This window comes from Sander vitreus, chromosome 3 (assembly GCF_031162955.1).
Source record: "Sander vitreus isolate 19-12246 chromosome 3, sanVit1, whole genome shotgun sequence".
NCBI classification, from domain to species: domain Eukaryota; kingdom Metazoa; phylum Chordata; class Actinopteri; order Perciformes; family Percidae; genus Sander; species Sander vitreus.
In genome coordinates, this window is record NC_135857.1 from 23430969 (window position 1) to 23503057 (window position 72089).

General features: G+C 40.7%; 2 protein-coding genes and 1 long non-coding RNA gene across 9 annotated transcripts; 1 reads left to right on the forward strand and 2 right to left on the reverse strand.

Moving 5' to 3' along the window:
* Window positions 1–6819: 6819 nt before the first annotated feature.
* LOC144515585 (uncharacterized) lies at window positions 6820–12960 on the reverse strand. The gene is made up of 3 exons (XR_013501752.1): window positions 12869–12960; window positions 11398–11499; window positions 6820–6961 (listed from the first exon to the last, which is right to left on the reverse strand). It is a non-coding gene; the product is annotated as an uncharacterized LOC144515585 (long non-coding RNA).
* Window positions 12961–27141: 14181 nt separating this feature from the next.
* On the forward strand, window positions 27142–58685 carry fli1 (Fli-1 proto-oncogene, ETS transcription factor). 7 transcript variants are annotated; one of them, XM_078246572.1, is made up of 10 exons: window positions 27142–27348; window positions 29160–29271; window positions 38355–38566; window positions 38892–39043; window positions 40079–40282; window positions 47330–47398; window positions 53981–54040; window positions 54388–54447; window positions 55214–55261; window positions 55417–58685. In XM_078246572.1, exons 2-10 carry the CDS (start codon window positions 29206–29208, stop codon window positions 55944–55946), a joined length of 1401 nt encoding a protein of 466 aa, XP_078102698.1. In that variant the 5' UTR covers window positions 27142–27348; window positions 29160–29205; the 3' UTR covers window positions 55947–58685. The 7 variants fall into 7 exon arrangements, with proteins under 7 accessions (XP_078102698.1, XP_078102700.1, XP_078102697.1 ...); XM_078246574.1 differs by having other exon boundaries at window positions 27143–27348; window positions 29160–29244; XM_078246571.1 differs by having other exon boundaries at window positions 27144–27348; window positions 38889–39043.
* Window positions 58686–63518: 4833 nt separating this feature from the next.
* On the reverse strand, window positions 63519–67693 carry LOC144515587 (ATP-sensitive inward rectifier potassium channel 1-like). Its single transcript, XM_078246578.1, has 2 exons — window positions 67591–67693; window positions 63519–65638 (listed from the first exon to the last, which is right to left on the reverse strand). Exon 2 carries the CDS (start codon window positions 65618–65620, stop codon window positions 64499–64501), a length of 1122 nt encoding a protein of 373 aa, XP_078102704.1. The 5' UTR covers window positions 65621–65638; window positions 67591–67693; the 3' UTR covers window positions 63519–64498.
* Window positions 67694–72089: the final 4396 nt, after the last annotated feature.

Here is a 72089-nt window from a genome sequence, read left to right on the forward strand (position 1 = left end):
TAAATGGGAGGGCATGTTTAAATGTACAGTGAACTCGTGAGTGCCTGGGAGTGGATGTGTGCGTGTTTGTGTGCCTGCTTTACTGAATGGGAGGATGCTGTAATACAATACACACCAGAGTGCAGGGTGTGAATTTAATGAATGAATATGTGGAGTGTGCATCACTGCAGGATGTTAGTGGAGTGTGTATGCATATCTGTAATATTTATGCATGGATTTCGTTGAGACCGTCCACACACACACACACACACACACACACACACACACACACACACACACACACACACACACACACACAGTGAATTTCCACAGTGGGAGTCATGGAATGGGAACAGTCCCTGTGGTGTGAGTGTCGGATAGTGAAGAGTAGCGTAAGTTAGTGTAAATATCATCATGGCATGGTTGTTGTCAGGAAGAAGTGTGTGTGACATTGGGCTCTGGGCCAAACATGCGATGGTCCTTTAACATCCTAAATCCCAGCCTCACATCTGCTTTGTACACTTTCTCACACTAGCACAATTCATTTTAACAACACCCAATCCATTCCCAAAGAAGTGACTTGCAGTAAAATCCTTTGTAATTTACCCACTTTCAAAGTTAGATCAAATATATCAACCCATACAGTGGGGCAAAAAAGTATTTAGTTAGCCACCAATTGTGCAAGTTCTCCCAATTAAAAAGATGAGAGAGGTCTGTAATTTTCATCATAGCTACACTTCAACTATGAGAGACAAAATCAGACAAAATTTTTTTTTAATGAATTTATTTGCAAATTATGGTGGAAAATAAGTATTTGGTCAATAACAAAAGTTCATCTCAATACTTTGTTATATACCCTTTGTTGGCAATGATACAGGTCAAACGTTTTCTGTAAGTCTTCACAAGGTTTTCACACACTGTTGCTGGTATTTTGGCCCATTCCTCCATGCAGATCTCCTCTAGAGCAGTGATGTTTTGGGGCTGTCGCTGGGCAACACGGACTTTCAACTCCCTCCAAAGATTTTCTATGGGGTTGAGATCTGGAGACTGGCTAGGCCACTCCAGGACCTTGAAATGCTTCTTACAAAGCCACTCCTTCGTTGCCGGGCGGTGTGTCTGGGATCATTGTCATGCTGAAAGACCCAGCCACGTTTCATCTTCAATGCCCTTGCTGATGGAAGGAGGTTTTCACTCAAAATCTCACGATACATGGCCCCATTCATTCTTTCCTTTACACGGATCAGTCGTCCTGGTCCCTTTGCAGAAAAACAGCCCCAAAGCATGATGTTTCCACCCCCATGCTTCACAGTAGGTATGGTGTTCTTTGGCTGTAACTCAGCATTCTTTCCCCTCCAAACATGACAAGTTGAGTTTTTACCAAAAAGTTCTATTTTGGTTTCATCTGACCATATGACATTCTCCCAATCCTCTTCTGGATCATCCAAATGCTCTCTAGCAAACTCCAGACGGGCCTGGACATGTACTGGCTTAAGCACACGTCTGGCACTGCAGGATTTGAGTCCCTGGCGGTGTAGTGTGTTACTGATGGTAGCCTTTGTTACTTTGGTCCCAGCTCTCTGCAGGTCATTCACTAGGTCCCCCCGTGTGGTTCTGGAATTTTTGCTCACCGTTCTTGTGATCATTTTGACCCCACGGGGTGAGATCTTGCGTGGAGCCCCAGATCGAGGGAGATTATTAGTGGTCTTGTATGTCTTCCATTTTCTTATAATTGTTCCCACAGTTGATTTCTTCACACCAAGCTGCTTACTAATTGCAGATTCAGTCTTCCCAGCCTGGTGCAGGTCTACAATTCTGTTTCTGGTGTCCTTTGACAGCTCTTTGGTCTTGGCCATAGTGGAGTTTGGAGTGTGACCGTTTGAGGTTGTGGACAGGTGTCTTTTATACTGATAACAAGTTCAAACAGGTGCCATTAATACAGGTAATGAGTGGAGGACAGAGGAGCCTCTTAAAGAAGAAGTTACAGGTCTGTGAGAGCCAGAAATCTTGCTTGTTTGTAGGTGACCAAATACTTATTTTCCCGAGGAATTTGCAAATAATTTCATTAAAAATGCTACAATGTGATTTTCTGGATGTTTTTTCTCATTTTGTCTCTCATAGTTGAAGTGTACCTATGATGAAAATTACAGGCCTCTCTCATCTTTTTAAGTGGGAGAACTTGCACAATTTGTGCTGACTAAATACTTTTTTGTCCCACTGTATACCGATGACAGCGGATTTAGTTTGTGGGACATTTAGGAATGTTGTGAACTAAGGACTTACATGTGGTGCTTAAGGCTATAATCAATATTTTTATTCAATATAGATACCAATATATTAAATGAGAATGTGAAAGGGGTTACTCAGTGATGAACCTACAGAGAAAAGTATCACCCCTCGGCGTTATAAAGGCACAAACTTCGAGCTAGCACGCTACACGCTGAAAATGGCAAGTTTTGAAGAAAGTTTGGATTGTGCAACAAGGCAAGCCTGCTTGGTTCTTTCAGTGAATTATTCTATATAGAATATGTTTATGGCATTTACTATCTAACTGGGATGTTTTGGGACAGATGGGTAGGGGATTGCTATGGACAAAATACACACGGAAATAAACTGGTTAGAGTTAGGTACTGTTACCGGTACCTGAAATTTGGTTCTGGTACCTTTTTTTCGATACTTTCCCTCTGTAATAACAAAAAATTATTTTAGTTGTAAAAATAATTCCAAACCTATTAACCCTATTTACTTAGAACACTTTGTTATTTGTTTAGAAGATTTTACTCACCGCACAAAATACAACACCACCCTCTCTCCTCCCAAACCCAACATCATCAAAACATATTAAATCAAATAATTATTAAAGGGCAATTCCGGCGCAAAATCTACCTCATCTAACCTAGGGGTTAATAGCACATGGGTACCGTGTCGACCGTTCTCTGGGATATGTTTTCATGCTAATCGAATGTGACCAGTTACATCGCAAAACGGTAATTAGCTTGTAACACAATTCGTCGGGGCACGAGGAAAGTAAAAATCGCTATTTCTAGTGTGAAACTGAGAAAAATTACTTTAAAGTTATCTTAATGTCCTGACAATTGAGTTATAGGTATAATATTGTAATTTTCACATTTTGTAGTGTATACTTGTATTAATCTATCTACAAAAACAAATTTGACCTTTGACCCTTTTTCGGAAATTACTGTATTCTGCCTTAGCATTGCCCACAAAATGACAATCGGTCATACCAAGGCAAAATACCTTAACTTCTATTTTATAGCACAATGTTAACGTTAATGTTAATTGTTAATGTTAATGATAACAATGATAACTTTTACTTAAAATGTAAGCAATATTAACCCTATTGGACTCACTATGATAAAAATGGCTTCACATTTATCAACATCATATGAAAATGATATATCAGTAAGTTTTTTTCTGTATTTCATACTCATACTAGTACCACACAGGCAGTCACATGATTGATTCACACACTCTCTGACAGATGTCAGAATTAAGCATGAGAGTGTTTTGATGTTTTAATGCTTATAAAGCATGTTATTCTGTTTGGATATGAGGCACTAATTTAGACTCATTGCAAGAATGAAGACGTGAACATAAAGATGCCGTCATTCACGTGCATATTAAGTAGCCACATTGGTTTGTTTTGGTCTTATAATACATCCATAGATGCTCTGCATGGTTAGTTTAGCCAGCAGTTAAGTTCACAAGAAGTTGTCCAAATTTCAAGATTTGTGGCAAACTAAGATAAACAGACTACAAACTGACAAAATTCGCTACTTAAGAGTAGAGTAGAGGTGTGTTTGTGTAAACAGCGCAGTGGACGAGAGTGGACTGCGCCCAGACAGAGATTGAAATATATTGCTTCCTACATGTGTATGCCTGTAGACAGGTGAGTGGGTATTGATATGTATTTACTTTTAGGTTTTATTGTAGCCTACTTACAGTAATGAGCGTAGCGGTATCTTTCCCAGTCAGGTACATGTGCTGCATGTCAGCGTCGTCCTCTGCTGTGTGCGCGGGCATCGCATTTACAGAGTACCTTAACTCACTTTGAGCATTCTGAAGTGACATGAAACAAAGACAAAGAACCGTAACTGATGTTACGGTATTCTGCCTTGGTTTCTCTACGGCTTTTGAAGTTACGGTAAAGACAAAACACAATTTTCTCCCCAAAACAATAAAATTGACTCAAGATATTTGTCCACATGATAAAGCAGATCTTTAATGTTCCAAAAATAACAATAACTCATTTTCGACCAAAATTGAGTTACGGTCTTTTCGCTTTGCACGGCAGTATACCACTAACAAGGCTCAAAATAGCACCACACTTCCACGGTAGCATAATGAGGGTCCCTACATGTAAACCAAAGCATTGAGTTGATGTAGTTTCACTAAGTCTGCACTGCAGCTCTGCGTGTATGTATCGGAGCCTTATTTTCTGTCAACATGCAGAAAGAACAGCTAAGCTTGTGCATACACGCTCTCAGGTACCGAAATTTGGCACTGTTTAACATGAACTGGTCCTCGGTGGCACCAACGTACTTCGGTCTGTACCCAAAAAAGGTACCAAACCCAGCAATTTACATTTAACCATGTATCAAGCTAATTTATATAGCTCATGTTACTGTTGTGTTACTGTTACAGTTAACTTAATTTAATATTGTATGTGGCGTTTTATTTTTTTTGCGAGAGTGCAAATGTTCCACCAAAACATGTTCCTTCCTAAGACCATTTTGCAGAGCCACCGTCTTTGCGACCGTACCAAGACGATTGTGATTGGTTTAAAGAAATACAAACAACCCAGAGCGATTTTTCTCCTATCCTGAAATGTATGTGTGGAGACAGACCTTACTCCCTAGCGTGTGGAAATCGGTTTGGCAATGCGAGACTAGGTAGGTCCTGACCCACCCTACCCACCGCTCTCATAGCATAATTTTTTTGCGATAAAGCTCTAAAAACCTGCTGTACACTACCTAATCAGCACCAAACCGCAGGTATATACAATTAGCAACTAGCTGGTGAACATAGTGGAGCATTTAGCAGTTAAAGAGCCAGAGAGTTTCCTCAGGAGTTGATAGACACCAACAAAGCTAAAAGAAGGTATTTGCCTGAAAACACGACTCCACATGAACAATAACTACTCAATGTGTCAATAAGCAACTGTTTGCTAACAGGTTTACAGTATCAACTTAAAAGGTGATAATAAGTCAATGATGTGTTCATGACTTGTTTCCGCTGCCCCCAACTGGCCACAAAACAAACGTTATTGCAGTATTAAGGAATATAGTAAGATGAGTTTGTATTTACACTTATTTGTTTTCACAAATGTACTGTTGCTGATGATAGTTTTACATTTACACTTAAAGGGGTGCCTTATAAGTGGTGTTGCCCTACTAATTAAGTCATTATATTCTAGCAAATAAATTAAACACTTGCTCACTGTTAATGAGCATATAATCATAATTGAAAATTGGCACAACCTCAGTGATTAAAAATTATGCACGTGATTTCAAAGTATAAATATTGGCGGTGCCATATCACTTACACAGCGGTTGGAAGTTGAAATATTTTTTGTACCTCTATACTTACAATTACTATACAAATTGTATGAGTGTACTGAAATTGCAAGGGGAAGCCGTGTTTTCAGTTTGAGAGAAATGAGTCAAAGCAACGGCTGCAGGGTGTGGAGACAGTGTCAGAGGTTATTTGGCTGCGTATAAAGTTAGCAGAGACTCATAACACTATATACTGGTAGCACAAAAACCTCAGCAGCTCTATATGTGTCACCATCAACAAGAGCTAAATGACTCTGACAACATCGCCAGGTGGCTAGAATGATCTTAGACCTGTGGTCTGCATAGTGTAAGATTTAGGAGAAGAATGAAAAGAAAAAAAAAGGTCAATGCTCGGCCATTTTTTTCCACTAAGCAATGTTTATGTCAACGCTTTAGCACTGGGAGCAATGAAGAGGGGGCTCCAAAGGAGTGTGTCTCTGGCAACAAACATCAGCAAATCCCATCAAATCCTGACTCCCTCACACACACACACACACACACACACACACACACACACACACACACACACACGCACGCAGGCCCCCTCCACCTCTCTAGAGACCAAACCAGAGGCTTGGGAAAAAGATGGCCGCCCTTTGGCCCACTGTCTTGCCCCCTGCATCCAGCTCAGGGAGGTGACGGAAGAAAGCTTGTGCCCCCCAGCACCCCTAACCTACTCCCGTGGCGTGTGTCCCAGTCCGCCAACATCAATCACTTTAGAGGACGAGAAGAGGCCAGAGTCAAACACAGGCAAATGCACTGGAAGGAATGTTCCAGTTTAAAATAAAACTCATTTGAAAAAAAATGTAAGAAAAAATAGAAAAAGACGATTGGAACAAGAAAAATGCAGGGCATTCGGTTGTCCTCAGAGGAAAAGAGGGAGAGAGACAGAGAAAGAAAAAGAGGGGGGTATCTGGTAAAGGCATTGCCCTCAGGGTCAGCATCACCAACATCCATCGTGCAACAGACGCAGAACAACAGACATGAATGCTAGCGTGTAAATGATTGCCCATTTAGCATTCCAGTTAACACAATGTTTTGTGTTTGGTCTAAATTGTTTATTCACAATTAACTATTGACTATTATTTGATCATTACATATTGAAGCATGTTAAAAATAAGTTAAAGTGTGTTCGTTTATTATTTTATAGATTACACATCTTTACAAAGACAGTAGGTATTAACTATGACTGAATATGCATATTGCCTCTTCTTCCAGTACCTCGTACCATAGTTGAGGTCAAACTGTTTCCATTTCTTACCTGTAGAGCACACATCGTGTCCGTTTGGCACCTCCTGCAGGGGTATGTCCTGGATGTAAAGGGGCTGTGATGGGTAGTACTGCTGCTGAGGGTGAACCACACCTGCAAGATGGGTCTGAGGGCCCACTGCCACCCCTCCACTATGCCTCTGGAGACAAACAACACACAGTATGGTGTAGCCAAAATTAACTGTGGCATGGAATAGATGCATACTTTATATTATTACACAGTCAATATACTTCTGTATGCTCGATTTTGTCATCTTCAATGTGCTGTTGAAGAGCAATTTCCCACACCTAATTGATGTGAAAGTAATATAACTGTGCATTTTACCCACCTAAATTCAAACAAATGACACACTTAAGCCATTATGTTATTTTATAAACATTATACAAATCACTTAGCTCAATAAAAACTATATACTGTATAGATATATGTTTATGCAGCAAGGGCTCAGTTAGTGGACAATTATGGGGTCTTCGTAACTGTGACTTTGGTTATGACGAGGATGCAGCTTGACGGACATTAAAATAATACATTTGAGCTTTCAAGTTATAAAATCAATGATTTAAATAGCTGGAACAGCTTCAAAAAAGTTGATTTTAAATCCAATCAATCTTGAACTACTGGAAGGGCAGTGCAAACTAGTGTTTTACTGCTCTGAAAACAAATCAGTGTGTTGTGACAAATATGTTTAGCCAGAGTTTTATCTGTTAACCAATGAAAGATATTTATTTATGTGTCTTGGGGTGTAATGAAAGACTTTAAACAACTGTTTAAACTTTCCAGTGGCTTTGGCTGACAGCATAACCTTGGATTTTGAAAACTTTTTTTTTTTCATTGTTCTCCCTTACAGATAACCCTTCTGGCTAAATTTGACTCATTCAGTTTATTTTATGCCGTGTTGATTTTAACCTGCTTATCACAGAATGTTATACGCAGATAGGAGGTTGCACCAAAAAGGAAGTCTAAAGTCAGCACTTGACAGGGGAGCCAGGAGAGATTGGCAATTCTATGTGGATACAAGAGATAGTAGGGAGGAAGATAGCCACTTGGCCATTTTTAGCATATCAAAGCCTTCATTTGACAACAAACAAAAAAACGCAATAGATATTGTAGGACTTCTCTGTTTGAAAGTGATGTGAACAGGGTATTGACATTTTTGAACTATATGTGCTCCTTTTAACCTACCATGTTAAAATAGGTTTATAAAAGTTGGTTTTATAATACAGTTTTGAATGTTGATATACAGTCTTTGTAATGTATTATCCACATGTGTTATCTGCTACTAGAATATATGCTCATTTCCCAGAAGTTTCTGAGAATAAATAATTGACAATTCCGTATATTTGTAACATGTAAAAAGACATTAAAAGCAATCCTTCAGTTAGTCTTGCCAAAGCAACCTCCAATAAGAGGGATGTTAGACTGTCATATGCTATATGTCATATGTGTAACTGACAGACTGGCAGACAGAGTGACTGCCGATCTGATAAGCAGCCCCTGTTTAAGCACTGCAGCATTTATCAGTTGCTGACAAGCTTTATGGATGGCAAACATGACCAAAGGATCAGGGAGGCCAGTTTACGAGGTTCTTTAGAGGTTTACGTGGGACGCTGCTTTCTCCTATCAGTCCAGTCAGCAAAGGGGGAAAACGTTAGATAGGCATGGAGGGAGCCACATGGATGATTTATGGATTAGACAGAGAGCGATAACAGTGGAGATAACATCAACACCATAATACTTTTTGGTCAGTTCAACCGTAGAATCACTTCCAATACAGAGGTCACAATTTGTCTATAGTATAGAATTTGGAAAATGAACAGGGAGGGCTAACGGCAGTTCTATGGCCTTTTATGCCTTTTCAATTTGAACTAAGTAGTAGTTGTTCATTTCTGTATGTTTCTCCAGTCCACAAATGAACATCTTAAAGCTTTAGTGCGTAACGTTTTGATATTAATAAATGTCCGTTACGTTCAAGCCATCACCAAATGAGTTGCTACAAAGCTAATTAAGACTATCAGCTCCACAAAACTGTCTCTGTATTTCTCAGTATGGCTATGTTTAGAAGACTGTGTCGTCCGGTGACTTTTCTGCGCAGACACTCGAGTGTGCGATCACGCTCGTACTCACGTGTGCGATCACGTAAGGCTTGTGTCATGTGGACGCGCCGACAGTTTTGTTGTCATTACTTACATTGTAATTGTAATTACTTACATTACAGAAACTACGCACTATAGCTTTAATGTTTGCAATATAAATAACATATATATATATAACAGTTAGATATTTTATATTACCTTTAAACTTTGACCTTCATCTGTCTCATCTTGACCAAACAGCATCAGTTATTTTATTTCATTTTATCGGCTTGCTTTTTGGTTGTTTGTTTCTACCCTGTAGTTATCCACTGAAACAAGCAAAACACAGATACCAGTCGGGTCTCAAACACTAGCTATAAGCAATATTTCACACATATACAAGTAGTAGAATGGGAGTGTATTGCATGACAAATATTTCTGAACTGGACATATGCTGGATATAGAAAAGTACATATATATAAGCCTACTGCACATGACGTAAAAAATGACAGGTTCATGAATATGGATCTATTTTGTATTCTGATGTTTGTGACTCCCTGTTCTCATGCAATGTCACCTGAATAGTCAGTACTTGCACATTCATGTATTCATTCAATTATTGTCACGTGCGTTTAGTTTATCTGCCTCCTAGTGGTTCTAAGAAGGAGTTGCAGTGTCCACAGTTAGCGGACAGGTGTAATTAAATGCACCTGTGTGTTAAAAGGGAAAGCACAGGTGTAATTAATAACAATAATAAAAGGCTGCTGTTCCAGGTCTCTGATGTTGTGCATGCTGGCTCACTCAAATGACTTTGAATCTTTATGGAACTTAGCTTTCGTTAATGTTATTAGTGACACCTGTGCTTTTTCTGCAATCACAAATTTCAATATCTGCCATAAAAAAGTCCTAGGCTGTGTCCGAAATCACTCCCTCTTTACCATACAGTGCACTTTCTTCACTTCTTTCTGAGTGGGAAATACAGTACACACAAAAATCCACACAAAAAGTATAGTTCCATTTGCATGTACACTACTTTTTGCTATTAATCCCAAAATGTGTCACATTTTATGGATGTGGAAATTACAGTCGTGAGGATATACACCAGTCAGTGATGACACAACATTGTGCTGATTCATAAATGTCTGAAATCTTGCAATCTTCATTTACTACTCACTTTTGAGTAAACTACTGAATGTCTGTGAGGGGAGATGAGTGAGTGAACGAGGGACTGATTTTGGACACAGCCACTTGCTGCTTCTCTCTGCAATATTGCATAACTAGAACAATTTTTATAACGAAAAGGAAGGTTGACTGCACATCATTCCAAATTAAAGCTGCATTAGGAAGTGTGCTTTGCTAAAAATGTGTTGCTTGTATTACATGTAATACAATAGGAAAGCCTTAAACTGTGTTGTATAATTTCTGATAAACAAAGATCACCTTTGCAGTGGAATGGCTTCTGGCATTTGCTTTTTAATTGCTACAGGCAGGTTGGAAGCCCTGCATTCCCCACTGTTCTCTGCATATAGTCTTTGTGAAGCATATAAGACACTGACAATCACTAAAGTATAAACCTAGAAAATAAAACACAATCCTGCTGCGTTTTTCGTATAATTCATGTAAATTTCAAGAGAATAGAGCTACCAAGGTGATCCAGGTTCACCTTTTGACCAAGTCTGCCCTGGTATACAGTAGTCTCAATTTCAAAGGCAAGCCCTACCACCTGAGCCAATTAGGACCCAGGGAGCTGTATTCTTCTATGTTTTCTATCAGGCCAGGGTGGGGTTGCCATTTGCATATAACCTCAGTCTCTTATCCTAATGTGCCGGCGCTCTGCATACAAATGGAGGCATTTATTTTGCCGCTCCTTGGCCTTCACCCTTCAAATGCTCATCTGACAGGAATCCCAATGTTCCCGGGTACCACTGTCTCTGACTCTGTATTCAGCTATCTCATTTGGAAAGCGTTAAGAGCCTTGGTGTTCTTGCAAACAGACTTACTGGTGACTTAGCTGAGAAAAATTGTATTCAGTGGGGATGGTCTGACTCCAATGCGATTGGTTAGTGGCGAGGTTGAAGGCCTACAGGTCTCAATATTTACAATATTACTTGCTAAAGAGAAGTGCATCTTGGCACAGGGTGGTTTTGCAACACAGAGGAGTTCATAAGGTCGATTTCACAGCCTTGTAGAAAATGGTCTTGTTCAACAGCTCTGTTTCCAAACTTTTGACGAAATCATGAGAAACAGCATGTACAGATACACGCACTATTGGTACAACTCTGGTGGACTAAACTCAACAGGAACATTTTCAGATACAGTGTGTTCCTGTGAGCTGATGGAATCCAGAGTTGCTCACACACATACTGCTCGTATGCTCCTGCACACATTCCTGCACCGCAGCTAACACACATACAAACGGTCTTTCCCTCACACTCCTGGCCGGCTGTGTGGCAGGTAGCTGAGGCAGCCTTAACACTGAGGTAATTTATGAGGGAGGTCTTACCATTGCGCCCAGACGGTCACAGGGGTGAAGGGCCGGGTAGGAAGAAACTGGATCCATGTAGTAACTCATCATGGACGCTGCGGACAGGAGAAGCAGGGCCTGCTGAAGGGATCAACACGCAAACAGATGGGACAGGGTGAAGCGACCTATCACAAGCTGTTTACACTTTGTGTGTAAGTGCGTGTGTGTGGTATATACTATGTGTGTGTGTGGGCGTTTGTGAGTGTACATGGAGGTGTGTGAGAGAGGAAAGAGAGAAGGAGAGAGAGGGAAGAAAGAGGTGTTAGAGTGAGACATTTGAGCATGGGTTTCAATAACCTGCAACATCAGCTCCACAGTTCAGAAGGGTGAGAACTGTGGTTTGGGGCTTTTACTATAAAAACACATCATCACATCCAATCTTTATCTGAATTAGGTTATATAGCTTTGGAGTGTTTTTGATGCATTTCTTTTAAATCAAACACTGCAGATTTTTATGTGGAAAAAAGGGATTCCAGCTGAAACAAATCCATCCAGTGACTTGTCAGCCTAACATTTCCATCGCTTTTCTCTCACCTCCCTTCTCCTCATGCAAAAACTACCTCCTCCTCTCATCTGCCTCACCTCTTCCTCCTCCTCTATCTCTTCCTCTTCTCCTTCCTCCCCTCCTACACACTTTGCTTATTACTTAACATTGTTTACTTGAAGCAGAATCAACAAAAGAGAGGGGAAACTGAGCTGAAGGATTACATTAGAGGAAGAATGGCATATATGGGCAGTGGCAGGTCCCATCCTCCTCACATTCATATGTTAAGCATTTTGGCGTATCTAGTTTGTGGCAGCTGTTGACAGACTGAGGGGAGATGCGCCACTGCTCAATGCTTGCAGATGTTCATCAGCTCAAAAAGATTTAGATGCGCTTGTTTCAGAGAAAAGGTACCATACACAAAGTGAATAATGTGCAAATCAGTTATGTCATTCAAATGGATGCACTACCTTTAGGCTTTTACTTAAATGTCATTGATTTAGTGGAAAGAAGAAAAAAAAACATAAAGCAATGCTAAATAAACGAGCTAAGCATTCATATAACCCAAATTAGTCATTTTGGTATATAAATAGATCCTACTTATACATATATTTTGAGTGCTCTATTTGAATGCAGTTTCAAGACCACAAAGTGAGGGAAATTGAAAAATATTGGGAGACAGTTGATTTTAAAAAGAGATAAAAAAAGGAATGCAGCGTTACTTTGCTTTTTATGACGTTTTAAACGCCTTCAGCAAGGTCGCAAAAATAAGCAGACATGAAACAGCGCATCTCAATTTAAAAAAAAAGCGCGCTGTACGCTCTATGAGAATTCCTGACGGGAGAAACAGAAACTTTAAAGCCAACACTTTCACCCTGATGCATCAAAGGAGCGCCGAGCACCGATACTATCATACATCCCCTCATCCTAACAGTTCATTTTGGTACAATAAAACTTTGCACTTACCGACTGCGGTGTGAGAAGTTTCCTGTAAAGTGGAAGAGCTGGGCAGCTGAGTGCAACAGCTGAGCGGTGGACTGCAGAGATGCTGTACCTGCTCGCTGCGAGTCCCACAGAGGAAGGAATATTATGCACACTTTTAGTCCCTCCCTCAATCACACGGGGATCCTCTCCAAAGCCTGTTCTTCTCTGTGTGTAGGCTTTGGACTTCACATGCAGTTGAACCCTCACGTGTAGCCATAGCACAGGTGTAAACTTGTCGAGAGCCTGTGATGCTCTTAAATGGGTTTATTGTGACTAAACTTTTCCAGTCCAACATCCCTCTCACATCCCCTTCATAGTAATATTCCAAAATCCTGTGGGTTAAGTAGCCTATATTTATCCAATATCAAGTCAGCTGGGAAGTTTATTTTGTGTTTTGCAGGAAATTTAAACAATGTAGTCAATAGGACAACTGATGTGTCATTTTAGACTCCTCATTCCTTAAATAAACCAGATCTATAATCTCTCCTTGTTTTGGTTAATGTTTCAATAAAGATGGACTGTTTTAATCCAAGCTAAATTTGAATTAGGTTAGTTTTTTTTGTTTCCCTCTTACCGAAAGCCTTAAGTCTTACCGAGAAAGAAAACAGGAAAGAGGCAGGAAAACATCACGTGGAAATGGGGTGAGATGATGACAATGGTGGATTTTCCTGTGATGTTGTCATCTGAAGAAGAAAAAAAGCATCTGTGCATGTATATGTGTCACATCATGTAGAGTTTTTTTTAAACACAATTTTTCATTTTTGTGTCATGTGCGTTTCAATCTAACTCTAATATTTGTCATTTGGAGAAGTGAAATCAATTTATTTCAGGGTTTGACAGAATGCACTTGCATATTTATTTACTGTACATCGCTGACTATCATATCATCCTTCACCTCGTACCTCCTAAGCCCAACCATCAGCCAACGCATGTGGGACACAAGCTATGTCAGAAACGTTGACCGCTCTTCTGCGAAATGAGAAGTTCCCACAACGCAAGATCTACATCCACCTGCTCTGATAGAGGTTGGTGATAAACATGTAAGAGGGTGAAAGTTTATCTCTTTGCTTATTTATCGCTTTATTTGTTATGTATTTTATCTCTCTCTCTCTCTCTCTCTCTCTCTCTCTCTCTCTCTCTCTCTCTCTCTCAGCTTAACACTCAACACTCGCGAATCATCTGAAACACCTTGTGACTCCATGATAATTCCATGACCCCAGTGCAGCATTTGTTTGAATTAGAAAGTGCACGCTTCAATCCTCCTGACAGCCACTGCTCTTAACAGTAAATCTTAAAAGTCTTGGAGTAAGAAGGTGTGTGTGTGTATATGTGTGTGTGTGTGTGTGTGTGTGTGTGTGTGTGTGTGTGTGTGTGTGTGTGTGTGTGTGTGTGTGTGTGAAGAGCTGAGGGAGGGGGGGTCAAGTCCAAGGTGAGAGGCGTGAAGAAGTACCATAAGGGGCTCAGTGGCAGGCAGCCTGCATTTTCTCAAGACCTCGTCTGAATCCCTCTGCGTTGCGTGGGCCTCAGCACCCTGGGCCCCCAGGGGACACAGATGGGCAACACGTTGAGGGCAAAAGGCGAGGGTATGACTTATTGCCATGTGGAGACAAAAGCAAGGGACGCGCCCCTGTGATGGGACCAAATTGAATAAAAGCAGGGGGGTGAATGCGATCCAGATCTTCAGCTGATGCCCCAGCAATGCTGTTTCAATTAGCTGGCTCACCGGTTCAAAGGCGAGGCCCTCGATACACTTCTGCTCCACATGAAGACACTATCATCACGTTGCCCCCTTGCGTTTCACCTCCCCATTATGGTACCACCTTTTTCAGATCAGAGCCTCCATCTAAGTGCTGGCTTGTGCTCATGTTTTGCATTAAACAGATAGTGAACGCCTTGCCATCACCTACAGTAAAAGCCATCAGTCAAAAGACCTGCAGGAGATTATGGCCTTCACCATCACTCACTTAGTAAAGTCTTACATTGTTCTTATTGGTCCATCTCTACCAGAATATGTGAAATCTCTAAAATAATGCTTGAATAAATTATCCTACTTTATTTTTGTCATAGTTGACAGCGTCAATTCCATATTCCTCACCAAAAACCACCAGGAGTTTAAAACCATATCATTTAATCTCTGAAAGTGAAAGAAAGGTTTATATTTTTAGTTCATTCTCTACCTTAAAAGATACAGTATCTGGAGTCACGTAGGGGTCATTTTACTTATCCTTACCATCTGTTCCGAAGTGACAATCCCACCATACACTGCTGAATTCAAACCTCATTTAGGATTACTGGAACATCTCTAAGAAAAAGATAAATCTTTTTTTTAAGGCCTTTCCCCTACATTTGATAGTGACAGTGGATAGACAGGAAAGGTGGGATAGAGATGGGGGATGAGATGCAGCAAAGGGCCGCAAGTCAGATTCGAACCTGGGCCGCTGCAAAGGACTCAGTCTACATGGGGCGCGCGCTCTTACTGGGTAAGCTAGAGGTCGCTCCGAAAGATAAACTATTTTAAGCTATAATTTGCTGACCAAAACGAGCAAATATGCTTTGAGACATAAATTCCACAAACCAAATGTTTTGTCAGTGAAACAATGGCAATGATAAATGGAACAGTCCTGCAGCCCTTGTGTTTTCTTTCTCTTGTGACATTAATGGATCTCTTCATCCAAATGCTTTATTTAAATCAGAACACCAAACCATACTGCTGTCTGTCCTCCACTGGTTTCCTGCATCTTGGTGAGCAGCTCCAGACTGTGAGTCCTTTTTCATTTTCTCATTTTGGATCTTCCAAAGATAGCGCTGACAGGTGATATTAATGGTCTTTTATTAGCATCGTCCTGATTGCTACAGCTTTTTGGAAGCAAGAAATAGAGGGAAAGAGCGAGAGAGAGTAAAAAGAAAAAAGAAAAAAAGAATATGGAAGTCCTCCGCCCACCCCTTCTCACAGGAGATCGCCTCTCTTTGATAGCCTTCCCGAATCTGTTCCCCCCATAGAAACTGCCCTGCAGATGTTGTTGCTGTATGCAGACTACAAAGAAGGAGCCCTTTATGAGAAGAACATCTATTTTGGGCCTGAGTGTTTCCGAGCTGTGGTGTTCAGTGAAAGAAGCACAGGCCTAATCTATGTGCCGCTGAAAACTCTGTTTTATTCCCTGCCCATGATATTTTTAGATTAAAGCCCAGTTCTAATGAATAAAGTGAGGATGTAATATTTTATGACAGTATCAATATGCCATCACTGCGGTGGGCTTGGGCTTGGAAAAGCCTGCGTTGCTATTGGCATCAGCAAAGAGAAAGTGGGGGAATATGGGGCAGTAACCTCAGTGAAATAAAGAACATGGAGAAGCCTTTGTGTCAAGCCTGCCTAGATTTATTTAGAAGTGTGTGTCGTTAAGGCTCTCACCCGCACCCACAGAACTGTGACTTTGTTGCACTGTTGACTGTGAGGCAAAGGTCTTGGGGGCAATATTAGCTTTTGATATTATCTTTAATTAAAGCACCAATCCCTTAGCCAAGTTGTCCAAACAGTCCTAAATAGGCCCTGTAAATCAGACAAACATCCTCAATATTTGATAGGTCGAGAGTGTGCACTATAGCCTCCAGATGGTCTGTGTTTCTCAAGCATTTCACGAGGGATGGTACGGGACAGCGATCTTCTGTTCTGAGTGTGCCTCTTGACAGAGTTCCTCCAAACCACATGCTGAGTTGTTGGATTTCTGCCTAGGTCACTCTCTCTCCCTTTTCTGTTCCGTCTCCTCTGTGCGTGGGTTTATCTGTAGGCCACAGTACGTGTGTGCATGTATTCTAGCGTTTGACAGTCGATGTTGTGTTTAATTACGACCAACTGATTCTGCTATTGAAACTAACACTGCACATTTAGCATTTCATGCAAAAAGCCAGCACAGCACACAAGACAGTGAACAGTGACAGAGAATGGATTTGCATGTATTTAACATCATACTTCAAAGACAAGAGAACAAGTGTCCTTTTCAAACTTCTTACCATCTATAATAAGTGTAAAGTTAACATTGCTTGGTAAAATAACACCCTTAAGCTGATTGTATATGGGGAAAAAAGATGAGTGTTGTAAGATAAAAGGAAAAAGCAAGATGCTGAGTCCAACATGCCCCGGTTGATAAGCTGTTGGACTGGCGCCAGAACACTCCCCCCCCCAACACACACACAAACACTCCACCCAGTGGCCATCTTGACTCCCTCCCCAACACACACACACACACACACACACACACACACACACACACACACACACACACACACACACACACACACACACACACACACACACACACACACCCCACCACTCCAGTGGCGTCTACTGCTTGCTATTCCTCTTCATTAGGGTTCCAGAGCGAGATGCTTGTCATGTAATTAGCAGAGGTTTCCTGAATGCCTGTGTAACACACGCTCTCATTAGAGAAGTGAGAGAAGAGAGGTGGAGAGGCAGGCCTGGGAGGCAAGTAGAGGGAGAGCTATCTGTAAGACAGATTGGGGGGGGAGAAAGACAGGGGGACAGAGAGAGAAGCATTCCAGAAAAAAAGTGTTAATAACAGCAAGAAAAAAAGAAAGTGACATGATGAGAGGCTAGATTTCTAATTTGAGTGTGCCAAGTAGGGATGTAAGTGACAACTAGTTGGTCTGGACAAAATGAGAACGACTTGCCTTAATCAACTGGCATTCTCATTAATATTCATAAAATCACGTAACCATTTTTCTTGCAGAGTCATTAGATTTAAATGCAAAGAGATGAGAATCAATAACAAAAGTGAATACAGTAACAGGACATACTCAAACGAATACATAAACTATAATACTCTGGCTATTCCTTTGAAGAATTACCAATTATGTTAATGTTTGTCCTCCTTGAGGTGGCATACACCTCTTACACACACCACCTAGGATGATTAGAGTTGGTTCATCGGAGTCCTTATAGTGTTTCAGTATGTCCCTGGTAAAGTTGTGAGAAAGAGGTATCATTAGCTCCACTACATCCTTGTAGTGTTCACACTGATAACAACATCAGCGCTCTAGTAGAACTGTCGGCTTTGCTCAGTGTGATGAGGTGTGTGGTTCAGACTGCAGAGGAAGGCTTATCAGGGTGATGAGAGGGAAGAAGGAGCTGCTTGTCGGTGGCTGCTTTTCAACAGAGTCTGTCTTGTGTCCTGTGTCTGGTCTTCTTCCAGACACAGGACTTTCACCTCCCTACCACCAGACCTGGGCCATAAAATATTTGACTACCTATTATGCTTCATTTTTAACCCAACAAGGTGACAGGAGGTTAGCAATAAGTTTGACAAAAACGTTTATCAAGTCCAAGCTCCAATTATGAAACAAATGCTACAAGATTTATTTATTTGACCCAGGTCTACACATTACCTGCATTCTGATCAAATATTTATTCCCAAGCAGGACGATTTAACGTATCTACAAGACATTTTGTATAAGAATTAGGACTAAATGGCACTTTGATTAGATTGCATTGCATGTATCTTTAAACTATCTTTTAAAGACTTGTAAAGCCATTGTATATTAGGCATTTAACATCTGCAGTTTATCTAACACGGTCAGTATATTGTGTGATTCCACTTACCATAAATCCAATAGTGTGGGTTTGTTTGCTCACTGGCACCTGTTCTCAATTGTTGAATGCCACTGGTAGCTGTGTAACTTTTCCAGTGTTGAGATATAGCCATGGTAGGTTAGTTCAGCGCTCTGCACAAATATAGTTAATTCACATGCATGCTACAAATATATGTCCTCTGCATGAGCATGTACTGTATGTGTGACGTGTGGATCCGATATGTTGTGGACAAGAGATAAGAGACAGATCACTTTCTTGAGCAGCTCTTTACTGTACTCCACCACATCCATGTTCCTGACACTTCATCAGCTTCACAACAACAACTTCCTTGTTTATAAGTCACATGGGACTGAACTGAGCAATGAGACGCTAGGAGACTGAGGCGAATGTACGGAAAACAACAGAGGTAGATTCAGCCAATTACTGTTGCTTAAGTTGCTGCTAATATCTGCTAATAACAACAAAGCAACAATCTCATGTTATATATTTTTAGTTGAGTAGTGTACGTGGCACTCCAGAAATCCCAAATGTTTCCAACAATGTTCAAATCCAGAGAAATCTGTAATTTTAATCAAGGACCTGGCCCGTGTCATTTGGTCACCATCGCCTGTAAATGGCGTCATATTCCCTTTGCACGTGTCAAGCATTGTGATTGTCTGCCAGAAGCAGTTTTTTATCCAGTTTTAAGCCACATTTTTATGATACAACTAGATCTTGGTCATTTGCTACTATGTGTTTTAGCTGGATGAAGGATTTTAGTCTAGTTAGTTAGTTTAGCTAAATTTTCAGACGTGCTGAACATTTAGCAAAACACAGATTTTTAATGTGAAACTCGGTCCGCATGTTTTGGGTCTGAGGAGATCTTTGCAAATAATTTGGCTCCCAGTAAAATCCTCTAATGTCTCCATCTTAAGTTATCAGAGAAAAAAGGTGAGCAAACGTTAGCGGCTGCTCCTCTACAGATGAACTGAAAAGCGTCAGAGAAACACAGATTTTTTACCTGAAACTGTTTTATTCAGTGTTTTTACCAGTTTAAATTAGAGGATGGATACCCCAACCGAGCCGGGTTCGGACAGATATTTAGAAATGATGTTTGGGTTTGGGTCGTGCTCGGTCACATCAGTGCGATAAGGCATTGAACATTTTAAATTTAAAAAAGCTTATTATGTAGGTGCACGCCTGTGTTAATGTGCGCTTGTTGCCCCGTGTGCGCTGATGCGCTCATCTGTTGACATTTCCGAATGCCTTCCTACAAACGTACATGTGTCATTAGTATGAGAAAAAATTTTTTGATTTTAACTGTGTCGGACGCGGGCCGGGCTTGGACGAAAAAATGCGGCCCGATCCGCACTCTAGTTTCTATCACCTGGGTCCATTTGTTTTGGAGAGAAGGAGACCTCTGCGGATAATAAAAACCTCCTGAACGATAGGAATCCTAACCAGGTGAAACTGACCGAAATTATGGCATTCCTCCATCTTTTTCTATTGTTTTGATTCAGAGACCCCTAGCGCTAGAAAATTACTTTTTTTTGACATGAGGGACAAAAACTTGATGTAGTACTGACTTAGAGGATGGGTTGCTATGGACAAAACACACTGGTATGAGCAAATTACGTTTAACTATGTATCTAGCTAATTTAAATAGCTCACGTTACTGTACTGTGTAAACAGTTGACTTGATTTTAAGTGGTGTTTTCTTTTGCAGGGTGCAAATGCTCCACCAAAACAAGTTCCTTCCTGAGACCAATTTCCAGATACACCGTCGCTGTGACCCAAGACTGGTGTGATTGGTTTAAAGAAATGCTAACAACCTAGGCCGTTTTTTTTCTCCTATCCACGAGTGTATGTATGGAGGGGCCAGACCTTACTCCGCAATGCTGTGGAGATAAGTCTGGCAAGTGAGACTAGGCAGAGCCCGACAGAGTTGGCACAGCAGAAGCAGGTGTAGGCACACACGTTGTTATGAACGAGATGGCACATAGGTCATGGGGTGTTTTTTCAAGGCTGGATGAGTTTCGAAAATGCTCAGACTGGAGACAAAAGAGCCAAAGTCAGGAGTTTGTCATCAGTAGGACAAATCATATCTGTTCAGAAGAAAGAGTGTGTGGAGAAAATGCAGTGGTTGGTTGCAGTGCTTCCCCAAGGATCTCAGCAGCAGGTTCTCTGCATGAATTTTTGACTGTAAGATTGGGTCCAAGCTGGCAACAAATCGTTTTTTCACCTTCTAGTGCATTGTGGTCACACGAAAAGGCTTCTAGTACAAGACAAGACTGCAGCTCATCATATGTTTTGTAAGAGAAATCCAAATCTTTAATGTAACTATAATTCCCAAGTCAGTCAGCAGGTGCATCATGCTCTGCCCTCATCAAATTTGATTCAATGTTCAAGATTAGAGAAATGGTATTTCCAAAACAGAGTGTTTACCAAGTGAAAGTAGGCTACTGGGATAACTCAGTCCCTCAGGTCTAGATTGGGGTTCTCTCTCCTCCACTTTCACTCTCTTACTCCCACTCTCTCACACACACACACACACACACATGCAGCCACACAATCTCTGGCCCATCTCTCATCACCACTGTCTGGCAGGGTGGTTGTTTCTCTCCAACTTTTCACTCCCAGTCTCATGCGCCGATTCCCATTTCCAACCACCAGCCGCCCCCACTCACCCACACCTCACTCACCCCTACTCCCACCTCTTACTGTGCAGAAACAGGGTTATTTTTAGAGCTCAGTTGATGGTTTAAGGATGTTAAGTCCATACTGTGCTGTGGATTTTCAGGGAGGAAACAGGCTGTTTCTCTTTTTGCCCCCTAACCTTCATTTCATTTCCTTCTCTGCATCCTATCTTTCCTTCCTCTCTTTCCTTCTCAGAAGCCCTCTCTGTAAAACACCCCGCTATTAACACACTTTCTTTTTCATCCATAGCCCAGCATTAGCCTCTCTCTTTCTCTAACCACGATTATCAACACACCATCGCCATGCTCTCACTCATCATTTTCACATTTTCTTTCTCTCTCTTCCTAGCAGCGAACAGTTTTTCTTCCTCTACATGCAATCTGGGCCTGTCGTCATGCAAACTGCTCACCCACTCTGCTGTCTGTCTATGGATGAAGATGCTTTCAGTATGGCACCTCACAGTGCTGTGTTACCAAGCCTTTAGTTTGTGTTTGTGATGTACGCAAAACATCCCAAAAACAAAAGTGCACACACCATACATAAAATTCTCAGACTACATTGGTAGACTTTTCTGTAAATCCAACTCTGGTTTTGTACACTTTTTGTCACTTGTATGCAGGCTGATTTTTTTCAAACAGTAGAGAATTCTAAAACTATATACCAGAAGATCTTGATACAAGAATCTTAGAGGTCCACGTAAGCTCATAGGAAACATATTATTTTATTAATAACTTGTTTGAATTACAGTTATGTGAGATAACTTAAAGGTTCAAAAGTTTGTAACTTATAGAGAAATGTTTCAAGCACAAGCCTGACAAGACACTGCTGCTCTTACAATTGTTTCATAGCTCAACTCTGCCCTCTATCACTGGGTCTCTGAAATGCAGATACAGTACATCTTCAATAATCATTTTATCAGTAGCATGACACAAGCCAAAAACTAAATGTCTGCTTGGCTTTGAATGAAATTCATGTGAAATTTTGATGTTTTTTTTTTTTTTTTTTTTTTTGACATTTTATCCGTTTCTGCCACTTTGCCAAATTAAAACAAAAATGTTTAAACCTACTTTTCCCTCATACACTACATGACATACAGTTTGAGCTGTTGAGGTCTTCTGTCAGAATGCAATCAGAGAGCTGGCATGGCCACCTACTGGCTTCTGTGCGTCTCACTAGCTGTCTCAAATAGCCCTCACCATATGTTAACACTTTACTCCCCAAATACCCATGATGACAGCGTTGCTCTGTCTCTTTAAGACCCGCCGTGGAATGCTGTGGTTTTGCCTAGGCGTTTGGGGTAGTGCCCTCACCCACACATAAACACAACCCTAAAAAGTGACTGTGACTCACTCTCCGTCTCGCTGTCCCTCTCCTCTTTCATTCTTAGATGCCTCCCTATCCTTGTCCATCCATGTGAGGATATTTATTGTGTTGTTGCGACCTGTACATTAATCTGCTTCACTTGAGTTTCAAAGAAAACAAAGTCCTACTGCCCTCATCTACGTAGCTGGCACTGTGTCAGAGCACGGCAGCATATGTTTCCTGTTTCATGTTTGTTTGTGCCACAGGTAAAAACGGAGGGTGCCTTTGTTATCTTTGGCACTAATGATCCCACAAGGCAGCTTAGAATAGGAAACAAACATCTTATCATGCAGATATGTGGACACAGTATATGTTATTTTTGGATAAATCACAGGTACACCCATCAAATAACATGAAAAGAAAAAAAAACTTAAAACTTAGGTTTTCTTAAAAGCTTAAAGACTTTTTTTTTTAAATAAAACATCACCTGAGCTAATCTGCACAACATGTTAATCATCCCTGCTTGTTCATAATGTCTCCCATTTTAAACAAAAGGGTGCCAAAGTCCTCAATTGGCCACTTCTAGCTTGAGCCAGAGAGCCCTCCAGTGGTCAGAGTTGGCAGTAGCTTTCCCTATGAATAGGATCAATATGCAAGCTCCCTTTATTAGATCCAGATTTGACCGTCTGAAGGCACAGATGAATGATTTTTGTAGTCTGGTGAGCAGCCCACATCGAGTTCAGCCTGTCAGACATGTCTGGGGGGACGTGGGGGAGGAAAGAGAGACACAGGCCTCAAAAGCCTTGAGAATGCGGGACAGGGGTGAACCCTAAACCTGAGAGCTCAGCCCGGGCTAGCAGCCTTCCAGGGAACAACACTTTTCTTATTGAGCCAGCGGGCCAGACCCAAATGAGAGGTGACAGCATATTCATTTCACTCTGTGTTTTTCTTTAAGGGCTTTTTAAAATGCTGCTGAATGATGAGCGGTCAGTGGATTTATAGTGCAGGGGATGATTTAGGCTTGCTAAATGGCACTGCTTTCCTCCTGCTCTCGCTCGCCCTGCTTTTTTCCACAAGAGCAGTCATTTTCAGAGGCTTTATTTCAGCCTTATGTTGTTCATATAGGGATGACTACCTCCTGGCAACCAAGATTGATTTAAAACGTAAAGTGAGCACCTTGTTTCCCATGCCCAGTCTGGACCAGAGGCAGGGTGTGTCCACACTTACAGCTGAATTGACAGAAGAAAAGTGGTCTGGGAAATCCATGTATACACTGTCAGAAAAGAGAAATTCACCGTGTTTTGTAGTGTTGTGAAAATTGATTATATGGACACACTGTAGATGTATAAAGCAGAGAGCCAGACACTGACCCAAATACACTCTCTTTTCTTTTGATTAAATGCATACCAGAACATATTATATGCAATGATAACGTGCATTTCGTCTCGACACCACATGTCCTTCCACAAACCACCACTCTCCCAAGCTCTCATCTAAGCACAACCCCCGGGGGCAAGAATACCACGACTGAACGGATGAGGTCACATAGTGGATGTATCCGTGGTTTGCTCTGGACCTGATGAGTGGCAACACATCAGGAGGCATTGGGAGGTCGTTAATTTATAGGGATGCTATTACCTTCATAAATGCTTGCCTCATAAAATGACTGCCTTGCTTTAATTTAATACTTCCCCTTGCTAATTATCAGCACACACACAAGTGGGCTGCTGTCTGCACTCTGTGTGAGCTATTTTCAATGGACAGGCAGAGTAAGAGTTTTGATAGGTTTCTTTGAATTTTGTTGTTGGGTTGTATCTTTTAAAGTTTGGCAAATTACCACAACTCTATTCTTATATTTGTCTTGCAACAGAAGAAGCTGTAGCTTTGGCATCATTGCAGTCTGTCATAGTGTAGATAGGGGGTGTCTGTTGTGTTACCATGGTATCATGAAACACATCTCCTGTTTCTCGATTAGGCCTCGGTTAAATCTTTAAAACTGTAATTCAGTACATAAAAATGATACAAATATTAAGACTCCCACTCTTTTTTAACATGAGCCCTGTGCTGGTCCATGTCTGGCACATGACTGCCTGGAAGCTTGCGTGAAAAGATTTGATACTCTGCCCTGCCTTCCCTGGTGCCACACTGCCATTTTCTCTCTCCCAGAGGAGCAAAAAAAAAAAAAAAAGGTCTGGAATGAGACCGATCTCCATCTTCAGATCATCTCTCGGTAGCTCCTTCAACTAAATAAATAACTCATTACAGTTCAGAGTAAGGAGCTTCATTTACTCTGGGCGATGTAATCGCAGATGTCTGTAGGTTGCCCACATCATCTCAAATACAAGTGTTTTTGGTGGAATCCCAAGAGAATGAGCTCTGAAATGTTAACATACCAGTGAGGAAAGACTGGCAATGGACTGCATATGGGAAACTGTTGATGGCAGATTGTTTGGCCTCACTGCAAAGTGAGATTAAGTTAAAAAACAAAAAAAGTACAGGAGGAGATTCTGTCAACACTATGAAAGCATATTTATGCTAAATAATCCTGAAAGACAATCAACAGGGAGTCTTGTGTGAGCCCTAAACCAAGAGGCATAATTACCCCACAGCCACATTCCACATGTAATGTCAATACCATGGCAAAAACAAGAAGTCATGGATGGTGCAAGACTCAAGAGTTGATGAAACAACCAGACAATTTGCAAATATATTCTTTTTTTTCAACTCCTAAAAGAAATCTCAAGAAAGAGTGTTGACACATAGGACAAAGCAATCAAAATGTTGACAGTCACAGTGGATCAGTTGAACCACCTTTGATAGGTTAAACAGGCACTAATAATGAACTTCAGATATGAATTGACTTAGTGAAGCTCTAGTACTGACACGTAGAAGAGTGGGTGTCCTTATGAAACAGTTATATCCAAAATTACTTATATTAAGTCTTCTTTTCAGTGCTGTAGTAGATAGCAACCAGTTTCTTCTCATCTTAAATTGAAAATGGGATTTAACTTAATATGTGATGTTTTCAATGCTGATGGCACATTTGAAAATGAGTTCTGATAATAAGCTCTTGACTTAACTGGTTAATGGGCACACTTCACTTAGTCTGGTGTCCTATTAAAACAGCTAATGGCTCTACCTTTATTAGTATTACTATTAGCTAATTTTTTTTTTTAGAGAATTTAATAGTTGCTTTTTCAAATATGTTAGAAAACTTCTTCTACTGTATCCTGAGGAAGGCAACACAGCAGGCGCATGAATGCCATTTTTCAGTAAAACGGATGTTGGGATTTCCGTCCATTGTTTCTTGCTGGGAACACTATTATCAGTGTTGTTGTTTTTAATCATTGCATTAGGAAGTGGTGCCACAAACAGAAGGTCTAGCCGGTGATGAAAGAGAAGACCTTTTTACCAGATGACCCCCAGCACTGTAACAAATCGGTGAAGTTAGTCAGTGTAATATTTCGTCTTATTTTTATAAGTGATTGTTTAACACAATGGAGTGTCGTTATTTTGTTTCTTCCAAATTTTCCAGACTTTTTCTGTCATTACCTCACTATTTGCCAAACAATAACACATAAAGTAGGCTAATTATGAGCAGAAAAATAAAAAAATGCTTGTGATGGATGCTTGTTGCAAATGAGCACATGGAACAGGCCTAAAGTACAGCAACAGATCCCACAACTCACACTCATCCTTGGCATGTGTTAAATCTTTCCAATGCAAAAGAAAAAAAAAAAAAAAAGGCGACTTCTCTGGTTCACTTTGGTTGCTCTGCGTGAAATAGCGACCTTGATGGGGCTGTAAAATGCTATGGTTGGGCGACTTTCCTCACCGTGAATTGCCCCACATCCTATGGGGGACTCTTCAAAGATGACGGCAGCAATGTGAAGGAAATGAAGTTAGTGAACTGAGTGGGGTCAACTGAGCAGGAAAAGACAAACCCGCTGCAGAGGAACCCGTGCTGCTGGTTTTATTCCTGCGGGAATTGTCACCATGAGGACAGACAGGAACATGAATGAATGTCTGCAGAAAAACTCCTGAGTGCATGCTGCCGATGGCTATTAAAATTCAATGTACTGATTTAAAGTCAACATAATAGCAGGCTGTATTCCTACCTGAATGGATTTTTTGCAGATTAGGCTATAGAGGTGTGAAGAACAAGAAGATGCTCTACATGTTCCAGATATAGGCTACTGTAGATCAAGCTTGCCCTTGCGAATGATCTTTCATTAGGAAAAAAAAAAAAGTCAGATAAAGTGATTTATGTAGTTATAATACATCTAAATAAAATTTTCCACATTTTATTTGCGGAGAGAAGGTGAGAGAAAGTGCAATTACATTTCTTGGAGGATTATTACGTTTTTGTAATGATGTTTGTGGGGCTTTTGAAGTTCTCTGACTGTCCACAGAGCAGTTTAACCACATACACCACCGCTGTTCCGATATCTGCAGTGTTGTGTGAACTTAATCACAAATGAATACTAGTAACTATTGAGACATCTACAATATATAGCTACTATATACTATATATATATATACAGATTTTTTTCGACATTTTCTTTTACCAAAATACTTTATAAAGCAGATTTATGACGCTCTTACTCTCTCTGCTTTCCCCTTATTTCATGGTTCAGTGGCCTCACACGGCAGGCAAGGGGAGGTTTTCTCTCGCTGCTCATTGGTCGCGACTCTCCCATCTCAGCAACATTTCCATGCATACACCCGGCGCTCCTTTTCAGCCCCTTTCAAAAATATAACTCACTGTCATCATTATTAGAAAACGGCTTTGGCTTTGCCTGGACGGGACTAATTGTTTAGAATTGGCGAAGGAGTGATTTGATCGAAAACGATATAACGACCGAGAGAAAAACGACAGGTGAGTGAGAAAAATATCACTTCGCGTTTGCTAAAAGTCTTTTCTCAGACAAACTCTGCAGCAAAGCTGTCCATGCAGGAGCACTATAAATCATTTCCACTTGTTTTATTGGTACTGTTGATGCGCAGTCACATTGTTAAAAACAACAACATACAGATTGCACCTCAATTGATATAAAAAAAAAAAAGAGCGGATGTTTCGGAAAGTGTATGAATCTGACTCTATTTCAAATATTGTGTGTCTTATTGGTTTAGTCTTGTTATTCAAAGTTTAACTTATTTTTAAAGGTCTGAGTTACATATGGGCTTCGCAAACGAAAAAATAGGCTACTGAACTTTTGTCAGCTCACCTCTTCGCTTTATCACTTTAGGGGGCTTTAGTCGAATTAGTCTGCATGTAAGATGAAACAAATGGAATGCGTATTAGCTCAAAATCAGTTGGCTCTCGTTTATGATGGATAACAGCAAGGTAAGATGCTTAAAATGTAACACTAGAGGGGTCCCGGCCCACAGGGCTGTCTCGGAGGGAGGTTCACGCCGTTATTCACCAGTCCTCCTCTGCCTAATTGGCTGCAGATGCGGGGTCCTATGCACTTTTTACCGCTTAGAAATTGGATGCATTTGGGGAACTTTATGAGGCGAGCCCTGCGTTTGCCTGCAGGAGCCGAGAAGACAACAACCAGAAAAATTGGTCCTCTACATTAAGCCGTGCCACGTTCACATATAATACCTCTCTTTCTTGGCTAATTTATCATGGGGCAGGAATTCAATGAAAAGAAGAAAAAACTTGGACGTGAAATTGTCCTGTAAAAAAAGATAAATTATAGTGCTATTAAACCCCTGATCGTGTGTAGGAAGGTATACGTCCTTTTTTTTTTTTTTATTGTGTAATTTTTCTCTTTTTTTCCGTTGAATTTCCCTGTCAGGTATTGGCACAAGATCACAAGGGCGCGTCTGCATCTAACACTAATTACGCTCAAATGCAGAGTCGGTAAAAGGCTCACGGTTGTATATTTATAATCCTCCTGACAGGTCAGAGCACACATGCTACTGAACAGGAGAATGATGTCCCATAGGCCTTGTTAAGATATGTTGAACTTTAGTGGTGCGTCCTGAATGCCAATATTGTGGTCTATATACGTTCATTTGCTTTATCACACAGTCTATATAACAACCATTATGTCGCTGCCTTCCTAATAATTGCACAAGGAGGGAAGGGCTAAAGACACCGTCCTCTAAGTGCCCTTTCACCCTAGACTTTGTAAGCTGCACTTATTAAAGCGAAAAGTGTTTCAATATGTGGTAAGCTTTAGGGGAAAACGTGATGGGGGTTGGGATGGGGCCCTCTTCTTCTTCTTGCTGCCCAGCTCCTATTGGTCGACTTGGAGTCATTCATCCATGTTACTAGTAGGTTAGTGGTGTAGGCTATACATTGGTTTTGTTAATGTACGCACAGTGGTAATTAAAAACCTGCCCGTGTCTAATACCTCTGGCCACTGTGAAGAAAAACGAGGCATCGATATGAATGAATCAAATGGTGATGTGTACAGTCAGACATCCTTTGACTTTCCCTTTATTTTGATGGAAGTGGTTACCCATGTGTGAAAATTCACAAAACCCGCGGTACTGTTTGAATGTACGCTGTCCAGCACACAGCTGTCAAGTGTAAGTGTCTTACTGACAACAAGAAAATGTATTGTATGTCTAACAAATAAAACAACAGGCTGCATATATAAATAAAACATTACAATCGAAAAAAGAATACTAATGTTGTTAAGTTATTATTAATTCTCTATATTTTCCTTTTCTCAGGGCCCATTGGACACTGAGCACCCTTGGGCCTGTCTGTCAAGTAGACATGTTTCAAACTGTCCCTGACACGTCGTCTTACGTCAAGGTAAGACACCACCGTCTCTTCGATCAGGTAATGTTGGAGGGACAAACTGGGGGTCCTTTCATTTTTTTTTTTTACTCAAGCTGTGATGTCCAACCATATCTCCTCATATTCAAGTCATTCCAGTCTTACAGTGTTTAAGAGTGTTAAAACAATCAGTTAAGCAGTGATGATTACCTATTATTATTTCTATTAGAAAGAAGTATTAGGCTACATGTTTACAGTTCATTTGCTGATGCTGATTTTAAAGGAGAAAAAAAAGGCTTCTTCTTGCAAAATGATAAAAGTAGAATAGAAGAGTAGAAGTAGCTTTGCACAGATGCCATGCTTATTACATTTGATTGCCACCTTAAACGGCTGCATGTTTACGCTGTAAAGTCACTTGTCGAAATGTGGCTATTTTGTGGTTTATCTGAAGTGCCAAGATCGATTCCACTTTAGTCGATTTTTTTTTTTTGTCTTAAAAATGCTGCTGTTATGGCTCATTATTATGTTTGACGTCATGAATCTCTCTCTCTCTCTCTCTCTCTCTCTCTCTCTCTCTCTCTCCCCCCCTCTCCTCACCACAGTCCTGAGAATGTAAATAAAGCAAACAGCGCACATCTGGTTTTCACATAAAAAACGACATCGCGTCACACATGGCGCAGCGTGAATACCTGCAACTGCTACATTTCTGAGGCACTGAAGCCATTAAATATATATATTTTTTATATAACACCTTGTGTATGACCATGTAATGTCCACATCATGTCAACTTTACCGTGTAGGTACTTTGCTCGCATTTAGTTAGTCAGTTAATCTGGCAGCATGACGTTTGCTCACATCCATCATAATAATCTTCCGAGGGTGACTGCTCGGATTGTGCCTGATTAAAATGAGCCATTGTGCAGAGGCGAGCTGAAGTAATATCTTCATAATCAAGGAATTTTTTCCAAAGGGCGACTTGTTAATGTTTTGAAGACTTATTCCCCCTTTGAATAAGGGCTCTTTTCATCCAGCCACAGCAGAAAGACTCGGCGTTTCAGGCCTCAGAACAATTCCTGATTTGTTGTGAGAGTTGAATAGCGCGGAATGTTTGAGGAGAAAATATGCTCTTAATTGAGTCTCTCTGCTCCCTAAAAAAAGAAAGGAGGGCAATGAGGGACAAACAGGTTAGTGGGACTTGAGCATGGAACAAGTTATCTTTCAATTTTACAGTGCTTGCATCTCATAGCTGCTTTGATTTGCTGTGGAAATGCAGCCTAGATTATTTCTGTTTGTTCTGATTCCAATAATGTTGTTTTTCTTATTCTGCTCGGATTTAGGGTAGCGTGTACTTTTTGCGTGCAAGTGCTGCACTCACTGGCTCACTCACATTCAGGGAGATATTGGTCAGAATGTGGCACGCCTCAATACAAAATCTAAAGAAATATTCCTCATTCAAGTGAATCCACGGCCCAACATTTGGTTTTGTTTGGTTAAGGCCAGGCGAGACTGGAACTGTCCAATAAAAATAAATCTCAAATTAATTATGGCCTAGAGCGAGGGGCCAGACAGTTCGTGCTTATATGTGCTGCAGACTCCATTTTTTGCCCTCAGTATTTTGACAGAGAGAAGGAATGATCTGAATACAAGTCTGATGTCTAATAAACAGCAACGTTAGCAGGCTCACATTGACTGGGGCTGTTTTTTTATTTGGAAAAGTCTCTCACAACACTCAGCACTGGAAGTAATTCCCCACCCCACCTTTGACTTATCAAATGAGGTACGTGCAACCTACAATTCGTAGACTACACTATAAAAAAATGTCTTGAATACAATACACTGTTAACAAAAATATGTCTGATTAAATAAACCTCATAAAGTTTATGTCCCTGTTTATACAGTATTTCCCTTTTGACAGATTGTTTTGACTTGTTTGGCTTATGCGACAAATAAAACTCCCAATACTTACCTTCTCTAACCAAATTCTCCATACATTAAATCTTCCTATGCGCTAAAAAACGAAGGCTGGGCCTAACAATTGAAACACGGCTCAACATAAACTCTGTATAGTGTCCGCCCACTTCTGGCTGGTTGCCCTAGCGGAGAGACAGAGGAGCTACTGGCTCAGGGAGGAAGAAATGTCTGGCTGTCTAGTTTCAGCGTCAAGCCAGATGTTTTGTGGTTCACTGTATAAACCAACCTGCATCTGTTTATTGGCCTTCCAAAATGTTTGTTACCACTGTATTCATTATGGTCTTGGTAGGTCCTGGACCCCTAGTCTTCCTAATAGGTATGAGTGGGATGGCAGGTATTTTAATACAGAGAGGGAGTGATCTTGTCTGAGGCAAGCTGTTGGCGAAATGTTTGATTAGAATATCAGACTTGTCAGGTAAACACACGGGGTTTGTGTCATTTGAAAAGCATCCTGGAAAGTATTTCATAACACTGCATGGACTCTAGTGGATGGTACGCTTGCCTTTTTAATAATGGAACCTAATGATATGAATCCAAAGACCCACATCACAGTATAAAACAAAAAAAAGTGGGGTGTTTTAAGAGATGTGGCTCTATTACTGGTCACATGTTGAATCACCAACTCTCTTAAATTTGCCACTTTATCACTAATCTTCCTAAAATAAAATGCCTCTTTGAAAACCTCAGACACTGGAATGCATAGAAAAACAGAAAAAGAAAGAAACCAAACCAGTCACTGAAGAGTTAAACAAGGTGTCTCCCTTAATTACACGAGTCTGAACTGGCCTCAGGCAGGAGAAGCCTTGACCCTTAGCAGGATCCAGATGTGGTGGTCCCAAGGGTGGGGGCCCTCGGCCCAACCAGACCCCCAAGTCGAGAGCAGACAGGCCGGCCCTGCTTTCAGTCCTTGTGGAGGCGCAGTCTCCGTTTGGCCACTCGAACCCCAACACTACAAAAAATATTCATCATCATCATGATTTCATCTCCACTGTAGTATTGTAGTATTTTTAAGCGTTATAAAAACTGGCAGTATAATGAGATACAGTCACTTTGGTTAAAAGAAAAGTATTTTCCTATCAAATGTGATTTTCTTGATAGTGATGAATTGATCGCTAATCTACTCAAAATGAATAACTGAAACTATTAAAATAGTATAATCTGGAACGTGGATTTCCTTTAAATCTAAGTTATCTACTCGTTAGAGTTATATGTTTTATATATCACTGAAATGCTGAATGTGCTGTGAAAATGGACGTTTCTTGCAGTGTTATTGGTCTGGTCACGTTCTGAGCTGGCTCCATGTCTAGCATCTGCACTCAAATTATGCTTGAATTGATGAGGGCAATTTCATAGGGCAGACGAAAAGAAAAAAAAACACCTATGTGGGGGTAGGGGTTAGGGGATTTCTTTTTGGGGGCTCAGGCGAGTAGATACAGTACGTCATTGAATAACAATGGCAAACTCAATAATAACAACAATAATAAAAATAATATTAACAATTTGCATTTGAGCCCCCTTTTCAAATACGCTTTTTTTAAATGCAGGCTGCCTTCATCCATTCAGTTGTGCGCGGAACAGCAGACGCACACGTGTAGAGCAGACCCTCAGACTGTAATGCGGTTAGGAGCTGAATGCTTAATGGTGTCTCAGGAAAACTTCACAGAGAGTTGTAACATTAAAAAAAGACAAGGTTGCCACTACTCCTGCAAAAGGTGTTCAGGTTTCTCTCCTGTCTTGATTTAGAGCATTATCAGCAGTAAGTCTGCGAGAAACATCTGTCCACATTCAAAGAGAAACGTTATTTAACGTATCACTTTCACTATGGGATATAGGATAAAACAGAGAATATACTGATTTACAGAGGGATGGAGTCATGGCGAGATGCACGTCTGAAGTGTAGGCGTGAACCAAAAAAGCGCTCTAAAACGTGGGATCACATAACTTAAAAGTGTCCTGCGACAGTAAACCTCATTATCGAAAACCTCAGTTAAATGTGTGCAGAAATAATTCATAAATCGGACAAATAGTAAACCCTTCCACACCATATGTGACACAACTGGGAAAGCAAAACACGAGCCTATTCTACAGCAGGCTACACAGCAATGGCTGTGCGCAACGCAGGCAGTCATCCTGTAAATATTTCCGAGCAGAAAAACATAACAGTGGAGCGAACACTCAATTGTTTTCCCTGCTTATCTCTCTGGGACAGTATCCTGCTTTTTTGAAGGCAGGGCTTTCGGTGACACACAGCTTCCTTCTCAACCTTCTCAACAGTGGTGACTTCACTTCCCAAATTTAGAGGAAAGAAAAAACTCAATCCGGTAAAAGTGTCTCTTTCTCTCCGCCGCATACCGGGGGCTGGAATTAATTCAGGAGCGTGTCATGTTTGGGATATTGTCGGGGTCCGCTGAAAATTGCGCAAAATGGACGGAACTATTAAGGTAAGGGTGGAGAACGGGGTGTATGAGTTTGTGGGAGACTGCTTTTTCGGAGTTGCGCCTCCTTTTTTTAAGCAATGGGTTGAAATGCTCCTCTGTGTCGGTCTGTGAGCTGGGACCTCCAATCTGACGACGATGAGCGGCTTTTTTCTCTCGGTCTGAAAGCGGTAACCTGATTTACTTCGTTTTCCTCTTTCTTTGAAAGTATCCCTTCTCAATAAGCTGCCTGGTTGTGAGGATACGCTACGATGTGGATTCAAGGCTAAATCAGAATCACGCTTTGGATTTTGGGGACCAATAAGCGCACAATTACGCACCTCTGGAAAGGCATAAAGGATCGAGTGGCTATTTATTTCAGAACCCACGCTCAATGTACTTTCATATAGGTATATGTAATCCACGAGTTCAACGATTTGGTTTAGTCTGGGCAGCGGGGATTGAGCAATAGCCATGGCAGGATGTGCCGCTGGATACGATGTGTCGAGCTGCGCAACAGCGGTATGGCACGTCGCCCGGCTCGGTCCGAAGATCCTGCCGTGGGTCAAAAAAGTGTGGTGGATTGGTATTTACACAAGAAATAATATTTCTCTTTGTTGCTGTTGAATATTGTAACGTCTTACCCTCCCTTGCGCAGAAAGTTTTGTGAAAGTGTAAGGCTGTCATTTGGTAATTGCATGCGGTAACTGCTCTGCTTGCAACACTTAAAACCCACATGCTTTACAATGATACCTTGGCTTGCTCCTTATATAGTTACACAACTGTTTTGAAACGGTATGTTGGTAGTCAAGAGCGCTGGTCTATATTAACTTTGGCTTCTGGCCCCCGACAGTCAAATTCCAGATGCATTATGGCTGCAGCCACCAGATGTTGAATGGCAAGTCCCTATTAGTTCACCCTGCGATGCGTTCAGTCTGTGTCCTCCGGTGTAAACTCAGAAGAATGCAGCAGTCTGCATTTGCTCGTATTGTTGCAGTTTCTTTGAGAAATGTAAAGTAACGGGTTTGTGGCTGCTGGGTGTGGTGTGAGTTTTGGAAGAGTGTAAACGTTGGCCAGACAAAAATGTCAGGCTGCACTAAAGTCCCGTCATTCACCGCTCACAGCGCTGTGATTGTTTTGTTATGTATCGGGGACGAAAGCCATGCTTCAGGAGGACATTAATGTCTCAGCCTGGATGTTTGTAACAAAGCAAGACGTTTGTGATAATTAATGTAATCATATTTGAATCCTTGGGTGTAAATGACTGGCTGCTAGCTGCATTCATGCTCGCTAAAAGAAAGGAAGGGCTCTCTAGCCATGAGAGCTTCCTGCTCCACACAATCTTTTCCTGACAGGTTTCCTCTTCCTCCTTAAACAAAGGACAGGAATGCACCCCTCTGGGTGGCTCCTGCTAGATGGCTGTGTGTGTGAACGCCAATCACACGTGAAGTCTGGATGTGGAGCAATTGCATATATCCAGTCTGCTCCAGACGCGTCGTGACGCATTTGGAGAGATATACTTGGTTGATGTAAACCGAACAGAGGTGGCTCCCAGCAGGTGTCACACGCACACAACGCTTATAATGGTGCCGTTTAACAGCTGAGCTATTCTTTATTTAAAATTTTTCCCTCACTCTGTCTGTGGCACTGCAAAACGATATCTGGCAAAAATAGAATTCAGATTATTACTTATTTTTGTTTTCAGAAAAAATTATATTAAGAACAGAAAACTTTTTGACTCAGGACTTGTATAGAGTTTTTAGTGATTATGTTGAGATATGGTCCTCGGGAGAAATTCATCTAGATTAAGAGTGGAAAATTATCTGTGGACATTGTGAGAGACAGAAAACCGCCTGTAGCTCTTTGGCAGTATGTGTGTGTTCCATGCAGATACTGGAAAGAAGGCACTGGTCTGTCATCCTTTCAGCTTCTTTTCATAAGAGTGGTGTGATCCTATTTAAAAAAAAACATCTGCAATCTTAAATAGGCACACACCACTTGCCAATCATAGTTTCAATTGCACAGGCTGATATGTCACTGTAAATATAACGTGCAACAGTCATAATAGCTCAGTAAGTCCTTATCAGGCTGTAATGAGACATTCCCTCACTTTTCTACACTTTATCATCCACAGACTAGCTGGTGTGTTCTGCTCAGATAGTGAGTCCTGCTGCCAGGGTTTAGACTATGATGGATCAACTGATGAAATCACTGGAAAATCTAATTCTGGCGAGATGGTTAAACGCTTCGGAGAGGTTCAGCTTTTTTAAACTACTCTAAAGAGTAGTATTTCATTGACATAGTAGTATAGGCCTATACAATTTTTTTTTAATTTGATATGTCTCATAGTCAAATCTGGTTCCAACTGTGTGAACAAGATTTATCTCGTGTTTTAGAAGGAGTTTGACTTGACTCACTCCTCACCACATTATTTAAATAGAAGACAAGTGCTTTTTATTCCAGGGTGTCTACAAGCTGTCACACTTTGTAAATCTTTGTATCCATACTTTGATTGGTGCAGACACAGTCAGTAGGGGGTTTGTGGCATTACAACAGAGAGCACTACAGAGAAATTACAAATTAAAACCTTTTTCCACTGCGAAGGTCAACATCACTTGAGAAAATGAATGATAAAGAGCGAAGGCCTCACCTGTAGCATCTGCGATGGTTTCAAATATTAATTAGAAGTATTTCAACTTTAGTATGCTAATTAAGGAAAAGCACGGATTGAGTGGCTGCCAATCAGTATCAAAGTATCCATTATCCAAGTCCACAAACATTATTATAGTCACCCTGTAGTTGTATCTGTTGTAAAACTTTTGCTATAAAAATAAACATTTATCATCCAAACAGGGATAAGTGAACTATTTCTACTTGTATGAAATGTCTTAGAATGGAATTATACTGAAGTTATGTGAGATCCCAAGGATTTTGTTTTCATGAAAGCAACATTTTAGAGAATGCAAACGGCTACATGTTGGAAATACTGATCAATGAATATCAAGTAGCATTTTCCCCCCGAAGCAGATATGTGGCATTTTGGAATGAAATAATTCAGTCCACGGGAATTAGACACGTCTCGTTCTAAGCTGTGCCATCAGATCCTATTAGATCCAGATGTGCATCAGACCCGAGCCTAATCCCTAGCAGAAGCATATGACTGTAATGATTTCATTTGATTTTCTGACTCATTGTTATTTTTGTGTTTGTTTGTTTTTAACAATGATAGATGGACCAATTATAAGAAAGGCTGACTCTTTAAGTTATTGATAAGCAGGATCCCCATTCTGTGCCAACTAAAAGTTACCTGGCACCGGTTTGACATGGTGACATTGCCCAACTGTGTTCATTGTCAAACACTTAGCGGTGACAACTGTATGTTAAAATGTAAACCTCAAAGTACACAATCCATGCTTTACTTCCAAGACATTACACAAGGAGCATGTTTGAAACCACGTAATATCTTGGCCAGCCGCAAGTTTCTGCATTTGTTTTCTTTAATAAACTTACATTGCTCCAGCTGAGCTACAGCAGAGGGGTCAGTGTAGCAGTGACCCCCCCTGCTTCTGTTGAGACTCCAGCTGTGGAGGGAAGCCCAACGCTCAGACAAGACAGACACATCAGGGCATGACACGGAAGTTTTGGGTCCAAGTTAAGAACTGATAATGAGCAAGAGAAATTATTACACAACCAGCAATCTGGAAAGATTCGGTTTAGAATATTTTTATTTGTCAGCCCATACAGTAAACATGAGAGTTTGAGAGCAATTGTTTTAGTTTTTGCGATCCAATGTCCAACCTTTACTGGTAGAACAGCTGTGTGTATTGAATGATAATGTCGGTAAACCAGTACGTGGATAAAGACGAGCCTTACAACTCTGTCGTACTCCATGATTGAAGTCATCCTAACATTAACAGGAAGCTACAGTTGCTCCGTGGGCTGTGTACACAAACTACTTCGGATGCCAGACTACGATATGACCCATAACTACACATAATTGCTGTAAACAAAAAAATACACAAGAGATTGAAAATTTGACATCACAGGTTTCCGGGTAGTGTAAAATGAAAGACTGGAGGTGTATCTACTCATGTTTGTGAGTTTATTGTTATCATTCTTATTACACGACTATGTCTTACTACTGACAACAATTAGATATTTTAAGAAATATGCCTCTTTGCTTTCTTTGCAGAGAATTAGAAAAACAGATTGATACCACTGTCATATCTTTCTGTTAAATAAGAAACTGCAGCCAGGAGAAGGTTAGCTTAGCATTAAAAAGCAGGGGGAAACAGCTTGTGTACCTCTTAAACTCCTTAATTAACACTTAATATCGTATTTCTTTTATATGTACAAAAAAGTGTAAAGTTGTGTTCCAATCAACGAGCAGACTCCAGGAAGTCACTGTGCCCAAAAAATAGCACATAAGACCACGTAAAACTATTTGTACACTTTAGAGGTGTTGGTATGTGTATTTTGTTACATTTGGATGGAGCAAGGCTAGCTGTGTCCCCCTGTATCTAGGCTTTATTCTAAGCTAAGCCAACCAGCTGATGGTGGTAGCCTTAAGTGAAACGGACAGAGTTAACTCTCTACAATAAAGCAAATAAGCCTATTTCCCAAAATATTAGGAACAATTTTTTTTTGTTTAAATGTATATTGGTTAGGATGGCTGTATATGGCCTATTTGGATCTCACATACTGGCACTTTTAAAATGAGTCGAGAAAGACATACCAAGTATGTGTTCCTTCCACCTACAGGAGGCGCTATCAGTGGTGAGTGAAGACCAGTCCCTATTTGAACCTCCGTACGCTGCTGCTGCCCCTCTCCCAAAGACAGACATGACTGCTTCTGGCACACAGGACTACGGCCAGACCCACAAAATCAACCCCTTACCCCCACAGCAGGAGTGGATCAACCAGCCAGTGCGGGTCAATGTCAAGAGAGAATATGAGCACATGAATGGATCCAGGTATGGCATGACAACCACTTCCTTACATGCGTTAGTGTTTAGTGAGATATGAGTTGTATCTATCTTTATTAGACATATTAGACATTTGGTGTTCATTACTACAGCTGCTACTATATATATATATATATTGTCATTTGTCATTTAACAAACCATTTCATTACCAGAGCTAACCTTCACTTGTTGCCTCTAATCTTCAGTGAACTTTTCCCTGGCTAGTGTAGGGCTTATCTATTCCATTCCAAGTCAATGACTAAAAAAAAACAACACCCAATTTATTTTGCTAAACATTATTTTTAACTTACTCATATGTGTGTTTGTGTAGCAGGGAGTCTCCAGTGGACTGCAGTGTGGGTAAATGCAATAAGCTTGTGGGGGGTAACGATGCATCTCAGATGAACTATGGAAACTACATGGATGAGAAGAATGCCCCTCCCCCCAACATGACAACCAATGAGCGGAGAGTCATTGTACCTGCAGGTATGTAATGATAAAAAGTATTTATATATTAAAAATAAATCATATCTTACATGGTTTGGATAAGGTTAAATATGTGTCTGCATATGTCTGTATATCCACTGCATAGTTATACAGGCGCTAAATGTTTGAGGTGTTTCACTGTGCTGCTGCTTTGATTACAGACTCTGTTTTGGTATAATTTTGCCAATGCTGTAAATGTTTTATTAGTCCCATTTTGATTTAGCTGGTTTGCAGGGTAAAGCATTGTTCCAAAGTTTTACGTCACTCATGGGAGCACGGCTGAATGCGTGCAGGTAGAGATGTCTGTTTGTCTGCCAGGCCTATATATTTCTTCACTGGTTTCACAAATTTGATCTTTCTGTATGTGAAATAGGAGTTCAGGGAGTAACAAGTGCAGCTTCAGGGTTATAGCCTTTAGAAAAGTAATTTGAACACGTAAGTTGCTACACGTAAGCCAGAGAGCCAAAGAGAATGACGGTGCTTTCCCAAATCAAATGGAGCCGTGGTCAATTTTCTATTGTAAAGGCTATTGTATTCAAATGTTAGTGCTAAACTCATGCAAACGTCCACTCATCTATTAACTGAATAGGAGCTCCACATGGAGGCCCCTCCTTAACCACAAGTGGTAAGATTGGGGTTTGGTTTCCAGATTGGCTGTGCAGTATATCAGACTTGGGTCAAGTAGTACTTGCAAATGCAATGCAAAACACACTAAAAGTTTGAACAATCACAGGAAGGGATCTCAGAGCGAATATACTACTCTATGAAAGATTATTTACCAGAAACCTAATATGAGTGATCTGGCAAATCCTATTCATTTGGTTAAATTAAAGCAAAGAATATTATTATTGAACAAGGTCTGCTACTGATACATAACTCTGTTTATAATTTATACATTGGCCCCCTGCCTATACCTTACTCGGATATGATGGTCTCCCAACTCTGTCTTCCCTGGTGTTTGTCCAGAAACAATTAATATGGTGTCAATAATAAAAAACAATCCTGTCCCTTCTTCTTCTTCTATGTTGCTTGCAGACCCCTCGTTGTGGTCTCAGGACCATGTGCGCCAGTGGCTGGAGTGGGCCATCAAGGAGTATGGCCTTTTAGAGATTGACACAGCCATGTTTCAGAATACAGACGGCAAAGACCTCTGTAAGATGGGCAAGGATGACTTTCTCCGGCTCACCACCATGTACAACGCCGAAGTGCTTCTCTCTCATCTCAATTACCTCAGGGAAAGTAAGTACACTTTATGCAACTCAAGTGCTACTAAACAAAAAGGTGAATCGAGAGGAACAATGGATGGAATAAAGTAATGGGGTTTTGAAACAAATGTTGGACTCCAGTAAAAGTTGTTTGACAATTGATTAAAAACAGAACAGAGAATTTACAGCAATTTGACAGCATAAGGACAGTAAAAGGACAGTATATTTGGTTGTACATCCTGCTGTTTGTGCTGAAGTTGTAGTCTGCACTGGCTTCCATCTCACGCCAAAGAATGGAATTGAATCAACGTTCAGTCAAGACACAAGTCTTTTTTTATATACTCTTCCCTACTTTTGGATGAGGAGGGAAAGTGAAAAAATGCTAAACCCCAGCAAACAACATGACACTTTGTTTTGTCACCGCACTATACTCATATTACCGTCAATAAACAATGGAATTGCTTTTACTGGAAACTCATTTCTTTATAATGGCTACCCAGTATTACGCAGAGCTGTGGAAACCAAATGGGTTTCTCTCCCTTCTCGAGATAACCATCGACTACACCCCCCACTTGACTTTGCTCCGCCTTATTCCACATGGTCCAGAAAGATGAAGCCCAGGTGCATTGCCTCAGGAATCACGCAAGGCCTGTGTGTTCAGCACAGCAAAGAAAGTTGATCTGCAATTTGCAATGGAGGCAACTAAATTTGAGCCTGTTGCCTTTGAAGAGTTCCTTGGTACAATCTTGCTTCATAAGTTTCGCCGGGGAAACAAAGCCAATTTTCTGAGGCAGTATGCAAATTACATTTTGATATAAGATGTAACATCTGGCATGCCCGTTGCTTTGAATACACAGTGATGTCTAGTTCAGACAATAGGTATGTCTACCGTTTACTATAAAAATAAGCGGATCAGGAGTAATGTGATTGTTGTACATACAGAGAACAGTTTGTCCCATCTTTAAATTCTTTGCATTACAGTATGTGCTTTAAAATAGTGAGAGCTGTTTCTACTGTGGCTGCAGAATATCATGACAACACGCTGGGTGGAGTGACCAATGGCTCAACTAAATTTAACATTACTCCCAAAAAATTGCGATGGGCCTCCGTGTGATGTAATGGGAACTTTATTTTGTGGGTGTCAACAATTTTCTCTGTGCAAGGCGTCTGGGCAGAGAGAAATGCTTGTCATGAGTATAACAGCCTCATTGTGCAGCACTGCAGCGGGTGGATCCGTCTGACTGCCACTGGGCACACTCCGCAGAGCAGTTTTCATTATGGCCACTGGCTGCGTGACTTAGCCACGGCTTAGGCGTGCTGCACCGCGACTCTGCCCATTGCTGCCCTTTTTTCGATTTAAACCCTGTGTGTTTTGGAGACAGAGGAGATGTCTCGGGAATCCTTTCCACTTGCCAGTTGAAATTGCTTTGGATCCGTTCCCGACAATCAAAAAGATGAATGCTCCCGTGCCTGCACTGACTGACCTGTTTTGGGTCAGCTCTCTGAGAAGCAAGCAGTGTGTATTATTGACACTGGGAGCTTAAGGGCAAGAGGAACCATATTAGTAAATTAATGTCTAAGGAAGACTGAGATGGAGGAGGAAGAGGAGGGTTGAGGCTTTATACAGACCCTGCAGGGCTGATGATTTGGAAACTAAAGCCGCTCTCTCTTTTCCCCCCGCAGCACAAACAAACACAATCATAGACGAGGAGTAACCCCGTCCAGAAAATAGACCTCTGGCTTCACTCACGAGATTTGGAGCTGAGCCGAGCTTCGAGAATACAGAAAAAGAGAGAGGAAGGGAAATACTGAGCCAAGCCCTGGAAGTATTAGTGATTACGTCTTCCTCCAATCCCATTCACCGCTCTTCCCTGTATGACCCCCATCCTCCTCCAAAATAATGGATGATCTAAAGGGCTACTACTGCAATCATTTCATACACATCTGTGTGCATCATGTGTGCGTTTGGTTCTGTTTATTGAACCTCTGATTAACATTCCTCAGAATCACTAAGCCCTGTACGTACACTCGGCACGGGGCAGGGACACACATCCCCACCCTACAGCCATACCATAACAAAACATTCCTGCCACGTCATGTGCATACATATCGTTCAGACACCATACTGGTGCAACCATGGGCACAATCTGAACATTTGTCTGGCTACCCAGCTGCTTGCAGTAACAAGGGTAGTTGCCCATGCATTATTTTGGCCTCACTGTTGGTCACTTATCCAGATTTGTATAAGTAATGGCCGCCCGCACCCCAATGTGCTTTCAATTTTGGGTGCAATTTGAGAATTTGTTCAAATTAGTCTGTCAGGGAGGGACCGCGGACTGTTTGCTTTATCGCACCCATGTAGGTCGGTTTGATACCACATGTGCTGGAAACGGAGCAGAGCAAAAAACCTCAGACAACGAAAGCCGTATCCTCCAACAGACAGAGATGTGAGAAGAAACAGGGAAAAAATGGAAAGGGGAGAGAGGAGGTAAAGTAAGGAGACAGAAAACTGAGAGAAAACCTACTGTGGACCTGAAGAAACAGAGGAGTAGACACTGGATAAAGAAATATGCCCTTGAATGAGAGGTTTTACATTTGTTATTTAAGGACATGGGCAGGAGTGTGTGAGCAAGAGAAACAATTATAGAGAGTGAGTGTGGGATCAAAAAAATAAGTTCAGGGGGGCGGGAGTCTATTTTTTAGAAGTGCGTGGAAACGGTCCAAGGGGGTCATGATTGACTGTTGTTGGAGAATAGCAATAGTTCTGTTTCCCAGCTGTCGCCGTTGCTTGTGTGTCTGGATGGATTTACAGTGAGGGAGTAAAGAGAGAGAGAGAGACAGAGACGGAGAGAGACAGAGAAAGAGAGAGAGTCTGGGCTTCTGCACTACCGCTGATGCTCGCTCCAGAGTGGGGGACATTCTCGAGCCCTCAATAGTTTATACAGACCATAAACATCTGGGCTCGAAGGCTGAGTAGGGAAAAAGGAGGTCTGGAGAGCTCTCTCTCTTTCTCTCTCTCTCTCTCGCTCCCCTTTCTCCCCTCACAACATTTTTATTGAGCTCCGCTTGCATTAGTTCCTTCTATTGGCAGATTATCACTGGTGCACAGGGGCTCAACAGCCTGGCTGTGCGCCCTTTACTGTTAGCTGTCCATCTCTTAGCCACCATTACCGAGCAGTCTGCGGCTGCTCACTTGACTGCTGGGGTTTAAGCACTTAGCACTACAGGAATTTATGTGCATATCACATTTGCATAAGTGGGGGTGGATAATAAGCAGTTGCTGTTCATGTAAACACTGAGATGAGCTCAGCTGTAATTGAAGCTAGCTGCTTAGAGGTGCATAATAATTGCACTTGCAACCCAATCGTCAGATAAGAATGTTGATTTTGGGGAAATTCTGCAAAACCTTGATTCACAAGGTGAATTGGTTTTTAACATAAATGTCAACGTTTTTTAAAGATTACTTTTTGGGCATAATCCCAACGTTTTTTAGAAGATCCGCCAACACACCTTTACAACATCGGAATTGGTGTCACTGCGTCCAAACATTCCTGTAACTTTCCGAAACTGACAATCTGAAATTCACACAAACTTCATGATCAGGTGTGAGAGAAAGTCAGCAGGGTTTGGACTCTTTTTTCATTCTTCACATGTCTATTTCTGGCACTTTTCTGAGCATACCAAGGTCTTTAGGTTAGGTAACTAAAACACTTGGTTAAGGTTAGGGAGCTTTCGATTTTGGATCTCAAAAGATCATCAAAACAATGTCAAGCTCACACACGTTAGTGATCCACCCCTCCACCGCAGCCTCGCTAAAATGTTTTGTTACAGCCTTAACATCACTCTACTTACACATTTGTTCTGTCATTTTTAAACAAACAACCTATTATGTCCTTCTCTGGTGAGATCATTCTGGAATACCCATGTACCGGCCCAGTAGCTTCAGAAATTACGTTCATATTGGGCAATTCAGCACTGCAAGATTTATGTCCAATCCAACATTTAGTGCCAATGCAGGAAGTAGTGTGACCTTTATGTAGCAAGGTGAGAAGCAAAGTAAACGTCATGGTGTTGTGCATTTGAATTTCATATGTGAGTTTGTGCCAAGTCACACACCAGCAATGAATGTTTGCTTAAAAAAAAAAAAAACACGGTTCTTTCCCCAAGCTTACCCAAGTTTTTGTGCTTAAACCAAACCAAACCTTAACTATAGTCTTAGTAGGTCAGACAAAAAGTCATAAGAAACATTTTTGTAATGTCATAAGTATGACAGTACTTATGCAATAATGTGTTTCTGTAAATTAAGGAGTAGTGATTACAATTTAAGTTCTTGTTCTACATTACTGTTACTAATCTCAGTGACAATTTCACATTTTATGGGTCGGCTTGTTAGCTGTTTATTGAAGGATTTATATCAGTTTGGTCTTCCTTCAGTTGACTGGACATGGACAGGGGCTGGAGGGGGGTCTTTGTTAGCCTCTCATGAGCCTTAATTCAGGAATCAACTGATTTTGGCCAGGGTTGGAGGTGCTCTGTGCATTACTCCGCAGCTCGGTCGCATAGACATCTCAGCATGAACCTTTTTATTTCATTTTTATAGGCATACCTGTTATTTGTCAGGGCTTTGCATCTTCAAATGTATTTTTGTGATCTCACAAGTGTTAACTGTCTGCCTGGGGAGAGAGCAGACGGCACTCATGGACGAAGCTCATATCGTACAGCAAAAAGAACAACAGTGGGGCCAAGTGTGTAGTGCTGTTGCTGAAAAGCTGGACACTGGAAATATTGAGTTTCATCTTTGGTTTTGCTCGGGCAAAGATATTTTCACTAGAGTAATTAGTAAAGTAATGCAAATACAACATAAATAATTTATTACATTTTTAAGTAACTTTCCCAATACTGCCAGCAAACAATGTCATTGTCACAGTTGGGGTGTCAGCTAATAATAATAAAATAAAAGATAATCTCTTTTAGTTTGGATGACTTGTTGGAAATATCTCTCATGCACTATGTATGGCTGGTATGAAGATGGGCAGTGGTGCTTCTCAGTGCAGCTTTATCCTACAGAGCTAAAAGGATGACTTACTGTTTGTTGGCTGGAGCCCATTTGTCCTCCTTGAGGTGGCAAGATTCCCAAAACTGGGTGACTGGGACCCTCAGTTTGATGACAAAGCTCAGACCACATGTTTGAGGCGATGGCATCATATAGCTCTGCAGAATAAACAGCAGGGGCCCGATGGAGGTCAATCACAATGCTCAATTAGCAATTAAAGATCTCAATATTATGGCCATGCAGAAACTGAAGGACAGAGCATTTTGAAAGAGCCATTGGTGATAAGAAGGAGAGAAAAGAAAATTGTTTGTGGATGTTATGTAATCTTACAGACTCTAAGCAGATGTGACTGCAAAGGGAAAGAGAGAGTGAGGGTCTTAAAGGCTGAACACTGGCCAGTCCTCCCACTGTGCTGTCAGATTACCAGGACATGTTTGTTTTCTGAGAGAGGAAGAAGCCGTCCAAATAAATAGGCAGCACAGCCAAGACTCCCTCCACCAAACTGTGTGTCAGCTGTGGTGTCTCTCTCTCCCTCTCTCACTCGCTCTCCCCTACTCCCTCACAAACTCTCACTCTCTACAGCAGCTCTGGGTTTCTCTGTGGGATGGTTTGAGGTTTTCTCAGCAATGCTGCCTGTTTGCCTGTCTGGGTCAGCCCACATATGTGGCACACAGCAGGAAAAGGGTTAACAGCCCCTTCCTCCTCACTTCTCTCCCACTTTTTCTGTATGTCTGTCTATCTTTCTCTTACACCCTTTTCCCTCAATCCAAAGCTTTTGGTGGCTTGCTTGCCCCTGTGCGCTTACACTCTGCGTGTGGAATTATTTTTGTGTGGGGAGCTGCGTTTGATTGCTGTGCAGGGACCCTGACTCATACAATGGCTCCCCTGTTCTGAGGCCCCCAGGTTACTAAACTAGACCCAGAGCATTGGGGGTGCCGTGGAGTAGGTAGTACTGGGAGGGGTGGGGTGTTAGGAGGTTAGAATACATTTGTGGAGCACCCCACACTTCCCCCCCAACCACCCCCTAAAAAAAACAGACCCCTAGTCTGCCACCATGGGCCCCTTCATCCCCCCAACCCCATCGCCAGCAGCATAGCAAGTTAAGTAAAATCCTGCATCGAATCTCAAGAAAAGCCCATCACAAATTGAATTTTGCTTTGGCGTTTTTTGTTCTTTTTCAGACTGCCCCCATTCAGAAAAGGTATCTTCCTTACTCAGCAGCTCTCCGTAGCCGTCTTTGTGCTAGCAGTAGCTGCTCTTGTGTTTTCTCTGTGCATTTTTGGCTCTGTTTTTCCACTCGCTGATTTATGCCTTGGGGCAGCTAAAATTAAGAGAGCATTTTGGTGCCGCCCAGGGTGCCTGTGTAAGTGGAGGAATGCAGCGCAGAGTTCTGCTCCATAAGGTGAAATAAATAGGCGGCCATATGCAGACTCTTGCCTCTCTGACTTTATTATTCAGGAATCAGGTTTGCTGTTAAAATGCTCACAGGCTACAGAGTTTTTCCTACATTTTAAAAGACTGACTGTGCTGAATTTGCTTTTTTGAGACTAGATTTATGTATCATGAATTATTTTCTTTCTGAGATTATTTTTGAAGACAAAACAGGAACATAATTCAAGAAATGAAATGGGCTCTGTATGAGTTGAGCCATCTACTGCCACCTGCTGGCTAATGTTATACACTTTGAACTGTGTGTCATAGGCTTCAGGGTAGGGGTACACTTTCAAATGACAATTTCCCTTACAGCAAAGTTATCATGATTAATATACAACTCTGTAAATATTCTGGAAGATCTAATGACACTAATAATTACAATGTTAATGCTGAACCTTATAAGTGAATTAATGTATAATGTGTACTTTTAATCACTGGATGCTCTTATGTAAGAATGTATGAAAGTTTTCACGTCTTATCCAGGTTTTTAAATGCTGGTTTTGGGTATAATCGTTCGTCTTTATGCATTATAGGACTGGTGGATGAGACATTGTTTTGTCTTACTATGTTCTCTTTTGTCTCACTTCATTACAGGTAGCTCATCATTATCCTACAATACACCATCTCACACAGACCCATCCCCACGTCTGGCTGCCAAAGAGGGTAGGGATACATTTTTTTCATTCTCTATGCTTTATCTTAATATCTATCTGTGCATATTCAGGCTGATGTAACAGTTTTATATCAAGGGGGCAAAGTGAGAATGTTAGACTACCTTAAGATCAAAAGAAGAATTGGAGACAAAAACAGAGAAAAAAATAAATTGATCAGAGCTTATACCATAAAATGGCAAATTCTGCTTCACAGTACCTGCCAGCTTCAGACGAGCAGATACAAACAGATACACACAAGCGCACACACTTGACAATACAGACCACCCATACGAATCCAAAGCACATGCGGTCACCACTTGCCACAGACAAAGCTCTGTGCAGGTGCACCTTTTGTGTTGTTGAAAAATATGAGCCAAGCTGCTATAGCCGACCACGCTATTCAGAGTCGCTACCTGAACGCTGTGACAACACATAGTAGCTCCAAGGGTGGTGTCAGAATAGAGGCGTATTAACAAGACAAAAGCAGTGTGCTGATGAGTTCAATCGACAGCAGCAGGGGCAAGAACAGGCAGTGAACGTGGTGATTATGGGAGAGAAGCAGGAGGTAAGAAGTGTAAATGAGGTTGTTTGTTTAGATAGACAGGCATCACAGACAGGTGCTGAAGCAAGTGTGCGATAATCATGGCAGAAGAGCCTGATTGGCTGCTTTAGACCAGACTGGAGTGGAAAGGAGTGCATGTGTGTGTGGTTTTTGTGCTGTCTGTATAAGTGGATTAATGGCAGAGAGGATGACAGAAGGTTAAAGGGAGAATAGCCATACTTTATATGCTGGAGGGACTGTTGTCATTGTATTAAACTCGCCACTTCTTGTCATTTTGCACCTTCACACATTTTCCTCTACAAAATCCATCTCTAGTAGTTACACTGTTTTTATGAGATTACTGTCACTATATGTTTATGAAATTTGGTTACGAAATACACAATGTAATGTACCACATATTTTATTTTTCAAACAAGAACAAAAATCTGTACATTAGTTAAGGTTATCAAATCAACTTGACTCAAAAATGTAATTCAATGCATATTTCTTGATATCCGTCAAGTTACTCTTTTATTTGTCAATATATTGACACTTCTTTCTCAAAAGGCATATTACCTGAAAATAAACAGGAAGAATAGGTATCAGCTCACCTTATCTTGAGATTTGTCATGGAGAGTTTTTTTTTTAAAATGTGAATACGATTTTAGGAGTGAATGTAAACATAAAAGACACATTTATATGGACTTTTGGTTTGTGTTACAGTATTATCATGTGAGCTGCTTGGTGGTTGTTTTTATAGGTGTCACAATTACTGGATCCAATTTGCTCGTTGCATCCGCATTTACATTGAGAAATCTGTAGTTATGTATAAATGCAGCAAATGATACCTGTTGCAGTGTTGGTCATTTTGCACCAGTAATATTCTTGCAAAAGCAAAGCTTAGTTTTTGAGAACAACGCCCAGAGCAGCTCTGGATGATTGTCTCTTTCCTCTGGATACGTTCACTCTACAAACATTATTGTGTGCTGACACGACACCATCTAGGCGAAGGAAAGAAAAAGAAAAAAAAGCTGCACATCCTTTACATCGGCTATATGGTGTCACCACCATAGACTGGAGCAAGGACTGCAATAACAGTGATAGCCTTGCTCACAGGATGAGGGGCCCTATCAAGGCAGGAGGAGAGGAAACACTAAGTCTGATAAGTGTCCAAGAATGCCCTCTCTCTATCTGCCCCAGTGGTGAGCGTTAGCAGGCCATGTACTTGTTCTAGCCGGCTTCAATGCCAATAGACCAATGGGCAGGCCAGATACGATTCTGCTCAGTCACCCCCGACCCCGGTCTTCCTGGTTCTCAGCGCCAGGTATTTGGACTGGCAGGAATACAGGGTCACTCCCTTCAACAGCATTTCCCTTTCACAAGAGGTGACTTCTATTATGGGCTCCTGTAACACTGACTGTGCCTCTATAGTCGTGTCCTGTGATCCCAGCCAATGAACAGTTTTCAGCTGAGGAAAGCCTGTTTCTACAACAGGGTCACTTTTCAAGAATTCGGAAATACAACCAAGTTATGAGATTGATATCCGTCCAATTTAAAATGAATTGCTCTGTTTTGAAATATTTGTAGTCACCCTAAAATGATGAAAGTTAATGACCACATTAAATATTCCAAAATGTTTTTTTCATTCTTTCATTTGCAAAATTAAGTGAAAAGGTGAAACAATATGAAGACTAAAAACATCAACATTGGAGTTGGGAGTTAGTGACTCAACAATAAAAGAAGTCTAACTTCAGGAAAAGCCTTTATCGACATTGTCTCAGATCAGCATTGCCAGATGTTCAAGTTCATATTGCCTTTCGAGAACAGTCAAATACCATACAGACTCTTTGGGGTAGAGTAAGCATGAGCATGCAGCAGGAGACAACCCTTAATCTGCTCCAGACTCTGTGGTGTAAAATGCAATGTTATGAATAAAAGAGAGCATATAAAACACGGAATGCAGCAGCTATGAAAGACTGTGTGTGTGTATATGTGTGTGTGTGTGTGTGTGTAGCTCTCAGTGTTTATCTAAAGTCTATGTCTACTATTTGCCTGTGGATAGGCATGTGTATGTATGTGGGTGGGTTCCTGCATGTCTTAGTGCAGCATGTGTTACAGCATGTGTTAGAGTGTGTATGTTGAAAAGTATATGTGTATTGTTTGTGGTAATATCTTGGCGTTAATGTTTGCACATTAGACAGTTTTTTCCCCTGAGTCTTTGTACCTTCTGTTTTTGTCGCTGCTATGACATTTTGGAATTTTATAATTGGCAGCAAGGACACTCATATTCTCCGCTGCACCTCAGTGAATAAGGAAAGATGATGATTCACTTCTGTGAATGTTTTTATTTTGCAGCCAAGTCAAAGTGGCAATACAACTATAAGGGAGCCATTAAGTGTACAAGCTGTCCTACATATATGACTTTCAATTGCTTCCCTTTGCATTGCGAAATAAGATTTAAAAAAAAGTAAATGAAAGATGCAATTCTCTCTTTAGAACACAAACAATAACGTTATATAGATAACTTGCATATGTTTATGAGTTTTTTATAAGTTTATGTACAGCAGTGTTGCAGTCCCCTGTTGCTCTGGACATATTTTTCCGATGCTTCTCTGTTCTGGTGCATCCACTGTCTCTTTACCTTGTCTAACTCCTGTACTTTGCTATCATTCTCCTCCCCTTATGGGTCCTTCCTCACACAGATGGCTTTTAAAGCACCTGTATTACGGGTATTAAAAAAAGTTTGCCTTGTCTGGGTCTCTCTCCCTGGCTCAGACTCCAGGTTAAAACATTCCATGACTCGACTCTCTCCCTGTCCTCTTTTTCTCTGTCTATCTTACCCCTCTCTGCTCAGTTGTTCTTTCTCTCCGACTCATGTCTCCCGCTGTCGTTCTACGTCTCTCTGCCTCTCTCTCCCTCTCTCTCCCTCTCTGTCTAGCACTCAGGCCTTGTTTTGACTAACTGGTCCTGCAGTCGAAGTCTCCCAGGAGCGTGCACCACACCCCAGACCAGAGTGGAAACTGGCTCAAGTCGCAGTCAAAGCGAGGCCTGGAAAAATGAAGGAGAGAGAGGGGGGAGGTTGGGGAAGAGGCAGCTCTGTGTGTTCACATTTGGGTCTGTGTCTCGGTTTGCGTGGCTGGCTCGCCCAGAGTACCCCCGACCACTTGGGCTTTGTTCAATTTACATCTGCTGCTTCTTCTGCACTTCTGCATTTCTGCTTCCCTACCTTTCACTCACTCCAATTAACCCCAACGTCAAGTGATTGTATTGGTAAAAACCTTGAATTGTCTCTATTGTTGCATGCTGGTCAAGGGAAAATTGTTTTTGAATGTTAATGTAATCTTCTGCCAACAGCAACAATAAGGGTGTAGAAAAGATGTGGATGAGTCCGTATTACTGGGCATCTCCTCCAGCCCATATCAGACAGTAGCTGGGTTTGCTACCATATTGTTTTCTTTCAAATTACAAAGATGTGCTTCATCTGACTTTTTTTTCTTCTCTTTCTCTCTTCTTTCTCTTTCAAGCCTTTGTATGCACTTAGTCACTCTGTCTCCATCCTCATCTGTCTGCTTCTCAATAATCTTTCTCTTTCTGTGACTCCCTCACCTTCTCTCTCGTCTCTCCTGCATCTGCCTCTGCCTTTACCCCACGATCTCATCTACTGTGTGTAACCTCTCTCCTGTATGCAGCCTTTGGAGGTAGCCCCGTTGTGTATTTTTTGGGGTGGTGGAGAATGGATGTAAGGCGGGGGAGGGGCTGGCGGTGAGTAGAGGGGAAAAAAGGGCCAGTAAAACAAAGAGAGGTTGTCTGCAGGCGAGGCAGGCAGGAAACGCAAGTCTCCCAGGACTCTCCCCCAGTTACTGCTCCTTGGCTATCCTGCCGGCCCACACCAGATTGAACCTGACAGGCCGGCTGAGCCACGGCAGCCCGCTTATTATTTGTCCCTCTTCTCCCTTTTTTTGTGTTTCTCTCTATTACACTCAGATTTCTTTCATTCTTTTGATCATATTCTAATTTATTCACTTTTCTTTTGCTTTGTTGAGAGCTCATATCCTTCATTTCACTTCATCCATACGTTTTTGCACCGTCCCTTGTATTGTCTTGCACTACTCATTTGGAATATCCCACTTTTTAGTCACACAGACCAAAGCCACTCTCACCTGCAAACAGGAATAGGCCCTTTGCTGAAACATCTGGGGTTAAAAGTTGAAAAGTTAGACATCACGAGGCCCCTGAGCAGCAGGAAATTTCCATCGGAAGATTATGAAATGAGTAAAACAATGAAACACTTATGTGGAAGGTTACCGTAAACGTTGCTTTAATAGTTAAATAGATAATAATCTAGGATTCATTTGAATTTTATTTAGAAAATCCAAGATGTCAACGCGTCCTGAACCACAGGAGGGCAGTATTGTACAGTGTTTAAAGATGGTCGTACATGAGGTGGCAGCTGATGATGAAAGTTGGTTGTTGGTTGTGTCACTGGATGTTCCTCTGGTGTGGCTGTATGAGATTATATGGGTCAAGATGGCACACAAAGCCCAAGTGTATTGTAGTGAAGGCATTTATTTGTTTCTGACACATTAAGTCTGAAAAGCCACTGTTACAACAAGTCATCTTTAAAGTGTGTTTTACATACCAAATTGATGGATGTTTTTTGAATAATTATCATAAATAAAATATATATATATAAAGTTCAGGCAACTACAGGGAAATATATTAGTAAATGTTTTAGTCTTTTTTTCAATGTTTGATAGTTTATCAGCATGTGAGTTATTTGACTGCACTGGTTAAAACACAGTTCATGTCTGGCAAACACCTACACACACACACACACACACACACACACACACACACACACACACACACACACACACACACACACACACACACACACACACACACACACACACACACTTGAAAGCCTGGGAATAACACACTCAATCACCTCTGAAATGTCAAAACAAATTCTAATGATCTATTCAGGTTGATAATAATTGATGCATGTTGTTTGTAAAAACACAATGCTAAAGCCATACCTTTTCTATGTTTGAGATGAGGACCTGATGGTCCTTATTAGCCACATAATGCTTCATATTTACATTGGTTTTACACTGGCCAGTTATTAGTAGTTAGTAATGTGGAGTTTTCTTTGTTGCAGTAGGTGTGAGTGTTGCTCATTCTCCTACATTAAGATTTATGGATTCAAACCGCCAACTTTGATTGTGAATAAGCCTGCTTCTCAAAAATTCTAGTCATCACTATTACACTGTTTCTATCGGCTGCCCTCTGGAGAAACTGCTGACACATAGATTTGCAGGTCATGATAACACTATGAATAGTATGTTACACAAAATACAAGCTTATCTAGCTACAATACGTATAATATTTCCCTGTTTTCTGGCAACTGATTGAACTGTTTCAGCCCGCATAAATACAAACAATTAAGGGTGCTGGCCAGGTGCACTGTGAGTGTACCAAGGTGTTTTTTAAACATTGCCAGGGGAAGAATACATCCTCTGTTTTATCTGCTTGTGTCAGATTGAATTATTGTTACTGGAACCTGTCCAGCTTCACACTCAGTAAGGTTTGAACTGGCAGACACACAACAGAACTGGGCCAGTTTGGCTGTTTGTCAAGGTTTCATAAAAGCTGCTTGTGTGGGGAGATGGGTGAGGATTAATATCATGTGCATGTATTGTGTCTCTGTTATACATTCATTTGCACCAGTCCCTTTATTTGTGGCCAGAGTGTTGCAAGCTGCTCAACCAACTGTTAAAGATTGTGCCATCTACAATTCAAATCATCACAGCGAGCTAAACAAAACCACATTGCCATGTCTAGATATCCTGTGAGGAGCATCTAGAACCATGTTTTGATAGATTTATTAATGCTATTTGGCACTGGTTTCCCTGTTTTTTGCTGTGACAGTTGCAATCCTGTGATAGGCTAGCACATGATGAGATGAGACACTTACTGTAGTAACAGACACACAGTTTGAAACTAATACTAAATAACTTTGTCTTCCCTTCTTTCCTCACTCTTTGTCAGACCCTTCATATGATGCTGTAAGGCGGACAGGATGGTCAAACAACATGCATAGTGGCAAAGGTGAGGACACAAAAATAATTTTTGACTCGACAATACTTATAAGTATGTATGGCTGTAACCTACTGAGAGGGCATGGTTCTACATTTTCACCTGATGTGGTGAACTTTATCATCTGGTACTCTGTGCAGGTTCAAAACACCCAGATTAAGTCTACATTCGACTAGAAATAGTTTCAACATCCACAGAGTAGAAACGTGTAGGACAGACTCCTAAAGATTACAGCTTCTGTTGTCAGAGCAAGAACAGACAGTCAAGAGAACTTAGTCCAGTGCCAACTACTTATTTACTTTGGCCTTCAAGATGTGTCACAAGGTTAACTATATTACTGATTGCTTTTCTCTCTGCAGGTTCACCGGTGGTTACACAGAATGTAACCAAGTCCACTGAGCAGCCCAGACCTCAGCCAGGTAACAGCTTACCTGGTGTTTTGTATTTATTTACTTTGCAGCATAAGCACAGGATTAAAGCTAATTCATCAGCATGGATATCAGCTTCCCTTTGTGCCAGTTGGCGCATTTAAAAAAGTTCTCTTTATGTTGATAGTCAGGACACTCAAGCATTATTATTCTATGTTCATAAGATAATTGTATTCTCTAAGATCTCTAATATGTGTAGTCTTTGCATTTGCTTCTTTTACTGTTGCATTGTTATAAAATGGTACTAGCTGAAGGCCTAAAGTGTAAAAGTTAATTCTAAGTAAGCACAAATCAGGTAGAGTAAAGTCGTCAAAGTCTCAGAAAAGTGAAAAACAATTGTTTACAAGTGGTTCAAAAGCAATTTAATAATGGACTGTTTGGAATACAGCCTACCACAAAGCTTTGAGTGTTTATTAGTATTTGTAGTTTTTTTCTACCCCTCAGCCACATTCTATTAGCATGTGTAATTGGTTTTCCTGAACAGCTAATTATCTAGAGGAGCACAGTAATCCAAACACACTAATGTAAGCCTTATCACATTATGCTTTCTCATTTTGTCATTGTTTTGCATATTTTGCTTTAAGTACCCATCCTAAAAGGGGATATTATGGGTAAAAGTAATGTGAGTGATCATTAATGATTAGCTGTTGCTCAGTGACATGTTTATGTTGTCTTCAGTCTTCCATATTAAATAGTGTATATTATATCATCACAGTAATCACTGTGGAGACCAACAATGCCCTCCTTTCGTCCACAGATCCTTACCAGATTCTGGGTCCCACCAGTAGTCGCCTAGCCAATCCAGGTAAGATCAAATCTTTATAATGCCGGTGTCGTGGAAATGTCCTTTTATGCAGGCGTCACTGGATAGATAATATAATATAGTTAGTGAACGGTAAATAATGAATGCTCTTGGATGAGGTGGCATGTTTGATCACTGTTTGTGTTTGTATCCATCAGGTTCAGGCCAGATCCAACTGTGGCAGTTCCTCCTGGAGCTCCTGTCTGACAGCGCCAACGCTGGCTGCATCACCTGGGAGGGCACCAACGGGGAGTTTAAGATGACGGACCCGGACGAGGTGGCGCGGCGCTGGGGTGAGCGCAAGAGCAAGCCCAACATGAACTACGACAAGCTGAGCCGTGCACTGCGCTACTACTATGACAAAAATATCATGACCAAGGTGCACGGCAAGCGCTACGCCTACAAGTTCGACTTCCACGGCATCGCTCAGGCACTGCAGCCGCACCCCACCGAGTCCTCCATGTATAAGTACCCCTCGGACCTAGCGTATGTGCCTTCCTACCATGCCCACCAGCAGAAGGTCAACTTTGTATCCCCACACCCTCCATCCATGCCCGTCACCTCCTCCAATTTCTTTGGACCCACCGCTCCGTACTGGAGCTCGCCCACCGGAGGCATCTACCCCAACCCAAATGTTCCCCGCCACCCTAACACCCATGTGCCATCCCACCTGGGTAGTTACTATTAAACACCCCACCCTGACCATCCACCACCCAATAAAAACCTCTCTTTGCCCACAACAAAGTCCACATTGCTGACCTGCACTCCCAATGACGGCGAACCAATGAAGACTAAGTTGATTGAGGCACTTGTCCTCTGAAGAAATTTTGCTCCTAAATGAAGGACAATAAAATTAAAGGAGATTTTTTTTTTTATTATTTGTAAGACTCTATAAATAACTGGATGCTATGGTCCAAAATGGAATACTACTTACCTTTACCAGACTAGCAACTATTTGTTAATGCTTTTTGGACGTGCGTCTGAGTTTCCTGTGCCTTTCTCTTTCCCATCCTCCTGAAAGCTGCACCTACAGGTGTCTTTTCCAAAACCTCCCCAAACCAAAGCAGGACAGGAAAACAACTCGAGTCTGTCTCCCTCTTCGCCACGCTACAGTACCAGACATGGGCCTATTATTTATGGGTCTCAATCTACATCCTCCTCAGTACAAAATGAACATTACGCTTTAAGCATCTGCCTTTTCTGCTTGTCTACAGTCTTGTTGGGGTTTCTTATTCCCTTCACATCAAGTTTTCTTTTCCCACTGTCTCCGTCTGCTCGTATGTCCATCTGCATCTTTTTATGTTTGTGTGAAGAGTCTTCCAGAATTCGCTGGACAAGGAGGCGCTCTCAATAAGATGGACTTTTCTCAGCACTGAATGAAATTTGGCAACTGGAATATGCCATTCACAATTTTATTTATCCTCCAAACTGGAAGGCTAGAGAAGAGTTAAATACCAGAGAAGGAAGCGCTGTATGTTTTGCTGACCTGGGTCAACTGATTTACTTAAAATGCTTTTTGTGCGTTGTGTGCGGAGTTCAAGATGGGCATGTGTATAGTTGACTCCACTGTGCTGAGGAAGCTGAGTCAAGATGTAATTGAAGTAATTTGCAACAATAATTCAACCCAGGTCAGATGTTTTCAGGGGGCCACACACTAGGCTATTAAATGTTTGCCATGTTGTTGCCTTTCAAGCAAGCCATTTCCAGATGTTTTGTTGCTCGACCATGTCAGTATTAATGTGAATGTCTTCTGGTTTGTGAAACACACGTAAAAGCGATACCCTGCAGCAAAATCAAACTTTGTCAGATGTTTTCGTTTCGAAAAAAAAACTTCTCTGAATCTAAAACATGAAAGTGCCTTTTTTCTGCAGATGTGATTATGTAGATGTATCTACACAATAAGACTGTATGTTGGATTTTCTTTTTTCCAAAGTGACTTACAGTGTATCCCGTTTTAGTACATTGCATACTGAGAAACCTAACCCTCACAGTGCCTTAACTGCTGTTTTATACCATATACTTTCTATTCATTATTCACAAAACAGCATTACATCTTAAAAGGCGTAGTAAGGTATGTATTCATCATCTCCATGTCTCACAAGAAATCTGACAATTTTTGATTTTGAAGTGCACTCTGTCAATAACGGCTGCCATGGTGTCTCCTTCCTCTTTGTAGGCCAGTCAGGACCGTATAGGTCAGCACAGAGAAGTGGCTTAGCACTAAGTCATGTTAATAGACAGTTAAGATGCATTTTACCAGGGCTGGATCCTAGTTTGAGAACAGCAGCATGTGTGTTTGAAAGTTAGTTTCTCACTGATCTAAAGCCCAGCAAAATGCACATGAATCTCAAGTCAGGATTTCATCATCATGTAATAGTATCATGTCAAAACATATCCATCTTCAGGTGTTCAAAACTGTTAATAGCGAAAGTATTCCTCTAGAGTAACTGAAAATGGACACTTGAAAATAAATTACTTGGGACTAAGTAGTTTATCAGAGAACAAAACCAATAAAGTATGACGAGATGAAACAAAGAAATCCTCAGATTCGCAAACGCTGTGCGTTTGTCAGACCTATTTTTTATTATTTTATAAGCATCAGTCAACTAGGCATTAAAGCAACTTACTGTATAAATTATGCAGAGTTATTTTCATATGTGACACAGTATAAAAAGTCAAGAGAATTAATACGAGTTGACCTCGGTCAAAAATGCAAACCTTTTAAGTCCATTTCTGCTAAGTAGTTTGTTCCACATTTTAAGCGTTTTTATATCTGTACATTTGGGCAATACATTTTTAACATTTTCTTTTTTTATTATTGTTATTATTTCTGAAATTTGGTTGTAACATCCTAAGTGTCGTAATGCGCACGAGATCTTTTCTTGTATTCCCAAAACCACAAATGCCTGCTTGAATCATAATCCAACAGCCAGGAATTCTGTATATGCAGCATGTGATTATGATGGATCTTTTCCATTGTCAATCATGTTTTATGCCAAAAAGCCCTGAAATTGATAGCTTTTCCTGAGCATTAAATAATTTCAGGTATGTTATGCAATACAATACATTCAGTATTACAGTAATATCCAAAACTAGCTTCTCCTGAAAGTTTATAGCTTTAACAGAACAAAAAGGGAACTTGTCATTTGTAGCATAAAGAAAGTATTGTAATGTACCCTTAACTTCCATGTTTCACAAGCATTATAAATGAAAAGGGATCTGTGCTACTTCATATATGCAATGTATTTTGGATATCAAATATATATATATATATATATATATATATATATATGTGTGTATAATTTTACAATTAGCCAATGTATTATTATTATTATTGTCATTCCTGCGATGTATGAATTGATACCTTTTGAAAAAGGGCTTTGAAAACATAGGAAAATGTGACAAAATAAATGTTTTTACCTCTCAAGTTATGTTACATTGCCTGCCTGTGGCCTCACGAGATGAAAACAAAGCTGTATTTCTTTTAGTAGCCCCTTTTGAGAAACCATGGTCTACAAAAGTGGTACAATTATGATTGTGACATTTTGCACAATACTTGTTTCGTTGTGTCAATGTTCTGACAGCTTATTACACATTTACAAAGGGTATTATTCCTGAGCCTAGTTACTTTTCAGCTTTTCTGCCCCTTCTTATTTAAGCCAGTTCTGTTTGTATCTGCATCAGGATAAAAACACAGCATGCATTTTAAAAGATTAAAAGATAAAGTGGCCGTTATAGCAAGCTGTTTGAGCCTTGATATCAGACATCAGGTTACTCCACTAGTTGGCTCTTTGTCAGTACTAGTTGGACAGTTGTTTGTACTAGTTGGATATTTTGTTGAACTAGTTGAACAAAATCTTTTACTTTTCACTTTTTTTCAGCAACTTGTGGAACATTTGTCCAACTAGTTACAGCAGAACCCTTACTAGTAATGCCGGGCAGCGCACCAAAGCCAAACTAGTCAGCTCTTTGACGCACTAGTGGTCCTGTGGACCGAACTAGTAACACTAAAAGTCCTTCAAGTTAACTAATGAGTTGCAAAAGCTCTGACATTTAAACTAGTAAACATGAACTTAGAGTATGCAATTTACAATTATCTGCTAGTGAGAGCCATAATTGCTTACTACTAGTTAACTAGTGAAGCACTGCACTAGTTAGCATGTTAAAGCCTCTTTTTCTCTTACTAGTTAACTAGTGAGCCTCAAAATATTTACTAGTTAACTAGAGATGTCAAAAAGCCTACTAGTGACACTAGTGAGATACATGTTGACTTTATTAGTTAACTAGTGCGGTCCAAAATGTTTACTAGTTAACTAGTGATGTGGTTAACTGCCCCATCCCTGCCCATGTTCAAAAAGCACCCCCCCTCCATTTGTTAAGCAACCTTGGGTACCATGAAATGCGCTATATCAGTCTAAGTTATTATTATTATTATTATTATTATTATTATTATTATTATTATTAGTGAAAGCCTCTTTTGATATTAGTTAAGTGAAAGCCAAAATGCTTACTAGTAAACGAGTTGAAGCCTCTTTTGATCTTACTAGTTAACTAGTGAGCCTCACTATTTTACCAGTTAACTAGTGATGTCAAAAAAGTCTACTACACTAGTGAGATACATTTTGACTTTACTAGTTGTAAAGTAGTAGCACAGTTAAGTAATAATGAGGCGGGGACAAGGGGCTTTAAGGCTTTCTGTTGGCTCTCCAGTAAGAACTCCCTCTAGCCAAAGTTTAACCCTCTAAAGCCTGTGGAGCTTTCTCTGTTGATATTGGCAGCTCCTTAATACACTAGCCAGAGGAAAACATGAATCTTTTTTATATTAACCACAATGACAATACTTTTCTGTTTAATAATTCTCTGCTTGATGTATTTTTACTTTTTTACTTTTTCACAGTAAAACACAAATATATGCAGTAATTTGTATTTCATGAATCATGATCATGAATTATAGCATGAGTACAAAAATAGCAAGAGTACTTAAAACATTTTACTTCATTTAACCTCAAACTGCTTTTGTTTGGCTGTTTTGAAATGAATAAGCTTTTGCTGTTTTGATATTTCAATCAGTTTTAATAGCAACATTGGCACAAATGTATCTCTATAATGTAGTTATTTATGTTCATAGGTCATTACATGTTTGAAGTGGCAGATTTACCATTATAAAGTCAGTTAGTGTTGTTGTTGTTGTTGTTAATGTAGGTTGTATGGGACCCATACAACATTCCTCGCAGGTAAAGTTAATGATTACTTTCATTGAATTTTGGCTTTTGTATTCAATTTCATAGCATAATCTTTTTTATAAATAGATTTAAAACAGTATCCTGACTCAACTTTGACATAATATCCAGCAGAGATGGGGACTTAAGTCTGAGACTCGGACTCGAGTCGCACTTAAGTCGCACAAACAGCTGACTTCAGACTTGACTTGGACTCGACCAAAAATACTTCAGACTTGACTTGAGCTTCGAGACTCGTCAACAACCTGTTTTCATGCAATTATTGCTTTTTAAATCAAAATGTATTCATGTATTTCTATTTTCTTTTTTTGGCGCATATACGGGGAAACGTATGACGAGCTGCATGTCCCCTGCCCTTTGCCATAATGTGCAACGTAACGCATACGCCTATGTGCGCGCACTCACATATCAAAAAATGCATTGCCGATGGCTACACCAAATCCTCCTGGAGTTGTGCCTTTTCTCATTAGTTTTGCTTTCAATAACTTCGTAAACAGTGGCAGTAATCTAACAGCTACATGCAAAGTGTGTGGCACCAAGATAAATGATGCCGGATCAACAACGTCGGACTTCATCAGGCATCTCAAAACGCACCTAAATAGGTCAGTCACTCACACACTAATGTGAAAAGAGACGTTACATTTAGCATATATCGTCACAGGTAACAAGCTAACCATCGCAAAGTGTTGTGCTAATGCTGTGAACAGGCAAATTGTATCTTATAGTTAGTAGTTGCTGAGGCTAAGAAATCCATGGCGCACAGGAGGCGGGACGTACGGATCCATCTCCCCGTGAACAAACGCTGTGTCGGGTGGGCAAACTCATGTGATGCGTAATTGATCCCGTGGATGATTTGTAGGCTATTAAGTGAACAAGGTGTACCCGGTCCACCAAACACTGGGCCGTCTTGACTGTTTTAATTCTGCCCATATTTCTGTTACTTTAGTCCTATTTACTATTTCATTATTTCATCCATGCGTGGCGCAGCGGATCCGTGCGCACTGTCACCTGCCGTGGAGACGCTGGCCTCACTAACCTCTCCTCCTCTGAGTCGGATCTCCCTCGCGCTGGACTCAGTTTCACTGAGCCTACTAACACTTAGAAAATAAATGGCATTACATCAGTGAGTTCAAACTGCTTATTGTGCGTAATTTGGACTGACACTGAGATGCATGTTGTTCTGTAACTGGTGTGGCACTGCCACTATTCTCTTGATTTCCACTTCGACATTAGACATTTTTTTGAGTGAAAGAGATATTACATTTAGCATATATAATCACAGGTAACAAGCTAACCATCACAAAGTGTTGTGCTAATGCTGGGAACATGCAAATTGTATCTTTATAGTTGTATCCATATGATGTGACAGACTTAGGTTAATATTTCACCAGGTCCGAGGTCTAGAGCGATGTGTTAAGTAGACCCCATAAAGTTATCCTACAACTGATTTTAATACTGTACTCTATGGATGGTAGCTAAAGGACATGCTTTGAATTCATAAGATTTAACAATACAGTGTTAGGGACAGATCAGATGGCCAAAGACTTGAGACTTGACTTGGACTTGTGGCAAAAGACTTGAGACTTGACTTGAACTTGCCCCTCAAAGACTTGAGACTTGACTTGGACTCGAGCTCAAAGACTTGAGACTTGACTTGGACTTGCAACAAATGACTTGTGAACATCTCTGATATCCAGTCTATGATCCACTCAACAAGCTCTGATCTTATCTATTACTCAAAATAAGTCATAGTTTCTGCCTTTTTTAACTCAAAAAGGAGGTGTAGTGTCCTTAAAATTAGGTTTATTGACCATGAATTAAAAAAAACTGTTTAAACAAAAGCGACGAAAACGTTGAAAAAGCAACAAAAAAAGTTCATTTTCAATTTTGACCCGGAAGGACAACAAGTTCATAGTCGACGGGAAGACAGCACAGGGGTACGATAACATACACTCAGTTTCTGGTTAATTTGGTACACCTAATGCTCTTGTACAGTTTTGTCTATTGATTTGTACTGTAAGTATTGCATTATACTTAGAGACATATTTTTTTCACCCTAATTACCGCATATTAATGATGATAGAATTAGCATGGTGTTTTAGCTGGCTGTACCTGACAAACTTGCAACTGAGTGTAAAATATTTTAATTCAAATTAATCATTTCCAGTGGGAAGACAAGGGTGGAAGGAAGCTGCACCATAGCTGCTTCTTTTCGAGATGCCAGATTTTTGCCATAATGATCACAAGTTACATTTTGTCATTGTAAACAGAGCTAAACTCTGTTCACACCCTTTTCCATTCCATCAGGTTTTGAATCAGCAGATCACACAGCCACAAACTGTGAGCGAGGGAATAGGTGTAAAATCATTCAATCATTTCAGTCTCTCTCTCAACACAGCTTCAAATGATAGGTGTTTGTGTTGATCATTTAACAACTGGTGTGTATGCATAGTGTCTCTGTTAAATGACAGCTACAGCCGTGCAAAGTGTTCTATTAGTTTGCATGAACCATGTAGACAAAAATACACATCACAGACACATTGAACAGCCAACAAGGGACATTTTTTGACTTGTTTTTTATTAGAATATATCTGTAAGGCATCATCTTTATGCCACTTAGTCATTCCACATCATTTACCTGAGCCCTGTTTATTACTCTGTCATGTGCTACAGCAGCATCCCTGCAGACACACACATAAGCACATGCAGTTCTTTAGTGAGGTCATAGTAAGAAAACCTGTTAAAGCTTAATGCAAGCGTACAGTATGTACTGTTCATTTCCTGAAATGGAGAGTTCTGTTTTCATGTTCAAAGCCTACAGTCAAAACAATGTCCAACAAGCAATCTCCCAAACACTTCCACTCTGTGTTTGAATTGCTGTTTACTGTCAAAACTTCACTTTGTTTACAGATAAAAAGCTGTGACAGACATTGGCACCTGTCATTGCCTGCTTTGACCTTTTTGATCACAGTCCTTGTATAACATTCCGGCTTTGTGAAAATAATACGAGGACACAGACATGTATGCAAAAATGTATTTCACTGTATTTTTCCCCTGAGATTAAATACAATAAGACTTAACAAAGATAGATTTTCATAAATACAATTTCTTCACTCAAAGAAAAAAACAGCTAGCATACATAATGTACTTTATTTGGGGAAATTCATTTTGATCAGTTAGGGGTTCAGTGCCTTGCTCAAGGGCGCCTAGGCAGTGGCCAGGAGGTGAACTGGCACCTCTCCTCTCTACCAGTCCACACTCCGCACCTGGTCCATCCAGGACTTAATGCCGCTACCCTCCTGTTATCAACCCAAGGCCCTACGGACTGAGCTGCTGCCACCTACTTTGAAAAAAGTGGGCTGTGAGCCCAACCCTTTGCTAGTGCTTCAGTGTTTGAATAGTTAAGCATAATCTATTGGTTTCAAGTGTCTCTTTGTGTACAACAGCCTACAGTAGCATGAACTGTTGAACAAACGGTGCATTCAAGTGGCTAACAGTTTCACACAGTACAATACATTCGTTTTACTGCCTCTCAATACTCAGTAAACCTGATGTATACAAAGCCAGAGGTACATTAGAACCACTCATCTTCATTTAAAGTAATATCACATGTGTATAATCCATGTAGTAGTAATTGGGAAAACCTTTTTGTTTTTGAATTGTTGTCTCACCATCTTGCATGACCTGGCATCCCTCTTTTGGAAGCAGACAGTGGCAGGTGTGGTTTTACATACAACTACTTCACAATAAGTGTCCTGACCCACAGACGGTTTTCTTATCTGTGTTAGATACAATACACTAACAAAAAACAAGGCTTCCTTTAGTTCATATTTAAATGCTACAAAATGCGTTGTCTAACATTAGCATAAACCCACCTGCTGCCAGAACCTGTTTGTCCTTTCAAGACTTGAGGAGTTTGTCAGTGAGAGGTATGAGCTTCTACCAGTCTTAATTTCTACCAGTCTTAATTTCCACTGTCCATTGCAATGTATCTATGATCTCACATCTTGGTTACATTCTGAAGCTCATTAATTTCAGTCATCTCAAAGCCCTGGTTGTCATGTCCATCTCTGGAGTAGTGATGATGACCCTTGATGTTGTGGAAACAGAGGGCACAGTGTGCAGTGGCCACTGGCTCCACCTTGGCGAAGTTGGAGAAATCTACTCTGTACTTGCCCTCCTTGCTTCTGGAGATGATGGGCAAGAAGTTGTAGCCCCACATGATCTCCTGAGGAATAAAGGAGGTCCGGACCTGACAGGCAGAGCTAGTAGTCTCTGCGGTGCAGTCTAGGAAGACGACCAGCTCAAAATCTTGATTGTGGAGCGTATCTACCGCCATCTCGAAGAAGGGGCTGCTCTTGTCGATGATGTGGTAAAGTGTGAGAGGACACACAAAGAAGAGGTTGTCCTTCCCGGCGTCCACCATGAAGTCAATGTTCACCTGGTCCATGATGATTGTCTCCCCATCAGCTCTGTTTGTTGTCCTCAGCAGCTTTCCATAGATATGGCTTCCAATCATCAGTGTCTTGCGCAGGTTGGCCACTCTGATTGACAGGGAAAGAGAACCGTTTTTGGGGCTGATGACAGCCATATCACTGAATGAGATGGTCTTAGCCCTCTTTTTGGGTAAAGAGATTTTGGACAGGATGACTCCACACATGAAGCAGTTGATGATGGCTCCGAGTACGGCCTGGATAATGACAACGGCCACAGCACCTGGGCAAAGATCGGTGAGCGCTCGGACACCATACCCAATAGTTGTCTGGGTTTCAAGGGAGTATAGGAACGCTGTGGTGAGTCCATAGACACCTATAATACATGGACTGTGATTTGATGGGGGGTTTTGCCACGTTAGGTCTCCATTGTTGAGGGCAATCCAGTACCACAGCAGGGCAAAAAACAACCAGGTGAGGGTGAAGGAGGCGATGAAGAGGAGGAGGACATAACGCCACCGGGTCTCCACAAAGGTGGTCCAGAAGTCAGCAAGGAACGATAAGTGTGTGCTGTACATGACATTTCCGAATTCAATGTTGCAGTGACCATCTTTGGTCACCAGTCTGTTCCTGCGGCATTTTCGCTCTGCCAGCCAGTGCTCGATACGTTTGTTCACAAATCCAAACATTTTCTACAACCCTCCAACCTATAAGAAAATACAACAGGAACAGCATGTAAGTACAGAGTAGAAAACAAATAATTAAGCTGTTGTGTGAAACTACAAAAAATTAGGATGCACTACTGAAAAGCAATTACAATCTGCTCATAGCTGACTTAGCAGATCCGTCACTGCACCTGGGACCCCACTGAACGTTTGCAGTCCCTACAATGGCAGACAATGTCCACATATAATACAGTTCCAATAAAATCAGTGTAAAAAATGCTGATAACAACTTGATAGGGCTTTTCATCACAGTCCACATCATTTAACCAGTCAGACAGTCACAGGTTGACTGGTTAAAGTATTTAAGGTCAATCAACCTTAAATACTGTGATGTACTACAATAAAAATAGAAAAATGTTAAGATGACACTGCCAGTCTGGTGATCAAATGGAAGTGTAAGAAGGTGGATATGCAAGCACATATTGTGCTGAGGACAAATAATGTATATATGCAGTTGATGGTTTCATTGGAAAGTTGTTCAATTATGGTAATTTTAAGTATCAAGAAACCTTATTTCATAATGAAGTCCAGTGAGCACATTTCCAATGTCTGTATACTGTAAGTTTCTTTTCTGTCCACATTTTTTGCTCCTCTTCGTCTCACAAGCAGCTCTCTCCCACTGCAGTTTTAATTCACACTGAAAGCCTGTAATACTGGGTGGATGCAGCACTGCAGTTAAGACCTGAAGTTAATAAGAAAAACAGTTTCCAATGAAGTGTTCCAAATAAACCAAATAATTTTGGTCATGTGCAAGTGTCTCAACACAACGATCAGCTTTGTTTGCTTGGTTTCAATGCTGCAAAAATGAACGTGGCATTGAAATAATTTGGGCAAACCCAGCTAGAAGGCCAGCTGCTCACTGACATAACAATCTTTGACTTTATTCAAGCTCTGAGTTCTCATAACTCTGGTGCTTGATGGATAGTAACTGGCAGTATTGGCTATACAGAGGTTTCCAAACAAGCATGGTCTCTGTTCTTGCCAAGTCATGCAAACTACCCATTTGGATCATGGCGTGCTTGTTAGTGAGTGTGAAGTAGAACAAAACAATCAGTACAGCGAGCTCATGTTTTTGTTTTCAACTCCTCATGGGTCACATGCAGTCATATTTGCCAAAATGAATCTGATAATCGTTCTGCGTAGCTTGTTTGCAAATTTTAATCTTTTTATAAGCAGACCTAGTCATTTCACACCTAATCATTAGGTCAGCATGTTTTCATATTGTAAGGTAAGTATGCGCTGAAATTATTTCAGGTATTTAGTATTTAAATTGTATGTTTGACAAGGTACTAGAAAATAACTACCTTTAGAAAGGGAAATGGCCAATGTGAAAAAAGTCAACTCTTAAGAAACATCCACACACAGCATTAAATCTAAAAGTTTGTCATGAAATGTCATGATTCATATTCAAAGCATTTCACCCTATCCAGAGTTTGAATCACAGTTTCAAAGTAAATCAAAGACTAGCAATCACTCTACTGTATATGCAAAGGGTCTGTCTGTGTACTGACAATATATATATATATATATATATATATATATATATATATATATATATATATATATATATTACTTTTTCTTGTATTTTTCCTTTGCACAGACATTTTGAATGTGCCTTTAATGCTAGTCATTGACTTACTATATTTAGTTTATACATTATTTACAGTAAATGTCTTTAATGTTTGAAGCTTTGAGACTAATCTGTTCTTCCTCGATTTAGATTTACATTGGATACCTTTGATTTTACTGTCTTCTTACTGCAGACTGATATATCTCAATTCCCACTTTAATATAGAAAATCTATTACAGTAGAAACAACAAAAAGTAGTATGCTTAAGTATAACTATAAGTAATAGCTGCTTCTGTCTACAGATGATCAAGCTGAAAATAAAAAATGTAAACATGACAGTGAACGTTCTTTACTCTTAACTCACCTCTGTAATTTGATGAATAGCAAAGTCCAGCTCGCCCTTCTCTCGTCTCCGTCTGTGTTCTCCTCTAATGCCTCTTGGACCAACACCTGAGTGTATTTATACTGTCTCCTGTCTCAGTGTGCAAGAAACCAACCAGGTGATGTTTATGCCCACAGAAACATGAAGTATCTCTCCGCCCCTAAACACACACACACACACACACACACACACACACACACACACTTTCTCTGGCTCTAATAGGATGTTTACCCCACAGATGCCTAGCACCAAGCTGACCTATATCTGCCAAACTCCCAGTCCACCACAGTGTAAGAGTGATTATTTTGTGATATTTGAATTTAAGCTTCATCCCAGTTGCATACATTTTGGAAAAAAGTGTATGTTGACAATGTATGGAAAACCTATATGTACTGCATCTGCTTGGTTCGGTTCCCTGCATCTCTATGACAAACAGACTGTTATTATTTACTGTAGACACACAAACTTTTCTTGGCATGTTTTGGGGAAATCTTGCTTTTTTTTCCAGTTGTTGCCAGTGTTAAGTAGTGACTGTTGGAAGATGTGAGCTGTGAGCTGCAAAGATGATTTGAGTCATCTGGAGGAAGGCACAACACTTTTCATCACCTGATATCAACATGTTGTAAGCATGTAGAATAATGTATTTGTCCTAGAAAAGAACATATAACTCACATCTGTTTATGTATGTATTCCTCCACTTCTCTGAAAATGATCACCATAATAATATGTTTAACAAATCCCAGGCAGTGTTGTCACTATGACTCCAACATCAGTGCTTCAGAGCTCAGCACAGCACGTCTTCCTCCAAGCAACAAACATTTCCCTTTTCTTACTCACAACCACAGAGCTGTGTTGTGATTAATTGTAGGGATCATATAACATAAATAGGTGATGGAGTGACACAACAGAAGCTGCAGAGATGAAAAAAGAAGATGCTTTACATCCAAATATACAGCTTTCCAGGGTCGGCCAGGAACCAAATCAGTTCACGCGCCCAAGATGTTCTGACTGCTGAGGGGAGAAGAATTGTGAATTATGATGGGAGTCATTTTTCACCTCAATTGTTCCCTGCAAAAATAGTGACAGAAAAGGCTGCAGTATTACTTACATGCAGCAGAAAGTGTTTTCTATTGACAGCCACAATACAAAACTGTTGACACAAAACAAGATTAGGCTTGCCTGTTTGTTTTTTCTTTTCTAAATCCTCGCTATTGTAAAAGGATGAAAAGCCCTTTGTAGTTAAGCTTTTTTATTCAGGTGATTTGCCCATGTCTTTAAACAACAGCTTAGATTTTAGTCCTTTTATATCAGACAAAAGGCCTGTAAATAGCCATTAGACCACATACAGTCATGTGAAAAAATTAAGACACCCATGCTAAAGTTGACTAAAAAGAGGAATAAAAAAATCATCTTTTGGAAATTGATCTTAATGCCTTAATTAAAAAAAAAGACGAAAAATCCAATCTTTAAGGACACCAATTTTCTTTGTGAATGAATAATGTATCATAAATAAATAAATGTTTTTCCTTAAAATACAGGGGGCATAAGTAAGTACACCCCTATGTTAAATTCCCATAGAGGCAGGCAGATTTTTATTTTTAAAGGCCAGTTATTTCATGGATCCAGGATACTATGCATCCTGATAAAGGTCCCTTGGCCTTTGGAATTAAAATAGCCTCACATCATCACATACCCTTCACCATACCTAGATTGGCATGGGGTACTTCCCATAAAATCATCTCTCAATGCAAATCAAACCAGCTATTAGGCTAACTATTAGTCTTTCTGACTGGAATGGCAAATCAACAGAGCAAACGCCCTGTTACTGGGAAAAAATATCCCCTTTCATTCTGTGAACTAAACCTATTTTTAGTAGAGTTCACAGAGTTAGAATTAGTAATGTTTACGCAAAATTCCGAACATACATAAGTTATGTAAAAAACAAACATCAGACAATTGTTTGTTTTATCTTTTTGATGCTGTACTTATCACTTTATTGGAGGTTACCAGGTAGTTCTGACTGACCACTGCCAACCTTATAGCCCTAAAGCTGATTGCCAGAAACTACAAAAACCAGCATTATCATTTGAATGCTCCGATTGATGTAAAGAGAAACTATCATTGTTTACCGTATTCTCGTTTTTCTGTCAAATTACCTTTGAATGGGAGTGCTAGGGGCACTACTATGATAGTATCAAAATTTAGACTTAGACTTAGACTTCTCTTTATTGATCCTTTTGGGATGACTCCCGCAAGGAAATTAGATTTCCAGCAGCAGATTTTAGCAGCTTACAAAACACTCTTTAAATAAAGAGGTATACAAAAAATACAGTATAGCAAAAATACAGTATAAGAATAACAATAACAATAAACTTTTAGATTTTTTTTACAAAAAGTAAACAAACAGTAAACAACAATAAACTACAGATAAATAAAGATAAATATATAGATCTATAGGACTGTGTATGGTATTGTGTTATTATACAGTTAGCAGTTAATTAGCAGTTAAGAGCAGTTAGAGTGTCCAGGTGATTATTAATTTATTGCACAGTGAATGAGTGAGTGGCTACCACTCCTTCCCTTCCTTCCTGTTCTGTTCTGTCCTCTTCACCCTATTTCCTCCTCCCCCAGAGTGAGGAGTTGTAGAGTATGATGGCATGAGGGACAAAGGAGTTCTTGAGTCTGTTGGTCCTACACTTGGGAAGGAGCAGCCTTCCACTGAACAGGCTCCTCTGGTTGCTGATGACGGTGTGGCTGGCATTGTTAGTAATGTCCAGCAGTTTGTCCAGTGTCCTCCTCTCTGCCACCGTCACCAGTGAGTCCAGCTTCATGCCGACCACAGAGCCGGCCCACCTGATCAGTTTATCCAGTCTGGAGGTGTCCTTGGATATGCTGCCCCCCCAGCACACAACAGTGTAGAAGAGGACGCTGGTAACCACAGACTGGTAAAACATCAACAGCAGTTTGCTGCAGATGTTGAAAGATCGCAGTCTCCTCAGGAAGTACAACCTGCTTTGTGTCTTTCTGTACAGGTGGCTGGTGTGTGTTGTCCAGTCTAGTTTATTATCCAGCCATAGCCCGAGGTATTTGTATGATTGCACAGCGTCCACCTCAGCTCCCTCTAGCAGGACTAGTCGCGGACTTGGTCTGGACATCCCAAAGTCAATGACCAGCTCCTTCGTCTTAGAGGTGTTGTGCTGTAGGCGGTTAGTGTCAAAATCACTATTTTTAAAACACTACAAACACTGAAAACACTGAAACTTTGCTTGAAGTATCACCAGGGGCTCTACACATATACTTGAGCATTGAGAACATTGTGTACACAGAGTTAACTAAAAAGAAAGGTTTTGAATAAAAAAGTCAAAAGTAGTTTGTGTTCTCAATGCTCGAGTTCATGTGTAGAGCCCCTGGTGATACTTCGAGTAAACTTTCATGTTGTGTTGAGCCTTCTTAGTGTTTTAAAAATAGTGATTTTGATGCTATCATAGCAGTACCCCTAGCACTCCCATTCAAAAGGCCATTTGACCGAAAAGCGAGAATACGGTCAATCTTAAAAGTGACGCTTCCGTCCTAATTATGCTTTTAAACGAAAGTTTGACTCGGGTACATTCACAAAAAGACCTTAGGTTGCATTTTGTTGAGAGTTACGTTTTAAACACTTGCACACTACTTAGTCTGTTAGTAGTTGATGGTGAAATAAGTCACTATAAAGGATTTGATTTGGCTATTCTTTATTAAAGGAACCCATTGCTGTTGCTGCTCCTGTCATGCCCATTATTTTTCTTTTTTAGAATTTGTTTTTTAAAGACTTCAGTTGCAAACCACATTTCAAAAAAGCAAGAAAAACATTCCACTGCAGTCAGAATTAATACTGAAATGTAGCCTTGAGCATTGGGCTAAAACCTTTTATTTAATTCTGGTGTAAATAGAAACAAACCCTTTTTTTTAATTTTTGAAATAGTGATCCAGGCGTGCTTTGAAACACATGACATTTGCTATGTGGTTTCATATCCTATGATTTGCTTCGGTTGAACTGAATAGATCTATACATGGGGATGATCGTTGCACGTGCATGCGGAAGCAGAGCGTGTGTGTGTGTTTGGGGGTATGAGGGGGACGTACAATGATGGCAGCCATTTTGCTGGGTCATCAGGTCACTGAGCATTCATATTCCATATCCATCATTCTCAGAGTAAAAATGGCAAAGTGCTTAAAGGGATACTTCACCGATTTAGCATTAAGCTTTGTATCAGCAGAAACACTGTAGTATTTTTGAATGACTGTGCTTCCCTCCCTCATGTCCCCAAGAGAGGAGAGATCTCTGTATTGTGGGTCTGAAAAAACTTATACCGATGATGCAAAAATCGTCATTTTACGTCATCGGTATAAATTTTTCCAGAGGCAAAGGACTACAGCCAGTACTTCCACATAGCCCATAGGGGGTTGGACTGTCGGCTTTTTCCGGAGATTGCCGAGGTAAA

Coding starts and splice junctions, on each gene's coding strand:
- fli1 (XM_078246571.1), top strand. CDS start 29,206: ATGTTTCAAACTGTCCCTGACACGTCGTCTTACGTCAAGGTAAGACAC. Junction 39,044..40,078: donor GAGAGTCATTGTACCTGCAG/GTATGTAATGAT, acceptor TGTTGCTTGCAG/ACCCCTCGTTGTGGTCTCAG. Junction 54,448..55,213: donor GCAGCCCAGACCTCAGCCAG/GTAACAGCTTAC, acceptor TTTCGTCCACAG/ATCCTTACCAGATTCTGGGT.
- LOC144515587 (XM_078246578.1), bottom strand. CDS start 65,620: ATGTTTGGATTTGTGAACAAACGTATCGAGCACTGGCTGGCAGAGCGA.